Here is a 60,948-nt window from a genome sequence, read left to right as displayed (position 1 = left end):
CCACAATTTTGTTGTCAGATAATCATGTTTAATGCTAATGGCTTCAATGAGATGAAATATGATTGTCCAACAAGAAAATTGTGGCTAGTGAAAATGCTGAGTGGCGAGTAACTCTAGGAAACCGCGAGCCACGGAGGCTGGTGAGCCTCTCAAAAGAGTCAAAAGAGTTCATGCTCTGTATTCATCGTTACTTACTGGGGACTACCAATGAAAATGAGTATCAAGATAACGCCGGCATATTTCTATATATATTTGTTTTTGTCTATAGAGTTCATTAATGCGCACTAAAGAAATAAATGGGGGGGGAAGAGAAAATGAAACGTGCAGACAAAAAATTGGTTGTCAGTCAATTGTGGCTCAGACATTTATTGATTTATTTTTCATTTTCGTTTATCTGTGTCAATACACCCGTTTTGATAAACGACTCTGGGACCTCGACATTTGTCATCTATTTGAAATCCTCCACGACTTCCGGTCGGGACGGCGGCGTGAAACAATCGTTCGGCGGAAGATATTTTATCTGGTGCAATTCATCCATCGTGCGTGAATGAACAAACAAGTCCTTTTCATCAGCGAACGATCGTCCATCTTGCGTTTGCTGCGTCACAAGTCAGCGGAGGAAGACGACGCTCCATCACCCAGGCTGCGACACATCAAGGCGGCCACGCAAACACGCTAAAAGTTGAACAGAACGAGTGCAGAGAAGTGCAAAAGAAGAGTGTCATTCGGCTATTTTTGTGATGTCACAAATAGTGACGCATCGGATTTTCGGACACTATTTTCGGTTTCGGTCCAAAAGACTTTTGTTACCGAAATTGAATGTTGTTATGACCGCAATAAGTGCGGTCGTGTGCGGCGCGTCCACATCGAAGCTCCCTGCTTTCCACTGTTCATATCGGGGAATTCTTGTCGCACACTGTTTGGAGCCGCCCCAGCGACCGACGAGCGCCGGCTAACGCGTCTAAAAACGACGCCGAGCCGCGGAGGCGAACGTTCGCTTCGGTGTCAACGCAGCATGAGTCGCTAATCGCTGCTGACGAGCACCGGCGGACGAAGAATAATTAAGAAAAAGACAAAGAAGCGATGCTAATTGCTAAGCTATCGTGACACGGAGTCGTAGGACACCGAAATAAGCGATCGGGTGATGCAGTAAACTTTTGGAAACACATCGGTCTGGCTGGAATTGCACTTTAGCGACGCGTAACCGACTTTGACGGGTAAAATAGCAGGCAAATTAATAAGTGTCTAAGAGAGAAAATATAACTCTAGAATTTAATAACAATGACAGAGAAATTATTATCTTGTACAATTGAACGTGGTTATTTTTTATCCCGTTACACAATATACTGCAATAACTGTCCTATGGTAATGTTCTTGATATCATTTTAAAAATATGGAAATACAGACAAATTCTTCTTGAAGCGAATTTCTACAGGTTGGCAGCTGTGCAGTCGTAGCCGTAAATGCAATTTTACGAATTATTGACTTAGTCGTTTATTTTGGTGTTTCGGTTTCCAGTTTTCGACATCTGGTTCCTCATTTTCGGTTTCGGCCAAGAATTTTCATCTTGGTGAATCACTCGTCACAACCATCTTCCATAATAGATTACATTCTTTTTTTTTTTTTAAATGAAAAAATTCAACACATAATTGCTTATCATGACAGAGTAAAAACATTTTCCGAAATTTTGGCTCATTTACGAAAAATGGAACTCAACTCCGTTATCGCATGCCTTGCCCTCTAATGTGGAAGTCCAATCAAAAGCTGTTGGCTTGCCACATGCCCCTCGCCCAATCTGATAATGAAAACGTCTATTGGACGTCATTGCGCAGCTGTACCTAATGTACTGTCCGGCGGGCGTCCTGCTTGCGCGATGCTTCCGGAAGCTGCTGGCTTGACATGTTCACTCCCGAGAGAGAGCGAGAGAGAGAATCAAAGAGGGTATTAGGCAAGCGGGGTTATTCCCCACGCTTTGCTGCAGGCTGCCGCTAATCTGTGTGCCTTTCTGGAGAAACGAGGTTAGTTAAGCATTTTAATGGCCTTCGCCCTGTGATAATTAGGCCTGCCCTGGAGGGAGCTCCACTTGAGCCACTCGGGCCTTGAAATGGAGCCCGCCGTGCGCACGCACACGCACAATGATCCCGAACTAATTCCCCGAGTAAATATTTTCTCCCGTGCCTTCTGCGGCTTCTTTCTCCTCAAACTTGTCTTCTTTTTTTTTTTCTCTCCTTCCCCTCCTCCTCTGCTTTTATTTTCACAGGCACCACTGGCTCGGGCGAGGGGACCGTACCATTGTTGATTCGGGGGTGTGGTATGGTATGGTATGGTATGGTATGGTATGGCGGCGCTTAGTTTTTGTAACCACGCCCCCCGCCCCCGCTCAACTGTCAATCAAATACCACTTGTACGACCACGCTACTTCATCTAGCATCTGTCTTACGCCGACACGTAACTGCATGTTTGAGCCGCTTAAAGGTTCCGGTGGGTGGAATATATCCCACCGGTTCGTTGTGGGTGTTTTCCATGCCGCGACAACGAGGCGCTCTAAAGCACCAGTCCATACGCTGGCTGTCCCGTTGGACTCTCCCCCACTCTTCTTTCTGTGTCGTGCGTGCACTCACGGCCAACAACGAGGCACGGTAGCGGACTGTCCGAAGGGAAATGTTTTTATTCTGAGGAAAGGGGGGATAAAACAAAATGGAGTGACATTTTTGCGTGTTTGTTCATACTTTTCTGGTTCCGGATGTTTGTTACATAGCAGGCTAATTCCTAGATTCGCCCCTTTATCCAGATCCTCAACAAAATGGTTCTTCCCATTGCCTTCGCTGTTGACAAGCAGCACTGTGCACAAATTTCCCTTTCCTTCTTTTCTCTTTGAGATAAAGGTGACACGACACAGGCTTGAACATTTTCCCTCACAATTGCTCAACACTTTCCCCTCTGTTGTTTCTTGTCTGACTGGCGTGACCCTTGACCCCGGGATCCCGCGTAGGGACCACCCTGACTGACGCAGGCTCCGGTCCTCGAGGGGATGGGGAAGTGTCGGAAACATTGTCCCCCCCCCCCCCCCCGAGCTACGGCCGCCATTGTTCGTCGCCACAAAAGACAGACGCCGCATTGGAAGTGCGCCACATCCACTTGAACTCGCTTGATTGGTCCGTGTGGACGGCGCTGTCACAAAACAACCGCGCCTGAGCGTCATCAAATATTCATGAGCGTGTGGGTTGTACTGCTCAATGTATCCCACAGGAAGGCCTCCCATTGTTAACGAGACATGTTCAATAGCTTCTATTCTATTGCTGCACGAAATGATTGACAGGTGAGCTGACCAATGTCTGCATAAAAGGGTCAATAGGAAAGTTTCCGACTGCTAGCAATATTTGAATGTAGCCTCATGTCAATCCCCGCCCCCCCCCCGCTGCCTCGTGTCTCTCCAGGAAGTTGGATGTTGTATTTTTTAGAATGTACAATCAATTAAAAATACAACCCCAATTCCAATGAAGTTGGGACGTTGTGTTAAACATAAATCAAAACAGAATACAATGATTTGCAAATCATGTTCAACCTATATTTAAACGAATACACTACAAAGACAAGATATTTAATGTTCGAACTGATAAACTTTATTGTTTTCAGTCAATAATTTTAAAATTTTATGGGTGCAACACGTTCCAAAAAAGCTGGGGCAGGGTCATGTTTACCACTGTGTTACATCACCTTTTCTTTTAACAACATTCAATAAACGTTTGGAAACTGAGGACACTAATTATTGAAGCTTTGTAGGTGGAATTCTTTCCCATTCTTGCTCGATGTACAGCTTCAGCTGTTCAACAGTCCGGGGTCTCCGTTGTCGTATTTTACGCTTCGTAATGCGCCACACATTTTCAATGGGAGACAGGTCTAGACTGCAGGCAGGCCAGTCTAGTACCCGCACTCTTTTACTACAAAGCCACTCTGTTGTAACGTGCAGAATGTGGTTTGGCATTGTCTTGCTGAAATAAGCAGGGGCGCCCATGAAAAAGACGTCGCTTGGATGGCAGCATATGTTTCGCCAAATCCCATATGTACCTTTCAGCGTTAATGGTGCCTTCGCAGATGTGTTAGTTACCCATGCCATTGGCACTAACACAGCCCCATACCATCACAGATGCTAGCTTTTGAGCTTTGCTTGTGAATGAAGCCCCTTTTCTACCCAATCACGGCACCCACCTGTTCCCAATTCGCCTGTTCACCTGTGGGATGTTCCAAACAGGTGTTTGATGAGCATTTGTCAACTTTTTCAGTCTTTTTTGCCACCTGTCCTAGCTTTTTTGGAACGTATTGCAGCCATAAAATATGAAGTTAATGATTATTTGCTAAAAACAATAAAGTTGATCCGTATGAACATTAAATGTCTTTGTCGTGTATTCAATTAAATATAGGTTGAACATGTTTTGTAAATCATTGTATTCTATATTGACTTATGTTCAACACACGTCCCAAATTCATTGGAATTGGGGTTTTATAAGAAAGGTGATCAACTTACCTGACGACCCGGTGAGAACGGTGACGTGATGTATGCAGTGGTGTTCAAAGCTCAGCTGAGCGGCTGTATAGGACACACTCCACTGTTATACATTATTATTATCTTTACCCTTGATTTGAGGTAGAAAGCTGTCCAATTCCTCCTTTTTAACTTTTGTTGCTAACCGGAATTAAATAATACAGCCAAGAAACTAGAATAGTCTGCGAGCCTCCGTGTGCGCGGTGGACACGTGAAGACAATCAACAGACTTTTCGGTAACGCCTCCTGTCACAACAGTCTGATTGGCTGTTCGTCCCGCTGTGCACTGTTGTAAAATAATAATTCAAATTGAATTGAACACGGTGGGGGCGACTGCTTAGCACATCCGGCTCGCAGTTCTGAGGACCGGGGTTCAAATCTAAGCCCCGCCTGTGTGGAGTTTGCATGTTCTCGCCGTGCCTGGGTGGGTTTTCTCCGGGCACTCCGGTTTCCTCCCACATCCCAAAAACATGCATGCTAGGTTGATTGGGAACTCTAAATTGCCCTTAGGTGTGAATGTGTGCGCGAATGCTTGTTTGTTTCTATGTGCCCTGACTTTGTCGCAATGATGTAAAATATTACACTAGCCGCTAAGCTAACATGGATGAGTCTTTTTCCTGTGTTTAATTCCAACTCAACAGTCCTGAAAGCAAAGAGAGGTGCACCAAACCGGTCCATCAATCACACGCCGGCCTGCAAATGTTTTGCTATTAACGTCTAATTACTCCACGCTGATAAAGGAGCAAATAAATCAAGTTCTCCCAGTTGATGAACTGCAAAGTGTTGATAAGTAACATATTTAAATGCGGGTTTTATGTTAACATCCCGCCACAGACAGTCAGACCATCCATCAAAGGGGGGCGCGCACGTGTCCTCAATGTTGGGAAAACATCCGTCTTCAAGCTGGGAGGCTCGTCCTTGGGACACACACACACACACACACACACACCAGACAGCTTCAGTGTCAGAGATAAATGACGGCTGACATCGTGGCCTGGAGAGACGGCGTGTTGGAGATAGTTCCCGCAAAAGGTTCCCAGAGCCAAACAAGTGTCGGCGTGCGGGAAAGCGGGATGACTGACTCGTGTGTGTGTGTGTGTGTGTGTCCCCCTGACCCCCTCCCCAAAACAACAACAACAAAAAACGTCCGCTGAACAAAACTTACTTGACTGACAAGCGGTCACCAAACGGGATTCCATTTCTGCTCTTTCCCGACCTGTCGGTCATGTGACTCAGTCTTCATGAAGACATTGGTCAGTCAGTTCCGTGGTCGTGCTAACTGTAACACAAAAAGTACAAATAGATCAGAATTTCCACAAACATGCTACGAGTAGTAGTAGCAGTAGTGTTTTCTGCATAATCATGTACACTAACACATTATTATTGGTGGAAGTCTTTGGGGGGGGGGGGAACCTGAATCTGCAGCTTAAAGCTAATCTGGCCCAAACTGATTGAGTTGAATGGGAATGTCTTTTTTTTTTTAATGTAATCCTCCCGACACACGACGAGCTAGCGCGTACGTTAGCCTCACCTATGGCCCGCCTGCGTTCGCTCCTTTTATCCGGCGCTGTGTTGCTCTCTGCCCGTCCTCGCCACCCTGCTTTTTTGTCCCGTCTCAAGGCCACACGTCTCCCGCCCCCATCCTTCAGCTTCAACCCCAACGCCCCCCACCCCCCCCTGCGCCACGTCCCCTACCCATGCTCCGAGGCGGCCGTCTACTGACCCTTTGTGGCACCTTTATCACACGGACTTCCTCACCGTGGGCTACTTAAGCGCAGCGCTAACTGCGAGTCCTGCGGGTCCTGCGAGTGTGTGTGTGATTGTGCTCCGCATTGAGCGGCGAGATGAGGATTAACACCGACACTCGATAAAGGGGTCAGAGGTGTGCGCTGATTATTTGTGTGTGTATGTGTGAGACTGGGAGTGTGTGTGTGTCACGCAGGTGGGAAAAGTGGGCTGGGGGGGGGGACACGGCTGCAAGGTTGAGGTGAAATAGATGGATAAGGTTAGCCGAGTTATCAGACAGGAGCATCACAATCAAGCTGTCAGCTCAATGCCTTCCCTCTCTCGCTCGCTCACTCGCTCACTCTCTTTCTTTCTTTTTCTCCCCCTCTCGCTGACTGCCTTCCTTTTGATAAACACGGGAATAGGATTACAATTGGGAGTGTTCCCGGGGCAGCCCGTCGGCCGGCCCCACCAAAAGAGAGTCTACGTACCAGTGCATTACAGAAGCATAAAATATGATGGCCTCGTGTGATTTCGCTTCGCCAATCATCAAAGGGAGAGCAAAAAGAAGTCTTTGGCTTGCCATCTTATCCCAGGCTTGTGACGGTCGACTGTCAAAGCAAATCAAAATGGCTTCCATGAGATGTCCAAGCACCGTCTTTCGCTCCTGTGGAAGACCAGGAACTGATGAAAAGGTAGTGATGACATAGACCAGGAAGGAAGGAAAGACAATAAAAATATGATTTAAACCAGGAAGTGATCACCATAAAGTAAAGACATAGATCAGGAAGTGCTTACAAGTAAGCGAACATAGAGCAAGAGGCGATGACGTGGATCAGGAAGTGACGACATAGACAGGAAGTGGTGATGAATTGATGCCAGGAACAGATTACATGGACCAGGATATGATGACATAGACCAGGAAGTGATGAGGTGGACCAGGAAGAGATGACCAGGAAGTAATGTAGAGAAGGAAGCGATGACCGGGAAGTAAGAACATATACCAGGAAGTGATGACGTAGACCAAGAAGTGATGATCGAGACCAGGAAGCAATGACTTGGAATCGGACCTGATCATGTATTCCAGGGAGTGATGCTGTAGACCAAGAAGGGATGACCACAGGAAGTGTCTTTTGGCAGCCATCTACAAACCTCAATTCCAATGTTTTGTAAAATATCAATTAAAACAGAACACGATGATTTGCAAATCCAATTCAACCAACAGTATATTCAACTGAATACACTGCAAAGACACGATATTCAATGTTCAAACTGATAAATGTTTTTTTCACTGGGAAATTTGAGTAATGCTCAAAAAACACTTGTTTGGAACATTCCACAGGTGAACAGATTAATTGGAAACAGGTAAGTTGCTTACTGCAAGCTGAGTTGTTCAGTTGCTCTATGTTGCGAGCCAAAATTGGACTTATGAGTACGAATCAGATACACCTCCGCTCAAGACAAGTCACCGATGCGCTTTCACTTTCGGACGTTTTCGGAACGGTACGAGCAACCAAACACGCAACATACAAAATGAAAACACTCGCAAGGAGCACGGAGCAGATGCTAACACGGCGCTGAACGGGGCAACAAACCAATCGGAGCTGGAGTCCTGACATATCTCACTAGGCCACGCCCCTTTAAAAGCGAATAAATGATTGAATACTGTACGACTGCGTGTGTAAGTGATTTATGGCTTCATGACGCTTCATAAAGCCAGTGTATTTCCTTACATTCACCTTTGTTTTTTTTTTGCGTTTTTACCGTATATGTGTTTTACAATAACATGCTGTTTTTCTAATTTAAAGACGTAAGGAGAAAAGTAGTTTTTTTTTGGGGGGGGGGGGGGCAGCCAGAACGGATGAATAGCATTTCAATTCATTTCAAGTATTGCTGTTGTTATTATCTTCGCTCTGGTTGGCTAACTAAAATGACGAGCTTGTTCTCCCACCACAATAAACAAACAGATTGAATTAAGTTGGACTGTACACATTTCTGTACGTTGTTTTTCTAAGGCAGGCAAAGGACACACACACACACGCATGCACGCAAATTAATTAGCATAGTTGTCGTAGTGGTAGATTATCATATGTATAAACACGTTGCTTTGTGTCGGGGAGATGCAAACTTGTTTTGGCTGCGAGCGTTCATTGTCTCGTCGCAATAGGATCAGGAACAGGAAGAGAACAAGTAACAACAAGTGCAAACACCGACACACTCATCTCGCCTCCATTCTTCCCCTCGAGCTCAAATCCCTTCTTTCCCTCCGAGCTCAGCCGCCATGTTGCCGGCTGGTCCAGCCAGGAATCCCGGCGGATACAAAAGCAGGCGGCGCCACGATGGCCGGCGACGACGCCAGCGAGCGAAGCCAAGGCAAATTGCTCAGGGAGACGTCGGTCCAATTGGATGACGTCCCTCGCTGTGTAATTCCCACGCTGGCAATGGCCGTGAACGCCTCAATCAGGTGTGTAGTGGAGGGGGGAGGGGCCTGAGCGGAGGAGACCGGGCTCATTTGCATGTCCAAGTATGAGGGGAATTCCTCTAAGGGAGCAGCCAGGCTTTGATGTCTGCATTCCCACTTGGATTTATGGCACTGAAATAGATGGTAATGGATCGTTCATCATCCCACCCGCCGTCACCTTCTAAACCGCGCTAAGCTTCAAAGAGACCTTCAAGAACCTTTTCCCCACTTCTGATCGAGACCAGGAAGTGGTGGCACAGATGAAGTGAGAATAACAAGGAAATGATCATCTAGACAAAGATGGTGACCTAGATCAGGAAGTGATGGGCAGAACGTGACGACGTAGGCCAGGAAACAATGACCGGGACGAAGCAAATCTTGGATCTTGGAGCCAGATGTGATCACCAGGAAGTGATGATCTAGACCAAGATGTGATGACCAGGAAGTCATGATTTTGACCAAAATGGGATTAGAGAGAGAAAACATGGGATAGGAAGTGATGACCGAGATCACAAAGTCATGACCAAGATTTGATGACCAGGAATTAATAGCAGGACCAGGAAATTGCGGCATAGACCATAGACCAGCACGTGATGACCAGACAGTGATGAAGTACAACATAAAGTGACACTTTAGACGGGGGAAGTGATGACAAGGATGTGATGATTTAGACCAGGAAGTCATGACCAAGAATTGATAACAGACCAGGAAATTATCCCATAGACCAGGACGTAATGACCAGGAAGCGATTAAGTAGACGAGGATTTGATATTGGAGACGAGGAAGTGATGACACAACAGGAAGTTATGACATTCACCAGGAAGTGACGCCCAGGAATTGAGGCCGCAAATCAGCAAGTTGTAATGTTGACAAAGAAACAATGATTCGATGACCAGGAAGTGATGACGTAGACCTCAAAATGATGACGTAGACCAGGAAGTGATGACTTAGACCTCAAAATGATGACCTAGACCAGGACGCGATGACTAGGAAATGATAATATAGACCAGTAAGAGTGTATGTAGGCCAGGAACTGATGACGTAGACTACGAAAGCGAGTGATGATCAGGAAGCGAGGAGTTAACAAAAGACAGTTTGGCCTGGGGTCCAATTCACAGCAAAGGTTTTGTTGTTCATCGCAGGTTCAACTTTACTTCCTCGCGAGAGTGACTGACTCCTCTCGTCGGAGTCCTTTGTTGACATGAGAAGCTTCCGGAAGCTCTCCAGGTGAGCGGCGAGAGGACACTTGCCGAAGGAGAAGGAGCCACAAGGGAATGAATAAAAGATAAACAGTTTGACCTTGTGTTTCTGCCAATTTCCACCCTCCTTTTCCTCTCTTAGCTTCCTCGCTCCCTTTGCGCCCTCAGCCCTGTGTCGGACCAATCCTTTTTGCCGGGATAAATAGCGGCGGTGCGCTTTGATAGCCTCAGTCCCAAACAGCCGCTCGCCATAAATAAAAGGAACTTTCTCCATTTTTTTATTTTTTATTTTTTTTTATCTATGCCGGAAAGAGAGAGCGAGAGAGAGCGAGAGAGAGAGAGAGAAGTTCCTATTAGGGTCCCCGTAGCCGCAGGCGTCTTCCTTCCGCTTTGTAGATTGCCTGCTCGCTTTAAGGTGCTATTGAGCGTTCACCAGGACAATTACATGCCAGGACCCCCTCCCCCTCCCCCCCCCCCCCCCCCCCCCCCAAAAAAAAAAAACCCTGAAGGGAATGTCCCGTCATGTGCCAACATTGCACGAGATGTTGGACCACGATACAGGCCCGTCGTGTAATTGCGCGCGTACGACCGAGCCCCCATCCCTTCCCCCCCCTCACCACCCCTCCCGGAGCCCCTTTTTTCCAGCGTGGACCGAGGGGGTCCGAGGTGATAATGGCTCTCTGAATGGAGAGTATCATTGCTCAGTGCCTGGAGTCAGACACTGATGCTAATGCAAATGGTTTTTACCCTCCTCCAACAGACCCCCACGCCGGCTATAATGAGAGCCCTCCAAAAGTATGTACGAAGAAACAGAGCGGAGGAAGTGTATAAATAAAAATACACACACACACACACGCACACACATCTCAGTGGAAAATGACTTTTTGTTGCCTTCGGGGGGGGGGAACTCAAGTCGCCACCTTCCTTTAACACTCTCCCTCCGGGGCCTCCTCCTCTATTCCCTCTTGATATTTTTTTTCCATCATTTGATAACATAAAAAATAGAGATTTTGTTTCCCCCCCCCCCCCAATATTGCTTCTCGTCCCAAAAAAAAAAAAACAAGTTTTTCTTTTTATTTTTTTATTATCATTATTATTATTTTTTTATATATATATATAGAAAGACTTGGCCCTGCGGAGCAGACGTGTCAATCTCATTTCCCGCAGACTCGCAACATCAACACCAAGTGTGTGCGTGCGGTGCACGGGTTCAAGGCTCAACCTTTACAAGACACTGATAGTTAGCGACGGCAGAAAACACTTGTTTGTCTTCTGGCGAAAGAAGGATTTTTTTTTTTTTTTTTTCCCTCTGAGGAGAGGAGGCCATAAATCTTCGGGCGCGTAGGGAGGAGGGCGCTAAGGCTGATCCAGGATATCGGATGCACGGAGGACCCTCTGACCCTCTTTGAGGAAACGTCTTCGAGATCACTTTTCAAAGACGTTGACTTAGTTGTTCGGTTGGTTGGTTGTTTGGTTAGCTCGTCGTTTGTTCCCTTGTTTGTCTTAGTCATTAGCGAGTTCGCGAGTCTGTTCGATTGTTGCTTGTGGTTAGTTCTTTGTTTGGTTGGCCGTTTGTTCGTCATTAGCTTGCTTGTTGTTCGTTCGTAGCCATTTAGTACATACTTCGTTGATGGTAAGTTTGTTCGTGGTTAGTTTGTTCGTTCGTTCGTCCTTCGCGTGTGCTTACTTTGCTAGTTAGTTAATCAGATCATTTGTGGTTCGTTATTCAGTCAGTAGTTCAGTCAGTTATTCTGCTCAGAATTTGCTTTTAGTTTGTTCATCCAGCCTTCGTTCATGATTGGGTCATACATAGTTAGTTCATTGGTTCATCTTTTTGTCGTTTTGTCATTAGTACGTTCGTTTGTTCGTACTTGTTATTTTGTTTGACGTTTTCTCATGATTCGTTTGTCCACTCGTCCTTCATTCCATCTCCGTCTGTTTTTTTTTTTGGTTAGTTCAGAACCATTGGTATAAAACGGTTGTTTGTCTTCCGGCGTCACTGAGGAGAGGAGGCCATAAATCTTCCGGCACACAGGGAGCAGAGCGGGAACGGCTGATCGGGGATCGGGGGCGACGGTTGCGTCTACGGACGTGATGAACCTGCCGCTGGAGGCCCCGGACCCTCTTTGAGGACGCCTCGAGGTCGTCTACTTACTCTTCCGTAGACTTCAAAGGTCATTTTATTTTGTTCATGCTCGGTCAGCTCATTTATGGTTTGTCCATTCATACTTTGTCCCTAACCACCTTATTCGCTTTGTTTATTTTCTTGATGTTTATTTTGCCTGTTTATGGTTAGTTGGTTTGTCATTAGTTTGTTTAGTTGTGGCTAGTTTCTTCATTGTTACGGAATTCATTCGGTTAGTTCCTTCGTCCTTTGTTTGTCACTGGTTTGCTGTTAGTTTGTTCTTCTGCCTTTCATGGTTAGTTGTTTTTGTGGTGAGTTAGTTTGTCATTTCATTTGTTCATTGTTAGTTGATTCGCCATGAGTTCGTTCGTTTCCCATCCCCCCGTTTAATTCAGTTTGTTGTCAATTTGTTGTCCGATGTCAATAACACGCCGTTTAAAATTCCTGAGGCATTTGTGGGGCAGTTTTGACCTACTGTGTAATGTGTATTTACCGCCACCTACTGGACTGGAGTAGAACCACGCCGCGCCTCGAATGTCATGACTTTTCAGATCCATCAGACAAACCCATTTAGTTTTGTTGGCCATGGTTGGGGTCCGCGCAGGACTGAGTTGTTCCAATTGTTCATCTTATCGAGACATGTTAGACCATCGTACGATTCCGACTTTGTGGGGAAGAAAGATGAAGACGCATCTGGATGAGTTTGGTGTGGAAAAACAAGTTTGCCTCCTCCTCCTGGCATTAAATGTAGACAACAAAAGGTTGTTAGTTGGTTTGTTGTTGGTTCTTTGGTTTGGCGTTAGTTTGTCCTTCATTCGTATTTAGTGCATCTGTCTTTCGTTCGTTTGTTCGACGTTAGTTTGCTGAGTCGGCGTTTGCTGTGGAGGTTTGTTTGTTTGCCGTTAGTACGCTACTAGTTAGTTTACTCATGGTTAGTTTGTATATTTGTGGCTTGCCTGGTATTTCCTAGTTTCTAATTTCGAGTTTGCGAGGTTAGTTTGTCGTTAGTCAGTTTGTCATAGTTTGAAATTAGTTTGTTTGCCCTTCATTAGTCCTTTGTTTGTTTGTTGCTAGTATGTTGATTCATGATTACCTTCATTTGCCCTTGGCTCGTTTTTAGTTTCTTCGTTCGTGCCTTTTTTTGTGCTTCGTTTAATCGTGATAGGTTCAGTAGTTCACGGTTAGATTGTTCATCCTTTGTTTTGTTTGTTGTTAGTCGGTTCGTTGTCTGTTTGTGCGTCGTTCGTTCGCTGTTAGTTTACCATTGTTGTGTTCGCCGTCGGTTTGTTCCCTTGCATGAAAGCTGTGAAAAGCCCACTTTCTTCCCTCTTGACTTGGTGCAGGTGGGGGAAAAAAAAAAGCTCCCCGCCCGCTCCCGCCGACATTAAAGGACGACTATAAAGGGTCCGCTCTTCCCGCAATGCCTTTTGTGACGTGTGCGCCGCGCGCTAATATGTGGCCAAAGTTTCACGCCGCCGCCTTTTAGCTAAGTGCTCTTAGCCGTCAGGTTGCGGCGATAGCGGCTCTCCGGCGGCCCTCCCTTCCTCCCCAGGCGGCGAGGCAGGAGAAGGGGAATAAAAGAGGAGAAAAGGGACGGGGTTGGGGTAAAAAAAAAAAAAAAGGCGGGAGTGGGAATTGACAGCCAGCTTGGAGAGCAGCCAGCGCAAGGCCTCCGATGTACGAGTGGGGATTTATTTAACCGGCGAGAAGAGAGGACGGCTTCACAAGCGACAGATTAATTCCCGCTTTTTATTCTCAAAATAAAAGCCACTTTGAATTATGAAGAGATAGCGGGATTAGAGGGCCTCTCTCTTCTTCCCGGGCCCGATCGACGCCTCCTTTTAATTTCTGCTTTATTGGAATTCTTTTTGAAGTGTGTGGTTTTTTTTTTTTTTCTTTCTCCATGCGAACAAAAGGCAAGAAGAAGAGCGAGAGAAAAGCGGGCAAATATTAAATATCAGTTAAAGCGGCGAGAACATAAGCCGCCATTTTCCCAGTGACACCTCGCAATTATCGACGTTCGCTGGGCGATGAGGCGGCTTGGGAGCAGTCGCGCCGGCGGCGAGGGTGAGGTGGGGGCCACAGGAAGTGTGGCGCCTCGAGGGTTCAACAGCGAAAGAGTGGCAAACATTCTTTGACGAGTGCTCTCCGTTGGAGGACGATAGGAAAAAGGTTCTATTTTTCTGTGCACATCACGATGCTCGTTCTTGCAACCTACTGGACTGCAGGTCTCCTAAACGACAAGCAGTCCAAGAGAACACTGTGGAAAATTTGCCTTACGTTTTCTTCTGGCTCTTCAAATGGTTCTTATTGTCGTTCTTGTTCTAGTTCTTCTCTCGGTTCTCGTTATTCTGGCTCTTTATCTAAATCTATTGGTTCTTGTTTCAGTTCTTCTTTTGTTTCTTCTTGTAGGTCAACAGAACTTGCTCTGGTCCTTGTTCTAGTTAGTCTTTATTCAGGTCTTTAGTTTTGGTTATTTAAGTGTGTTTTTGTTCAATGTTCAAACTGATAAACTTGATTTTTTTTTTTTAGCAAATAATCATGAACTTAGAATTGTACGGCTGCAACAGGTTCCAAAAAAGCTGGGACAGGTGGCAAAGAAGACTGAGAAAGTTGAGGAATGCTCTTCAAACATCCCACAGGTGAACAGGCTCATTGGGAACAGGTGGGCGCCGTGATTGGGTAGAAAAGGGGCTTCCCCGAATTGCTCAGTCAAGCAAAGATGGGGCGAGGTTCACCTCTTTGTGAACAAGTGCGTGAGAAAATAGTCCAACAGTTTAAGGACAATGTTCCTCAACGTACAATTGCAAGGAATTTAGGGATTTCATCATCTACGGTCCATAATGTCATCAAAAGGTTCCGAGAATCTGGAGAAATCCCTGCATGTAAGCGGCAAGGCCGAAAACCGACATTGAATGCCCGTGACCTTCGATCCCTCAGGCGGCACGGCATCAAAAACCGCCATCAATGTGTAAAGGCTATCACCACATGGGCTCAGGAACACTTCAGAAAACCAATGTCAGTAAATACAGTTCGGCGCTACATCCGTAAGTGCAACTTGAAACTCTACTATGCAAAGCAAAAGCCATTTATCAACAACACCCAGAAACGCCGCCGCCGGCTTCTCTGGGCCCGAGCTCATCTAAGATGGACCGATACAAAGTGGAAAAGTGTTCTGTGGTCCGACGAGTCCACATTTCAATTTGTTTTGGCCGCCTACAGGCTTGGAGTGGAACCACACATTATCACTGCCGTCCATCCATCCATCCATCCATCCATTTTCTGAGCCGCTTCTCCTCACGCGGGTCGCGGGCGTGCTGGAGCCTATCCCAGCTGTCATCGGGCAGGAGGCGGGGCACACCCTGAACTGGTTTGCCAGCCAATCGCAGATTATCACTGCTGACTACAGTATTATGATTTAGTGTTCGGAGGGGATCAAAACCTCCGATTGGCTCTTCGAGGCGTTTTAGCGCCACCTGTTGCATTATTATGCTGACGCCAGACTGCGTGTGATATTTTCACCAGGAGACGGAAATGTTTTGCTGCGTCTCTTGACCTCAGAGGGTGTAGAAAATGGTTTTTAAATAACGTGGACACATAGCTGAACACATAACACGCTTCACGGCGTATTTGCTAGCCGACGAGCGGCGGGGCCCCGGCGGTTCGGTCCCGCGGCGCCCGCCCGAGCGCGCGCGCGCGCGGGGCCCTCTCCAAATCTCGGCAGCCGTTGGAATTTGATTGTGCCGGAGGATTCTCCCGCTGTCAGGCGAGCGCGGCGTAATCTCCGGCGAGTCTTTGTGCGGGAGGATTACCCGCCAAAGTGTTAGCACATATTTACAAGTACACGGCTAACTCTCAACAGGCTCTCTCCTCCCGCATCCGTCGGGCCCGGACGCCGCCGAGCCGCCGAGCTAAGCTAAGCCTCGCTTAACATCGCAAATCAAGCTGAGATTTAGGAAATCTCCAGCCAAATCTCAGGAAGAAGTGCGGGTGGGGTGTGTCCCACCCCCCCCCCCACCTCCCGATGTGGACACACCGCAAGGATTACCTGGGAAAACACACACACACATGCACTTGACACGGTGTTCCCCAGGGATGGATCAGTGTCCCCACAGTAAACACTGAAGTCATCGAAGCCGACATCATGTTTGTGTTTGTCTCTGCGTCTGCCGGCAGACGAAAAGCCTTCAAATTCTACGAGGCTTTTTTTTTTCTCGCAGTTTTACCGTCTCGCATGATGAGAGTCCGCCGTTTTACTCGAACTGTAATACCGTGAGCCATCCATTCAAATGATATGTTTTCATTCTAATGAATGACAGAAGGGAATTCTGCAGGACGGACTGAAGCTTTTGATTCTTGCTCCTCATCACTCTCACCCCGATTCCTATTTTTGATCCTCCCTTCTTCCTCGTTCTTGTTTTTAATCTTGCTCTTTTGGGGAAAAAAAAAATCTTTCCTATTCCTGTTTTGTTCCTCTTATCATTTCTTGGTTTTACAGTAACTCACTCTTTATGCTTCTTACTTTTTCTTACTTTTCTATTCTGGTTTTTACAGTCGTTCTTACCACGATTGTCTTTTCGGCTTATTCTTACTTCTATCCCTTCCAGCGTGTATAATTACGCTTTCTTATTATTACTCTTCTTCTTTCTTTCTCACACTTATTCTTCTCCCTCTTTGTCTTACTTCTATTCGCCTCACACTTTCTTATTCTCGCTTCGCCTCCCGTGATTGTACTGTTTCATTTTTTAATCTAACCCTTTCTTTCTTCTATTTATTCTTACTCTTCCTTGATAGTTCTTATTCTTTCTCGTCAGTTTTTCTTAATCTTACACTCATTCTTCTCCTTACCGTTAGCCTCGCGCTTTCTTCTTCTGACGCTAATCTTGAGGTTTGTGTTGCTTCTTATTTCTACTTTTACTCTCGCATTCTTACGCCACAATACATGACTATGAATGAATTCTCTGTCTTTATTAAGCTTATTTTTTCTTATTTTTACTCGTTCTTTTGAATACTGAATACGACATTAAAACCCAGAACTCGTAATACTGAGGGTGAAGCGACCTGAAACCTGTTCTCACCGTGTATTGAGCTCGCGCGTGGAGATGATGATGCTCCAATCCGATGTGACGTGTCGAGTCGCTGTTGACATCATCTGTGCGAGGGACCACATCGCAAGGGAATGGACAATTGTTTGTGACAAAAGGAAGGTTTGAGTGATTGTGCACGAGTGGCCGTTCGGCAGCATTCGCGGTTGCGCGCCCTCATCGCCCCCCCTCCCCCCCCCCCCCTCCTCCCCCACCGCCCCCCCGGCATCTGCGACGTCTTATCGCTCCATCGGAGGCCAAGTGTTTCATTCAACGACGCGGCAGATAGGCCGCGTGTCGGCCTCTTGTTATTGAAATCAAGCAAAAGCCTGGCCTGCGCCCCCCCCCCCCCCCCCCCCCCCCCACGACTCTTACCCCCTTGTCTGCCCTCAACAAATGTATCTGCAAAAACACGCCAGCTTGTTATGCTAATGAACTGTGTAGCCCCCCCCCCCCCCCCACACACACACACACAGCCCTCCCACACATGAGGGTTTAGCCCCCCCCTTTTTTTTTATATGGGATTGTTAAAATGTTCATAATGACATTTTTGCTCTTTATAAACACATTTTGCTCAACCTTCTGCCTGTGTACTGGGAAGACGTTAAAAAAAAAAAACACACACACATACACACATGTACACGAAGCAAACTATTATGTCAGCCAGACGGGTGGCATATTTAAGATCTTATTTCCATCATAACACACACACACACAAATACAAAAATAAATAAATAAAAATGGCGGCCCCGCGAACTGACAAGCATAACCGCCGCGGCGCCAAAATGGAAATCAGCCGCTATCTGATGCCAACAACAGTCGGGCGGCGAGGGAAAAGTGACGGGAGAAATCCCCGGGAAATAATCTGTACTGGATGGACACACACACACACACACACACACACACACACGCGCGCGCGCGCGCAGAAATTAAAATGACGTATACGGGCGACATCATGGCAGAAACCGCACCATTTTTAATCTATTGTCATTCTTCTTAATTCGTCTGTTTTACTCGTCGCATTCTTTCTTATTCTCTCTTTTACTTGTATTTCTTATTCCCGTTGTTTGTCTCGCTGTTCATCTCCCTCGTATTCTTGATTGTCGTTAATCTTACTCTTTCCCCTTTCACTTATGATTGTTGCTTACGCTTATTGTTGTTCTTTCTGACTCTGATTCTTATTTTGTATTCTTACTGTTTTTCTTACTCCTTACGTGTAGTTTATTCTTTGTTATTCTTACTGCTAATCTTAGTTATTCTTTCCCCCCCCTCATATCCTCGGACTTATTCCTTTTACCATTGTTAATCGTATCCTCATTTCTATTGTTTCTTACCCTTCCATAAAGTCAATCATATTGTCATTATCTTCTGATTCTTCCTGTTATTCTTCATCATTGTTTCTCGTGCACTTTCTTTGTCTTAGCGTCGAATCTTCTTTTTCATCCCCTTGTATGGCAAGAGAAGGGAAAATGATGGGAAATATCTCGGCCGAATAATGTGTGCCGGATGGACGCGCGCGCCATAATTAAAAAGATTTGATGGGACAGGAGCTTCTTGAAAAGCAAATAAACATGAGCGCGATGTAAATGGAGACAAATGGCCGAAGGTGCGCGATAGGCATCGTCCATTTCGTCACACCCGCCGCTCCGCCGCGCGGCAACCTTCCGTACATAAAATATGCGCTGTCACTGATATTGCGCCTTATCAGCGGCGAGGCCAAATTTGCGGGGGGGCCCCGCGCCGGGCGATAGCGGCCCCGAGCTGGAGACGCTCGCCGCCGATAGCGTCCGTCCGTCTGTCAGCCGAGGGCGAGAAAGTGGGTGGGTGTTAGCGGGGGGGGCGGGGTTAGCGTCGAAGCACGCCAGTAGGAGGTGTCCCTGGCGGAGCGCGAAGTCAACAGCCAAGCGGCGACGAATCCGGGTCGGATGGAGTCGGACCGCCTTTATCCACCCTGACGCAGCCATCGACCGCTTCACCTCGTCGGTGGCGCTGATGAATGAACACGCCGGAAGGGAAATCAAGGCCGCGGCGGGGGTCTTCCATGTGTACAGTAATCCCCCCGTGTATTGGCGCCTCACTAGTCGCATACCCCGCCTCCCGCCCGAAGGTAGCTGGGATGGATGGATGGATGGATGGATGTCAATATCAAGCCAGCAGACTTTTGTTCAATGAAATTAAAATGGTTTGGTTAAACATTTCGTGTGTCCGTGTTTAAATATACAATGTGTTTTGTGTCAGTTTTACAGTCAACTTCAACTGGGATTGAGAAATGAACAACTTGCAGCAAGCACGCGTTGCCTCTTTTTTGGACAACTGTGCGAGCGTGGGAACAGGTGCTAAGCGCTACTTTGAACATTTTGTTTTTCACATATTTGTGTTTTAACACATTGAAATGTCTTTCAAGCGTGTGGGGGGGGGGAGGGCAAACTACACGCACAAAAATGGTTGTTAATATATTTTCTCAATGTTGTGTATTTTCAGGTGGGTGTGGAACATATCCGCCGCGATAAACGCAGTAATCCCCTGCCTAGTTGGGATTCACTTTTTTTTTTTTTTTTTTTTTTTTAACAAATTCACGTCTTTCTTCTGTGGATCCGCAGTTATTGTGCTCTTTTTGAAACTCGCTATAAGATGACCCCAAAGCCCTGTCGAAATACATTTAAAAAAAAATAAAAAATGTAAATATAGCACAATATTGACTTTCAGCCAATCGTCGTACACGACAAAAACATCAAGAAATGTAAATAAAAGAGATGATGATGATTATTTCATGTATTCATGTGTGCAGATGGCTACGGATGCGTTTCGCTAGTCGCACTCGGCTTGCTCTGGCCCACCAATCGGAGGACGAAAAAAATGCTGACGTTATTGTGGGACAGCTCGATTGCCCTGTGAGGCGAATTTGAAAAAAAACATTTTAAATAAAAAAAAAAAGTCCCGGCGATGATACAGTTTAGCTGGCACGTGCACAGACATTTTTGGGGACAGGTGCTCAAGCCCCCCCCCAAAAAAGGTTACCTATCGCCAAAATTATTGATACAATTAAGAAAAAAGAAACAGCAGTGCGTATTTGACTTATTTATTTCTGTTAACAGAATCAACACAGTCAATAATAAAACTATTAACAAAGGATGTGACGATTGACAAAAATCAGGTTTTTATGATATACAAAAACGAGACCAAAATAAATCATTTTAAAACTGTTTTCCACTATTAGTTACCATACAACCTGTACAACTCAATTGAGGAAAACAAAAACAGAGGGGAAGTCAAGATAAACAACTCAGATAATGTGGTTGCAAAACTGCACACACCCTCTTATAAATAGGGATGCGGCTGTGTTCAGAATGAAGCAATCACATTCAAACTCATGTAAAATGAGGCTCAGCACACGCCTGCCGCCATTTAAAGTGCCTCTGATTAGCCCCAAATAAATTGCGGTGGGCGCATATGTACACTTCTCCCAAGGACTCAGATAATTGCTCCTCAAATATCAAAACACTTTGGGTGGAATTGATGACAGAGAGGGGAATTTTTATTTTATTTTTTTATATAAATGAAGTGTGTGTGGGGTGGGGGGCTGCAGCAAAGAGGGCACTGTTTATCATCCAGGACAAAAGGGCAGGTGCTTGAGCACCGCTTGGGGTCTATGTGTGCACGTGCCGGCACTGCTAATTCCGAAGGCCCTGGGCAGATTAGATTGACATGGCAACACATAGAGGATGAAATCTGATTGGACCAAAAAAAACAAAAATACAAACATCCACATATTCGTACTGGAGCACTGCAGCCATGACAAATGCTCCCAAATAAAGACAATAGACCGTTGGGGTCATAAATTAACACAATTTCATGGAAGAAATGTTAGAATGTAGGTTGCTCAGTGCTTCTGATCATGTGGGGAAGGCCAACTGTCTCCAATTCAATTCATTCAACGTGTCAGATTGGTGTAAAAACAAACGTCAAATTGTTTACAGCCTCGTGCATTCGGCGTGCCGTGACACGAGCCGGGCATTAACACGCACGTACAAGCGCTCGGTCCCGATACCTGGGCCCACCGCGTTCAAGCGGGCAAAATATTTAGCCGGGATTATCTGCGGAAATAAGTTCGGCGAGATGCGAGGTGCCGCCGCGCCGGGAAAATTCCATTTGTCAGCTCACTGGCTTTCATGAATACTTAAGAACCAATCGAGTGCTGAGTGTTTGTGGGACTAATTACACTGCCAGCACATAAATAAATGCATGCGACACAGGACAAACTTGCAATGTCCTGTCCAGCCGCCATTATTGTGCCTTTTGTTTTTTTTCTCATACATAAAGCCATCAATATTCACTCGCTTTCTCGAATAGAAATCATCTTTTTAACTTTTTAGGTTGAAGTGGAAGAGTGTGAGAAACGCAATGATGAGACCTTGTGATGACATTCACACATTTTACACTTGGAGAGAGTTAAAAAAAAAAAACATTAAAGATTAATAAGATGAGATATGAGAGTAATGCAAACAAGTGCCTTAAAAATCAATGGCTACCTAAGCCCTAGTGAATAATTATGTATGTGATTAGTATTGATCACCGGCTCTGCTGTGGCAACTGTCCATTTTTATTACTGTGTGTGTCTGCGCGCGCGTACGTGTGTGTGAATTCATCCATCACGTATCCCATTTAAAAGGACATTCCGTAGTGTGTGTACACATCCCATTAAAGTTGTCTTCTTGATCGAAACTGTCCGGCTGGTTTTGTTTTGATTTTTCAAAATGAGCGTGAGCATGAAAGGGAGGACGCAAGATGAACGCAGAGAAGGAAGACGGGCACGCAGGGAAGGATGCGGAAAGGATTCGGAGGGGCAAATGTAGGGGGAACGTAGGTTATATGCAATAAGGAATGTAGGAATGATAGAGAAAGGACATACGCAAAATGTAGAGGATGTGTATGAAGGGTGTAGGAACGGTGTTGGGAGGATATAGAAAGTATTTAGTAGATACAAAAAAAAGTCTACACACCCTTGTTCAAAAGCCAAGAAAAAAAAAAAGACGGCGCAAACAAAAAGGGTTGTGTTTGCGCCAAACGTACCTTTCGGAATTATGGCCGTGCGTTTCAACCTTGGTTTCATCGAACCAGAACAAAATTGACCAAACACGTGAGAAAATGCGTTATGGCTGGAACTTGCGCCTTAGTTGAGGTGGACGAAATGATGTACAGTTGTGATGAGTGTCAGTGTTGGCGCAAAACCTTCGGGCCTCTGCGCGAAAGTAAAACCTGACAGGAAAAGCCGACTAAAACATCAGAACTTTATTTGTGGTTCGTCAGCGGCACTTTAAATGTTGGCAATGGGATCGCTTAAATCTGAACACCGCCACATTCCACTTATGAGGGTGTGCACACTTCTGCAACCACATTATCGCAGTTTATTTTATCTTGAAAAGATTGTATTTATTTTTTTCAATTGAGCTGTATAGTTTAGAAGTCCCATTAATGGTGGAAATGGTTTTTGAAAATTCTGTATTTCTTTTACCCCCACATCATAAAACACTGACATTTGAACAGGGGTGTGTAGACTTTTTATATCCACTGTAAGAAGGAGATAGAAAGGCTGCAGGAAGAATGTAAAAAGGACATAGGAAGGATGCAGGAAGATGTAGCCTTAAGGGTCACAAACACAAAACACATGAATTACGATGAATTATTATTAGCGCTAGCACGCCTCTTGATGTTTTTGCTAATACTAAGGGTGCCTGTAAGAAACCGTAAAGGCAATTACAAGAGCTCCTTAAAGCTCACAGCTGCTTTTGTTTTCCCGAGGATTCTGCCATTAAAGCCCACTTGTGCTTCTTTTCATTGACTGTGAAGTGTTTTTTTTGTTTTTGTTTTTAGCGCGGATTAAACGGGGATAGCGCACGCACGCGCGCGCGCGATGCTTCTAATAAAGCAGCCGAGTGTGCGCGAGGAGGCAAATGTGTGCGCGATTGTCGGGAGATGCGGCGGGAGGTGATTTATGGGTAGCGGGCGTGCTGATAAGGCGCCTCCCTTCATTTAACGCCTTATCGGCGGTGTTAAAGAGAGGCCGCAATTTGCAGCCTCCTTCAGAGGCCACATGTGACTAATCTGTGCCAGGCGCGACGACAATCTGTCCCGGGAAGCGCGATACATCATTCGGTTGTGCCGCCCTTCTGCACCGCGACCACACAGGAGGGGGGGGAAAAAAACAAACAAACACTAAATGCTATTTGTTTGAAAAAAAAGAAAAAATACAAACAACCACAACATGTGTGACTAGACGTCAATAGCTCCGCGTCCTTCCTAGACCGTGTATCCTTTCTACAAATGGCTTAGCTTAGCTTAGCTTAGCTTGGAACGTCTGAAGGGAAATGCTTTTTGTTGTTGGTCCATTTCCAAAATCAACCCCAGGTAAATGCTGGATAAAGTTGAAAGGTCAAAGTACTACCTTTATGCTACTAATGTGAGGCACTCGAGCCATGCAGTCGTCTCTATAGTCCGTTGAATCCATCAAGTATCTACTTTGGTCTGGAAAATAACCAAAATGTTAACACTGCGCTGCTAAAATTAGGCCTAGTTAGTCCTTACGCTAAGCTAATCAGGCAAGTCCCATGCTTCTTTATCCTTCCTACAAGGTTGTAGAGATAAGTAGTTGTTGCTGTCATACTATTAGCCGTCATTTCCGCACAAACATTTCCAAATGAGCTTAGGTGTTAGCATCTATCGATTAGCACTTTTCTTACCGAACCACGTTGCTAACTACGCAGTTGCTTTTTCCTCTAAACCAACAGTTCTCCTCCGTGTTAACTTTTTTGTTTCCATTGTAACTAATCGCCACTCGTTGGACAATTTATATCTTAGCCGGCTAATGTAGCGCGTTATGCTGAGGTCACGTCGAAGCGCTCACTTGCTCAAGGAGTGATTGAGGAGAAAGGTTTTTTTTTTTTTTTTGGATTGTATTGTTTCCAAAATCAACCCAGATGAATGCTGGCTAAGGATAAAGCTAAAGCTAAAAGCTAAAGTAGTATTGTTATGCTGCTAACGAGAATCCTAAAACCCAAGCAGTCGACAGTATAGTTCATTGAATCCGTCACAACTCTGCCCCAAATTAGGTTATGTTCTTGCAATATCTTTAAAATAATCAAAATGCTCACATTATTCCACTAACATGAGTCCTTGTGCTCAGCTAATGAGGCTATACCGCCTCGAGAATAATTTAGCCATCTTAGTTTAGCGTGGCGAGGCTGAGGGGAAATGTTTTTGTTGTTGTTCTGTTTCCACAAGCAACCAGATGAATACAGGCCGAGAATGAAGCGAAAAATAAGCTACGACCAAAACGCTAACGCCATGCTACTAACTTGAGACCTGAAAGCTATGCAGTCCGTTGAATCCGTCAAAAATCAACTTTGGTGTGCTCCAAGGTAAGATATGTTCTTTTATTATCTGTAGAAGATCAACACTAAAACTTAAATACCAACGTAATGCTTGGTTGCTATACTAAGCTAACGAGCTTAGCGTCGTTCTCGTCTTGCTTTGGAATGACGGTAGCAAGTAAACAGAGAGCAATGTTCCCACCGGGCCTGCTAAGTGGATGCTCATCATTCTGCATGTGAGTGACAGGTGACGGAAGCCGACACACTCGATGGTGCGTTCAAATCCCCGGTGGGGTACGTTCAACCGAAGGCCGGGGGGCGCGTTCAAAGGCCGCGGCCCGCGCTGTTGTTGTGTAGCGTTGCAGCAAGCAGATTAAAAAGGACGGTGGCGTGTTTATCTCCCCGCCGCTTGTAAATGAGCGAGCGGCCAGTGTAGTGGCTAGCGGGCTAGGCTAGCCCGGCTAGGCTGCTGGAACAAGAGGCTTAAGATGCTATCGGCGCCCTGCAGGCGCTGGCCAGATTAGAAAAGACGCTGTTGACAAACAAGCCAGGGGGAGCTTATTAAACAATAATTAGATGCTAAGCTAACGCGCTATCGCCAACGCAAAAGCTCGAAGAGACGTGGGCGTCCCTTTATCAAGGTCAGAAGTCATCGCTCGCTTTGCTTGGCTGGCAACGGAGGATTCCTTTTGCAGCTTTGAATTGATCTTTGTCTTTTTTTCTGTGTGTGTGTGTGTGTGTGCAGATGTGTGTGTGTGTGTGTGTGTGTGTGTGTCAGTTCAGCAAGCAAAAAACTAGCAACAAAATACATCGCGATATCGATGCTATATCAATACTGGATTGTTAAAGAAAACATGCTACATTGCGATAGCAATATTTTACGATTATTTATTGATAAAAAATATGATACATGTCAATATGTTTTTTGAGTGTAGGGATGCTGTATTGTTTTATAAAAAAAAAACATTACAACAACAATACAATACAATACAGCAATACGTTGCGAGATCGATATTGTACAACTGCTCAGAGCGTCAAAGGATAAACTTTAAACGTTTTTCTTTGCGACACTTTTTGTCTAAACGGGTCAAATTAACGATTTTTTTGTCACGCAGGAGCGTTTGCGCCTCCACCGCTCCCCTCGTCTTGCCTCGCAGGCTCGATCCAGGTCACGTTACAATGATTATGAATTTTAATGCTCATAATTGTGCGGCGCCTGGCTCGCCGAGGGCCGGTTAGTTACCGCATACGTTCCAGGCGCGACGCTCAGGCGAGTTGGAACAGGAACAAAGTGACGGGGAGTTGGCACTTTTTGTGTTTAATAAGTCTTTGACCTTATGGAGCAATCCCGACGCTGAGCCAAAAAGTTCCAGAAACAAAATGTAATTGTAACACTTCAGCCATCGGTTGGCGTCGTGGTTCGTTTCTCGACGCTTCATTGCACACGAAACCACCTGCTGGCCATGTGCATCATCACAGAGGTTTCATTGTACCTTACTTTCTTGGAAGACCAGAAATACCTTCCCTTTGAATAAATGAAGAAATGGTGGGAATTGGCCCTTTTGAATAAACAAATGCAATTGATCTGCCTCAATAGCAGCTACTTGCACGGCACGGTGCTGTTTGTGGTTGGAGCTGAGGCGGGCACCCTAGCCACCAGGGTGCCGGCTTAGCGGGCAGCAGCCTCTTTCCAAGGATTCCGAGGAGTGACGTCATCGCAATCGATCGCTATCTGCTGGTTGCTTCAGACGTCATCACTTCCGGCTCCTCCCCTAAATGAAGCGAGCCCTGAAGACTCGGGGCAACCCGTTACATCGCTACAACCACATAAGAATTTGATGATTACTTTTTTGAAGACTCGTCCTGGTCTTGACGGAGTCAAAGTCCACATGAAAACGCCGGAGGTTTACCGGTAGGAGGTCGTCACCTTTTGCCAGCGAGACGACTTCACATTGCTCTTGTTGCTTGGTTACTCTCATGTATAAAATCAAATTAGGATAACAAGTGGTTAGCACAACGTTTAGCTTACTACTAACTAGCCACTAGCTAGCTAATATCACGTGAATATTCGAGTCTCTGGCATTTTTTTGCATTTTGGCTGCATCCAAATCCTTGCCTCATTTGCACACGTTCACAATTGCAAATAGGTATTTTTAGAGTTTTTATTATGTTTCATTTTCTTACTGGATTCATCTTTTCACAGGTTTTGAGGTTTACCGGGCTCATCTGGGACCATGGGTATAAATCTTCAATTAAACCCCTTGAATTGAATCCTAACATTCAGTTAGATAATTCAAAATTTCCTGTTAGTTTTGAATACCAAGTGTATTTTTTAATTGTAATGGCTGCCATAAACTATTGACATCGTAATGTAACACGACGCAGGACATCGAAAAGATATCGTAACCTTTATCGATGCGTAATCGGTAGACCCTCAGGGAATATCGATTCTTGTCTCCCACGATATCGAATTCTCGAATGATACCGTATCGATACGTACGCCAGAGTCACGACATGACGATGGTTTTGCATTCATTTCCAATTGTCTTTCCGCATTTTTACGAGCAGCTACTTTGTGCTCTTTTTGGCTGCAATTCTATCGTTTGCACTCATTTTGTTGTGCGCGTGTGCGGAAAACTTGGATACTTTGTCAGCCGCGCGTCACCTTTGGCCGCCTCAAAGCCGCACGAAACAAACCAGAGAGCAAGCAATTTTATTGTTCACTGCTATCTTTAATTGCGATGAAAGGGGATTATGTAGATTTGCGCTAAGCCTCCCTGACAGGACACATTTGGACGTGAGAAAGGGCCGCGCTGGAGGAGTACGTGTCGCTGGCGGGGGCTTAGCGCGGGGGTACGTCTTCCCAAAAAACAAGAAAAAAGGGGAAAAAAAAAGGGTAATCCCGGAGTCGAGGGATCCCTCATTTAGCCTCTCAGCCGCAGATGATGGCTCCAATTATAGCCTTTTGCTCTCCTGCAAGACAAAGAGCAACGCTGTGTGACTAAATGTCATAAAGATACTGGAGTGCCGTTATCACTTCCGCACTCCTTGCCTGCCGCGCCGCCGCCACTGAGGAAGACAGACACTCCGACACAGACAGCGACTCCATTGCGTTCGAAGAACAATGCGAATCTGACAAATCAGGTCAACCTTTGGATTTGTACGCCCCCCCCCGTGGGGCTAGTTTGTTTTTGAAGGATCCCTGGAAATGGCCAAAATGATTCCAAAAGCCTCTTTTGTTTTTTGGAGAACATTTGTGTTATTACGAGAAAAAAAAGTTTCAATTATTATTATTATTTTTATTTTTTTTGCGGGGGGGGGGGGGGGGGGGGGGTGTTGTCTATTTAAGTAATGAAAAGAGGAAAACTTGTCTTTTTTGGGGGGAAAAGATATATATTTTTTAGAACATTTTTGAAAAATGCTGAAGGAAAAAAATCTTTTTAAAAAAATGAGTATTCTTTTTAGGAAAAATGTGACTGACAAAAATGCCTTTTAATTTAGATAAATCATCGATATTGTTTAGGTATTTAAAAAATTGTTTTTCAGGAAAGAAAAATTGAAATAATGATTGGGAGTAAAAACTAAATTTGATATTTTATGTGAAAAAAATTGTTTATATTTGAGAAAAGAAAATGATATTCAGTGTACTATTTTCTAGAAAAAAAAGTCGTATAGTTTTGGAGAAAAAGTGACTTATTTTTGATCATTTAAAAAAAATATTTGGGAGGGAAACATTTCTGTTTTTGGGAAAACAAACCTATATTTTCAAGAAAATAAATATATATTCTTGGGACTTGAGTTTTATATTTTCAAAAATAAAGACATATTTTTTGAGGAAAAAAGTCTTTTTTATTGAGAAAAAAAATAAAGAAATAAAATATTTAGAAAGAAAAATCTATTTTTTGATGAAAATAAGTTTATGAACATTTCTATTTTTGAGAATACATTTATATATTTCCAGAATAAATGTTTATATGTAAAAAAAAAACTTCTTCTGCAAGAACAAAAGTGTTATTTTCAACTAATAATTTTTATGTTTTCAAGAATAAAGGTAAACATCTTTTAGGACAAAGTCATGTATTTATAAGAAGAAATGTCATTAAAAAATGTTTGAAAATAAGGTCATACATTTGCAAAATGCATATTTTCAAGGATAAAAGTAATCTATTTTGAAGAAGGAAAATCTGCTCTTTTCAAGCCTTTTTTTAAAAAAAAAGTTATATTTTTGAAATAAGTATATATTTTTTATGAAAAAAAATATTTGATTAAAAAAGAATAAAGCCATATTCGAAAGTAAAAAGTAAGCTGTTGTGAAATATGGCAGACTTCCTGTGTCTCTACTGGCATGGCTTCTTGAGACTTTGATAAACGTCGCTATGACTGAGACCAACAACTGTACACCTACCGCCTCGACCTGGCATCTGTAAAGCTGCAGTGTACAGTTCAAAGAGAGAGCGCCAACAAATTTCAAGTTGAAAGAACAACATGTATTTATTCATTTTGAATTGCTGTCAAATAAACGTCTGAACGGTGGCAGAGCAGTATGTCGGGATTAAAAGTGACGCGAGACAAACGTGTCTTTGTCAGCGCCGCCTCGCACCTTCGTCCTCCTTGCGCTCCCCGCAAATTCAATCCCAGGCGCCGCATTTCACGGCCAATTTCACCGCCGTCCTCCTGAAAGAGGCCGTCATCAATTCTTCACGAGCGGCACCGTCTGCTTTTCTTGCCGGCGTGAAATCGCCTCTTGACGTTTTTGAAACTGCCGACGGCCAAGCGTGAGGAAGGCGCCGCTTTGTTTAACTTTTTTTTTGAGGAGTTTTGTCTATATTCGAGAAAAAGTTTCGCAATTTTCTGAAACATGTTTGAGCAAAAAGGTCATCTTTTGTTCTTTTTTTTTTGGTATATTTTTAAGAAAAAGGTCGTGTTCTAGAAAAAAAATATTACATTTTCAACCAAAACGTTTTTCAAGAAAAAAAGTAATTTATTTTTTAAGGAATAAAGTTGTTTGGCAGGGAGAAAGTTATTTTTGAGTAAAGTTGGATCTATCGTCAAGAAAAAAAATGTCAAAAAAAAAACCAAGATGCCATATTTTTTAATAAAATGTTATCTTTACAAGAAAAAAAATTGTTGCCACTCTTTTCCCCAGAAACATAAAACCTTTTTTTCAAAAATATATTATTTCATTATTGCAAATATACAACTTTTTTCCCCTAAAATATAAGGATTTTTTTTCTTAAAAACATTTTTTTTTTCTTGAAAAATACAACTTTTATCCAGAAAACATGGGACTTTTTTCTTCTAAAGGAAGATGTCTAAAAATGTCTTTTTTTCCCCCTAAAAAGAAATGACTAAAAAAAATATACTCAACCTCAACTTGTTTTATTTTTCTTGAAAAATAATTTTTTTTATAAGATTACGATGCAGTATGTAATATTTTTTTCCCATATCCTTTCTCCCTTTTCCGTCTTGTTAATAGAGAATCCATAAGAAGACCTCTGATTTCAAATAGATTCGCTGCGTCCAATGACGGCACATTAGCCTGAAAAGTGTAACAGAGGAGGAAGAGGAGGGGCTGTTACTGTTACTGCTGCTGCTGCTGCTGATGATGATGATGAAGGCACAAGCCCACCATGAAATGAGTCCAAAGAAAACAATCCCTGCCGGCTGAGCTATCGTGCCGCCTCTTTAATGGCCTCGGGTCACCCGCCACGCGGCTTAGCGGCAGCCCGGGAGCCTTGGCGGAGGCCCTGCGAGGTGTTTGTGTCGTCGTGCGCCACTGAAATCTATCACTTCAAAAAAAAACAAAAAAAAAAAACAGAAAAGGCCAAACGCAAGGGCGATGGGGAGAAAGAAAGACTCTGAGCCAGCCCCCTTTCTGAATGGACTCGTTCTTCTCCTCTTTTCTTTCTACCCACTATCTGGCGCTCTCCCTGTGTGTTTGTGAGAAAATTCTCATGAATGATTTATATGTGTCTTGTTATCAGCCGCCATTTCTATAGATCCCCCACACCCCCACACCCCCAACGCATTCAGCGAGACATTTGTGGCGTAATTGTTAATTTTAGCGGCCATAATGGCTTCAGATGGCGGTGCCGATTAGACATTTATTACACAATTAAATGAAACATACTCGAGAATCACAAAAGGGCCCCCCGCCGTAATTATTTCAGGCCATTAATAAAAGGGGGCATTAAATTATATTGGACACAAAAGGCAAGCCAAATAGATTTTCCATTAGAGCAATAGAAGCAGAGAGAGGGGTAATAGATCCTGCCTCAATTCACTCGCAAATTAATTGTTGCCCGGCCTATTTCCACTCACACACACACACACACGCACATACATGCATGCACACGCACACATTGGAATGAGAGGACTAGTTGGTGGCCCCCGGTGTGTGTGTGTGCGTGCGTGCGTGTGTGCGTGCGTGCGTGTGTTATTATATATAAAGCAAAAAAAAAAATCCCATTGTTTGACGTTCGACAATAGAGACTTTCCATCTCCGTCCAGCCTTCCACTTTTCTGACTCTGACTTCATTTCCTCCTTTCAACTGAGTGAATAAGCAGCAATGAAGGATGCGCATGCGTCATAATGTGCCGCTGGCGGCCCACTCAAGTCAAGAACAATGACATTTTTCTGCACCGGTGGAAAGTTGCATTTGGTGTCAGCTTGCTAATTAAAGGTGGTTCAAATCTACAAGTCACTTAAAATGGGCCAAAAGGAGCCTAAGATGGCCGATTCAAAGCAAGATGCCAGACTGCCTGTGTCTTGACCAGCATAACTTCTTGAGACTTTTTTTGTAGGTCTAGTCATGATAGACATGTCTACCAAGTTTCATGTTGCTCAGTGAAACTGGCTTTGGATGGCAAGTTTACTAAAAAGGCTGCAACTTCAAAAGGACCCAGAAATGGCAAAAATGACCCTAAAATGGCCACTTCAAACCAATATAGCAGACGACCTGTGTCTTTTGGAGCATGTCTTCTTGAGACCTTTTTGTGGAGCTACTCTTGATAGACACGTCTGCCAACTTTCATATTGTTAAGTGACACTGGCTCCGGGGGCTAATTTTTCAAAGAATCCTGGACAGAAGGTGCTCTGAAACGCAAGCCGCAGTGCAGTGAAATAATGCATGCAGACTGAAGTTATGACAAATGAAATGAAATTTCACGAAACTTCCGTGTGACGAGGACGTCCTGCCTGACGAACGCTACAATGAACATTAGCGGCCCGTTCGCGTTATTAGCATGGCAGCGTAGTGTTGACTTTATTAAAGGAGAAGAGACATTTGTTGCTTTTTGTGCGCCGAAACCCGCGACGATTAGCATGTGACATTACGCCTGCATTCATTAACCTCAAAATCAACATTTCTGTGATTTATGAAGCCACCTTCCTTTTCCACACAAGAAGTCACCTTGCGTTGACATCGCTAGCCGAGGTCAAACGTGACAGACTAATAAATCACCACCATTCAATGCAACAAAAGGCCGCAATTGTGCTATTGTGCTTCATTACAAGATGATCGTTAAATGAAATAAAAAAACGCTACTCTATTCCTCACAATACTTTTAAAAGTGTGTTGTAATATATTTAAGTGTGTTTAAAGCATGTGGGAGGGATAAAACAATTTTTTTTTTAAATTTTGATACGGTCTCTCCATGAATTCAAAGAAGGGGGGGGGTTCACCGTTTAATGATTGACACATGAGACTGTCCAATGATGGAGCTGCAGATCGGGTACAAATGCGGAACAGGCACACGCACGCACACATGCACACACACACACACACGCGCACACACACACACACTCACACACACAGTGAGATGCCTCCCAGGTACTTCATTTCCATATGGAGTGATTTATTTAAATCTATTCAGTCTCCATTTAGAGCCGTGTTGTTTGATAGGGATACGGTTGCCGTGGCAACAGACCAGCGCACCCTAAAAAGTGCCGAGTCACACTAGCTTGATATGTGTTTCCAGTGAACCCGTTTATTTCGGGGGATACGTTGCAGACCCCCTGCGATAGGTGAAAATTTTCAAAGTCAAGAGAATTATATATATTTTTTTAAATTGTTTGACCCCTCCCGCGGACTTTAAATATTTCAAATTATGAAAACACACTCGTTATACACATTGTAAACAAAACATGAACACAAAAAAAGAGGCACAGCGTGCTTGCTTCGAGCTGTTTGTTTCTCTCTCCCAGTTTAAGTTGACCGCAAAACTGACACACAAAGCCAAAGAAAATGAAACGTTGTATATTTTAAACACGGAAGTGTTCAACCGCATCATATCTTAACAAAAGTCTCCTAGCCCCATGCTAACATACAATGTGAAACGCCATACGTGGGCTAATGGAAATGTTCCAGTTACTGCGAACGTTCAAGCAACTGCTACTTTCGCACACACAAACGGAGCACACAATACGACAACACTCACAGGCGTAATATTCAACGACAATTGCGCGCGTTTCCGACGTAGCGGGGGGTTGAGCGTAATTGAAAAAGTATGAGCGTTACCGTGCCGGCGCGACCCGGCCGTTCCCGCTCCCGCTCCTGCTGCCGCTGCTGCTGCTTCTTGTTCTTCTCCAATGAATTTCTTTCTGTTAATGAAGGTCAGCGGTGAGTCACATCGTCTTGGCTTTTACGATCATTTATCTGGCCTGATCTCCGCCGGGCCTCTTTAATCCTAATTGTATAGTTGAATGTGGGCCGTGCGGACCCGCACGCTCTCTGATGTTCTTCTCTTATCACCTTTGGCTCCCCTCATCCCTCGCTCCCCCCACAATCCCTGACGTTTTTAAATATATATATATATATATATATATATATATATATTGTGCGTTTATTGGGTCGAGCGTAATAATCAATCGGAATATTGTGGATTTATGCGGAATTGATTGGTGATGAATTGTACTTTCTGGTGGATTGCAGTAACCGGGTGCCACCTGCAGGGACTCCGTTGAGTCACTCTACACTCGTTTTTTTTTTTACGCTGAAGAGGAGCATGACTTTTTACAGCTATAGCGCAACTGAAAAAGTAACAAATCCTGAAGGATGAACTCTATTCATCACAACCTTCCATAATATTATTTATATTGCAGTGTTTCAAATGAATGAAAAAAAATACAATTATATAATTGACATTTTTTTTTTGCCACAGTTGAAGAAAATGTAGTAGTACCCATCTTTACTTTAACTTTAATAATAATTATAACAATAATAATAATCAAAATCAATATGCAATTAAATATTAACATAATACCATTAAAATAATTACAAATAAAATCATTATAAATGTATCATATTGTTCCATAATATGTATTTATATTTTTCATTATTAAAATGAACGGAAAATAAACAAATACAATTGCATTTTCGGTCTGCAACCTGCAGGGGCGCTGTTGTGTGCCTTTACACCAGGGCCTGGCTCACTGCGCCCGGAGACCGAGACCCGGGAGAGCAAAGTATTGCTTGCACTCTCACCAGGAAGATGCCTCGGAGAAGTCTCCAGGCAACGTGACAACCATGTCACCCAAACGTTGCCGATATCGGCCGAGATATATTCTTGAAATAAATATAAAATGTATATTATGTGTGTTCGTTTGTGTGCGCGTGCTCTGCTCTGCGCTCAGCCGGCATATTGTGGCAATCATTCTGATAGTTTTAGAGGTTGAAGCGGGTATAGGTAGAGATGCCCATCTAAATTTTTAGAATGATTGAGTGCAGCCCTATGGGGGGGCACAAGCCAGTGCAAACTGGGGGCCGGTCCCAAGCCCGGATAAATGCAGACGGTTGCGTCAGGAAGGGCGTCCGGCTTAAAACCTTGCCAAACAAATATGAGCGTTCATCCAAAGAATTCCATACCGGATCGGTCGTGGCCCTGGTTATCAACGTCCGCCACCGTGCCGTCAACCTGCAGGGCGCCGTTGGAAATTCAGCTGCTGTGGGTCGAAGTCGAAGAAGAAGAAGAAGAAGAGGTGGAAAGTGGGTTCAACAGTATGGTTTCATGCCTAGAAAGAGTACCACAGATGCATTATTTGCCTTGAGGATCTTGTTGGAAAAGTATCGAGAAGGTCAGAAGGAGCTACATTTTGTCTTTGTAGATCTAGAGAGAGCCTATGATAGAGTACCCAGAGAGGAACTGTGGTACTGCATGCGCAAGTCTGGAGTGGCAGAGAAGTATGTTAGAAAAATACAGGACATGTACGAGGGCAGCAGAACAGCGGTGAGGTGCGCTGTAGGTGTGACAGACGATTTTAAGGCGGAGGTGGGACTGCATCAGGGATCAGCCCTGAGCCCCTTCCTGTTTGCAGTGGTGATGGATAGGCTGACAGATGAGCTTAGACTGGAATCCCCGTGGACCGTGATGTTTGCAGATGACATTGTGATCTGCGGTGAAAGCAGGGAGCGGCTGGAGGAACAGTTAGAAAGATGGAGGCATGCGCTAGAAAGCAGAGGAATGAAGATTAGCCGAAGTAAAACAGAATATATGTGCATGAATGAGAGGGGTGGTGGGGGAAGAGTGAGGCTACAGGGAGAAGAGCTAGCAAGGGTGGAGGACTTGAAATACTTGGGGTCAACCGTCCAGCTCAATGGTGAGTGTGATGTGGAAGTGAAGAAAGGGGTCCAAGCAGGTTGGAACGAGTGGGGGAAGGTTTCAGGTGTGTTACGTGACAGAAGAGTCTCTGCTAGGATGAAGGGCAAAGTTTATAAAACAGTGGCGAGGCCAGCCATGATGGACGGTTGGAAACGTGGGTAGGACTAAATGGAACAGTCCTTAAATGGTTCAGGTCCTACCTGGAGGAAAGGAGTTATTTTGTAACCATTGGAAGTGCTCAATCTCATCGAATGGCGATGACCTATGGGGTCCCTCAAAGGTCAGTTCTTGGACCCCTCCTGTTCAGCCTGTATATGCTACCCTTGGGTCAAATTCTTCAGAACTTTAATTTTGACTATCATAGCTATGCAGACAACACACAGTTCTATCTAGCAGTGTCTCCAGATGACGACAGTTCAATTGAGGTGTTGTGTCACTCTCTAAAACAGATAAATATCTGGATGAGCCAAAATTGTCTTCAATTAAACCACAACAAAACTGAGATAATTGTTTTTGGCAATAAAGAAAAGAGAATTGCTGTTAGTAAATACCTGGAGTCACTCTCCTTAAAAATCAAAGACCAAGTCCGAAACCTCGGTGTTCTGATAGATTCCGACCTGACTTTCAACAGTCATAACAAATCAATTACTAAAACTGCCTCCTACCATCTGCAGAACATATCCAGAGTGAAGGCTTGCATGCGTCAAGCAGACCAGGAGAAGCTCATCCATGCTTTTATCTCAAGTAGACTTGACTATTGTAATGGTCTTCTGACTGGACTCCCTAAAAAGAGCATTAAACAGCTGCAGCTCATTCAGAATGCTGCAGCTCGGGTTCTGACCAGAGCAAAGAGGTCGGCATATTACTCCAATTCTAAAGTCTTTAGAATATATTTTAATGTTCTGTTACTGGTCTATAAATCACTAAACGGTTTAAGTCCTGAATACATGAATGAAATGCTAATGGGATACAAACCCAGTAGGGCCCTGAGATCGACAGACTCGGGTCAAATAGTGGAGCACAGAGTCCAAAGCAAACATGGTGAAGCAGCATTTAGCTATTATGCTGCACACAAATGGAATAAGTTGCCAACAGAAGTGACGTCAGCCCCAAGTGTGCATGTTTTGAAGTACAGGTTTAAAACTCGTCTTTTTTCCCATGCTTTCTCGAGCATTTCCACTTTTAAATGATATTTCTTGCACCGTGACTCCCTGGCGATGTGGCTAGTCTCTCCAGGAGACGTCACGGGTTTGACAGCGATTGGTTCGTTCTGAACACAACGATGTCCCAGTTATGAGGGTGTGCACACTTATGCAACCACATGATCTCTATATTTACTTCACCTCTCAAAAAGTTTTTTTTTAATCTATTGTTACAGATTATGGGTCTAAATAAGCACTCAGTGTTTGCACAAAACCTTCAGGCTTCTGCTAGCAAAAATATGAAAGGCAGGAAAAGCCTACTAGAACATCTGAACTTTATTTGAAGTTAATTAGAGGCACTTTAAATGGTGGCAGGTGTGTGCTGACTCCTATTTTACATGAGTCTGAATGGGATTCGTTAGCCACATCCCCAGTTATGAGGGTGTCCACACTTATGCAACCCCATTATCTCTGTTATTTTTACTTCCCTCTTGAAAAGATGAAAGACAGAGATGATTTCTTCTCCTTTTATATCAGAAAAGTCTGGAATTTGAAATGTTGTGTGTAGACTTTTTAATTCCCATCAGGAATCAGGCTAATTGCTGGCGTTAATATATATATATATATATATATATATCTGAAGAGTGGAAGTCATATGCTCATATTTCATCTCTCTTCTGCAGCTGCGTCAAATATTCATCAGCGACTCAATGTAGCTGTGCGTGTGTGTGTGTGTGTGTTTAGCATATTACACACCCACACAAAAGAGGCTTTTTCCCCGAACAAGTGATATTATTGGAGGGAGGCAGACATTTTCCAGCCGCAGATAGTTTTGTTGTTATTGTAGCTGGTGGGAGGGGGCGGGGCGTGGTGAAGGAGGGGGGCGGGGCTTCAAGTTGAACCTCAGACTGAATATGAAGAGCTTCAGCACCACGGACAGTTACGTGAGCGCGCGCACGCACACGCAAGTCCGCGCGTGCGCGCTCAAGCAGCGGGCGGACGCGCAAGGTTTCTTTCAACTTTTTTCATAACTGTCGTTATATGATAGCTATATAGATAGACAGAGAGACAGATAACTCATTTTTTTTACATGCATCCATTTTTTTTAAATACGTGCATATTTGTTAAAAATGAAAATGTGTTTTTTTTAATACATTCATATTTGTAGCTAGATCACGTGGTCAATGAGAGCATGCTTAATTCAAAGGAAAAAATGCATCCAATTACAAAAAATGTGCACACGTATATTTGGGATTAGAAAAATGTATTTTAGACTTTATTATCAGGGAATATAAAGTTGTCGCTTTCAAATATTTGTGATTAGAAAAATGCATTTTACACATTTTATCAATCTTTCGAATATTCTGGATGAACATGTCGAAATGTGCAAGAAAATACATGCTTTTATTTTATTTTATTTTATTAATTTGACTTCATAAAGTGTATATTTGTGTGACTTTATCTAATTATTATAGATCACCGTCAGATCAGGAACACGCTTCAACCAATCACCAACAACTTTTCCCAAAAGACTGAATAAATAATAATAATGCCTAAAATAATCATTTCAGCACGTGTCTCATCTCACTGACTGTCACCTGTTATACTTGACGTTACGCAAGACATCTTTTTTTATTTTTATTTTTATTATTGATGCAGATATTTTTACCTTGTGCGCCGCTGAATCCTGCAGGAGCCTCGCGCGCGCAACTCGTCCAGGAAGAAGTCGCGTCCCGCTCGCAGCCCGATTGTCCCTTTTCCCTCCTCCTCCTCTTCTTCTTCTTCTCCTTCTTCTCCTTCCTCTTCCTCTTCTCCATCTCCATCATCATCGTCTTCCTCCTCCTCCCTAGAATTTCTTTTCAAGGATTTCTTGGGGCTTCTTGGACGCGCATGCGCGAGGACAGAGAGAGAGCGCACACTCTCAGCACGAGGGGGGGGGGGGGGGGGGGGGGGAAATCCACCTTGAAAAAAAAATAATCGCACGTGGTTATTATGATGAAGATTATGATGAAGTTTCTTTTCCACCTTGTGCAATCAAAGTGCCTTCGCTCCAGTGACGTCATACGCTGAGCGGGCGGTATCACGTGTGACGCAGTGGGCTTCAACTTCTTCTAAACATTGTTTTTCCCCTTTTTTTTGGGGGGGGGGGGGGGGCGTGTCCTCGTGCGACTTGAATTGTTTGCAATTAGTTTGAATGAAAATTGATTTAATGGCTCGACATGTAATTGCATTCACACATTGTTTAGGCGGCACCTATTTAAACAAAAAAGAAGAAGAAGAAGTCAAGAACAAGTGTTAGTTTTGATGTTAGCCAACTAAAAAAAAAAAAATGATTGTGATTACTACACTCAGTGGATTTTACATTTATTGGTTGTCATCTGTTTTGTTTGAGGTGGACTAGAATTATTTCAGTTTTTTGGGAGCATTATTATGATTTTTTTGGTCCGCATTTTTTTTACCCCCCCAAAAAAAACAACAACATTAATTGTCTTTGTATAAAAACTTATTTGCTTTGTTATCTTTTTTTCCGTAATATTATTCCAACTCTTTTGTATTTGAATTTCCCTGTGATTATTGCTGTTTCTGGTAGATTTCTACTTATTAATTTTAATTTTGATTGATTGATTTTTTTTCTCTCTCTCGATTTTTCCAGTTAAAGAGAACAGAGGAATTTTATTGTAAAATTATCATTTTGGGGTAAGAGTATTCGTTTTTGCATAATGATTATATTTTTGAGTAATTACTTGTTGCTAAAGGAGATGATTATGATTTACACGTGTTGCCATGATTGTTTTTTTGGGGTAGAATTATTTACATTTGAAGTGGAATTATACATTTTTGGTCGCATGACTTGCCGTTTTTGGTAGTATTCTTCCAACTTTGTTTGAATTCTCACTTTGAATATAGCTTTGTTCCGTTTAGTTTGTTCTTAGACTAGAAAAAAAAAATGTGCATATTTAACTTTGTGGTTAAGTTTGGGTCGAATTATAAAGAGAACCACATTTGATGGATTTGCTCCTGATTTTTGAAGAAGGTTTACATTTTTTTGGGGTGGAATTGCTTCCTCTTTTTCTTTATTGCTGGATTACATTTCCGGTAGTTTTTATTTCGTACTGCGACATGCGCAATGCGCGAAGGTGCGCCCGCCGCACGCTGGTTGGTCGCCCGCGGGCAGGTGGGATCGTTCCCGCCCCCGCCGCAGCGCAGCTCTTTGGCGCCGCGCGTGACGTCACGTGGCGTGCAAGAAGGCCACGCAAGCCCTGCCTTTGAAGTGGGCCGCTCCTGGCTCGCGCCTCGCCGCTCCCCGCGCTCATTTGCGAGGCGCGCCAGGTGGTGCAAAGAAGCAAAGAAGCAAAAGCGCACCGACGACGCGGCAACAAAAAAGACGACGACGACGAGTGAGAGAGAGAGAGAGCAGCAAGGACGCGACGAGGGAAGGAGACACTTTATCGCTGTCACCTTCTTGGTTGTTGTTTTTTTTTGTGTGGATTCTTCTTCTTGTTGTTTTCTTTGCGATGCTGGCGCGCTCGTCGGTGGACTTTTTGGGCGCTCCCGTCTTTGGATTTTGAGCTCTTTCCCCTCGCTTTGCGCACTTTGTTCCCCTTTTTGTTTTTGCCCCCGTCCCCCACCCCCCACCCTTACCCCACCGCCCCCCCCCCGACCCCCCACCCCCGGCGTCTCGCACGTGTGGCATGCCCGCAGCGATCTCGCATCTCCGCAACCGCAGGTGAACTCCAGATCACAACTTTTTTTTGTTGTCGTTTTGGTTTATTTTCGTTTCGTTTGTTTTGTTTTGTTTTTTTCCCCCCACCCTCCCCGGTCTTTCCCGTCGCCAGCATGTCCAAGCCGGCCGACCACATCAAGAGACCCATGAACGCCTTCATGGTCTGGTCCCGGGGCCAGCGGCGGAAGATGGCGCAGGAGAACCCCAAGATGCACAACTCGGAGATCAGCAAGCGGCTGGGCGCCGAGTGGAAGCTGCTGTCGGAGGCCGAGAAGCGGCCGTACATCGACGAGGCCAAGCGGCTGCGGGCGCAGCACATGAAGGAGCACCCGGACTACAAGTACCGGCCCCGGCGCAAGCCCAAGAACCTGCTGAAGAAGGACCGCTACGTCTTCCCGCTGCCCTACCTGCACGGCGACTCGGAGCAGCTCAAGGGCTTGCCGCTGCCGCCCGACGCGCTGCTGGGCCCCGTCGACAAGGCGGCGGGGCGCGCCTTCCTGCCGCCCGCCTCCGCCTCGCCCTACTCGTCCTTCCTGGACGCGGCGGCGGCCGGCTTCGGACAGAAGATGGCCGACGTGCCGCACGCCCTGGGGGCGGCCGCGGCCGCCGCCGCCGCCGCGGCCGCCGCCGCCGGCGTGCCCTACTCGTCGCTGGGCTACCAGGGCGGCGCCTTCGGGGCGCTGGGCTGCCCCGCGCAGCCGCACCCTCACCCGCACCCGCACACGCACACGCACACCCACCCGTCGCCCACGAACCCGGGCTACGTGGTGCCGTGCAACTGCAGCGCCTGGTCGGCGTCCAGCTTGCAGCCGCCCGTGGCCTACATCCTCTTTCCGGGGATGAGCAAGACTGGGATTGACCCCTACTCGTCCGCGCACGCCGCTGCCATGTAACCGCGCGCGAAACGACAAACAAACGAACAAACAAACAAACAAACACGCCGACATCGAAAGAAAACAACAACTCGGACTCTTTTCAACACGCGTGTGCAGAAAAGCACGCGGAGGAAAGCCCGAAGGACTTTTCACGTTTCCTCGTGCCAGGATTGTAAGAAATGTAAATGTTTATACGGCAGCCTGCGAGAAGACAACAACAACAACAACAACAACAACAAAAAAGAATAAGGAGGCCTTTAACTTTATTTATTGTGTACATTCCAATGATGATTTGTCTTGATTATTATTGAGAAACTATTATTACTCCCCACCCCTCAATTGGCACTCATTAGATACGGGTTATACTGTTTACACTCCCCCGAGAAATGGCACTTAAATAAATTACGTCACAAAAAAAAAAAAAAAGCTCCATTGTTGAATTTAGCTCTTTCTTCCCCCTGTGTGTTTTTTTTTTTTTTTTTCATTGAATTTAAATTCTGAGGTGTGTATTTTCTATCTTAAGGGGAAAAAAAAGAAGACGAATAAAAAGATCAAATGTCATGTATCGAAAGAAGGTTGACAACTCAAAGAGAAGAAGAAAAAAATAAAAAGACAATCTTGTCTCATTTGATGCTCTTTTTTTTTTTTTTTGCAAAGCAATTATTCGACCTGGCAGTTCATTTTTTAAAAATCGAAATTCCCATTTCAATCAAGAACTGCTTGTCATCTTTTTTTTTTTTTTTTTTTGGGGGTTATTATTTGCAACTTTTCCCGGACAACCGGGATGGCGGCAGGGAGGAGGGATTGAAGCCGCCGGTCGGACACGTTCGGCGGCTTCGTGGCCTCGCGGGGAGCCGCCGAGCCCTGGAGCGTCTTGGAAGTGGATTTTGGAAAAAAAAAAAAAAAAAAAACTTCAAACCAAAACATGCAAACATCCAAAACATGCAAACATCTCCTTGCACTTACTTGTCTGCAAGTTTTACAACTCGGGGAAAAAAAAACAAAAAACAAACAAAAAAAAAGCGGCACCTTAAAACCAAGTGATCACGTGTTTCAACATGCGTGCTGACTCATTAAGACAAAAGAACACACACACGCACGCACACAGCAATTCACTTCGCCAACTGGGAGGGAGCGCGTGCGAGCGCGAGCGCGCGCAGGCAGGCAGGCAGGCAGGCACGAGCGAGCGCGCGCGCGCGCGCGCCTTTTCTAATTAAGAATGAGATTTTCCACGTGCAAATTGTCGACTTTATCTGGCGGGAACATATGCTGCGCACAAGTGGAGGTGCAATCCATCCCTGGAGGGGAGGAAGAGGAGGGTGACGAGGAAGGCGAAGGCTTGCAAATGAGGATGCTCCAAAAATTCGGGCGTTCGTGTTACCTGATTATGATTTTTATTGTTTCCTGCATTCACATTTTTATATGCTCGATGATTAGGCTTTTTTTTTTTTTTTTTTTTTTTGCACAATCGTTTACCATTTTTATTCACTCCTTATATTATTATTATTATTATGATTGTCAGCATAAATGATTTTGTGGCATTTGCGTGGTTTCTATGAAGTACAGTTATTTTGGGATTATTTTTCAATCCTTTTTTTCATAATTTTGTGGCATTATTTGTAGTGATTTGACATTGTCATTTATTATTACGGGCTCTTATCGGCAAGCTTGATTTTGCTTCGTTAATTTTTTTGATGACTCCTGTCATCATTCTGGAATTTTTTATTTTGTTTTGGTTAAATTCATCTAGTTTCTTTTTTTTAAAGATATGTTTTATTTTAATAGGAATTTAATGTCACACAATGTTTGGACACGATCGACATCAGCAAGCGGATTCTTTTGTAAATACATTTTGTTTCTTCTTTATTTTTTTTCCCACCTGAATTACTTTTTTTAATTATGAAGTTTCCATAATTTCATAATTATTTTCATCACATTGTTTTTTTTGTTTGTTTTTGTTTTTTTATGACACCCAATTATCAAGCATGCTAATTGATCAGCTATTTATTACATGACTGTTTTTGTTGGAGGACGTTTTTTCTTTTCGAAAATAAATATCAGCCGTCTGGATTTGTTTCAATTTGAAATAATGATTTGTATTTTTAATGACGTTTTCTGGCACTTCAAATGAATAAATAGCCTTAGGCGTGACATGTTTATTTATTTTGTTTCTTCTTCATCTTTCTATGAAGTCTTCATGTCACACTTTATTGATATTTTTTTTTTTTTAGGGACAGTATAATTTTTAAAAACACGATGACTTGGGATTTATTATTTTTGGGGATCACCCACCCAATTATTAATCATTCCAATGATGCCAGTTTGTTTTCTCTTGATTACATTTTGTGTTAATGGGCGTGTGACTTTTGAGGACACTGACATTGCGTTCATTATTATAAATATTTACTGTTAGTACTGTGGATTATTATTTGTATTGAAATTTTTTTGAAATAGCAATTTAGCAATTTTTTGGGGGGAAAGACATTCACACCGCTGCAAATAAATAGCCTCAGACGCGACATGTTGGTGAAAGAAAAGCGCGCAAATGATTAGAAATAATCAATGTTTTGATTTTTTTGGGGGGATTTTTTTTTTTTTTTTTATTTTAATGATGATTATTTTTTGGGGGGAATCCTTGCATCCTCCTTCCCTTGACTCCTTCGAATCCAGTCGAGCTCGTGTTCTTATCTGCTTGCAGCGCCACATCCTCATCATCATCCTCATCCTCCTCCTCCTCCTCCTCCTCATCATCCTCATCACATTCGCGGAGGGAATCATTGTTCTTGATTTGATTTCATTCGCGCGCTTTCAGGTCATTTATACGCTTCATTTGCTGATAAAAGTCCACGGGGGGGGAGGGAAGGGAAAAAAGTGTGGGCGAGGGGTGACTACTTTTCCCTGCGAGACCCTTTAAAACCAAATCAAAACACAATGGCTGTTTTATTTTTTATTTTTTAAATTATTATTATTATTTTTAATGTATTTTTTTTTTGTTCTTGGGAGGAGGGGTGCGGGGGGGGGGGGTTATTAAATTGCCTCCTTAGCAACGTTTATTTCCGATTTTTGTGTTTCAAAAAAAGCAGGAGTCCCGATAAAGGATGGAGAAAGACTTTTTGTGGAGAAACGGTTGCGTGTGGGCGCGCGCGGGCGAGGATAAAGCTGATCTCATTTCAGCATATTAAATATTGTCTCCCCCCCAAAAAAAAAAAAAAAAAAAAAAAAAAAGGATGAAAAGCACCCTCGCCTGTATCTGAAATTGAATCTGGGATAGCATTTGGACCAGGAAGGGAAGAAAAAAAAATAATACGAACTGTGTGTTGTGTTGTTTGAAGCAGGATGCTCTCTTTTTTTAAAAAAAATAAATAAAATAAAAATGATCAAATGTTTATATATAATATATATATATATATATATATATTATATATATATGTATGATGGGAAGAAAGCTTAGAGGAAAAGAATCACATTGCAACGCTTGTTTAAAGGTTTAAAGAATGTGATTTGCATCCGTACTTTATTTTCAAAGACACAGGAGGTCTATTTTTTTCAATATTTTTTTTTTCAATATTGGGATTATATATGGTCAATCAGATCAAAGACATCTTTTTCTACAATGCAAATTTGAATCCATAAAGGTGATTATTTTTTAAAAATTATTATTATTATTATTATTTTTTTTTTTCCCGTCATCAGGAAGATCATTTTTAAATAGGATTTCTTGGATGTGTAATATTTTTGTTCTACGGTCAAGCTGCTGAAAACGTTTATACGATGATGTCGTTAATAAGATGAAAGATCGTCTTTGACCCAAGTGCGAGGTTGCGCCCGTAATCTCGATTTTTGTCATCAATCAATTTCTTTGATGATTCTTTTAATATCGCCAATCAGACCCAAACATTTACATGCCGTTGTCTCGTGTTATATTTTGTTAATAAGATCAAAGTAATGTTTCCCTCAAATTCAAATTTGCGTCCGCGAAGTTGATCTTTGTCATCAGAACGATATTTTGAAACATGTTTTCTTTGATGTTTCTTTGAATATCGCCCAAATATGAATCAGACCCAAAACATTTTGTCCTTAGCTCAAACGCAAACGTTCAGATTTTGTCATCTCGAAGACGTTTTGAAACGCAATTTCTTCAGCGTTATTGATTTATCGCTCACATCTTTGATCTTTTCATTACATCCGCAATAAGATTTTAAAAAAATAAATAAAATGTGTACATAGTTGCTAGGATCAAAGTTTACTCAAATGCAAACTAGCCTCGATAAAGTCGATATTTTTTTTTTTTGCCACAGGGAGGACTTTTACAAACATGTTGACGATGATGTATTATTATATTTCTATGATAAATATGGTCAATCAGATCGGGGGGGAAAAAAAATTAATGTAGGTCCGGCATGTTGATATTTTGCCATCAGGAGAAGATTTTAAAATGTTTATATTATATGATCAAATTTTGTTAAGAGGACTTTTGGGGAAAAAAAATAAAATAAATGACAACAATCCAGTTGATTTTCATCTTCAGAAGGACATTTTCAACACTTTGATATTGTATGGTCAATCAGATATGATATCAATAAGATCAAATACATTTTTTTTCCACACAAGCACAAATACGTTTTCTTTGACGTATAATATTAAGGCTGTCGTGGCTTGCATGATTTCAAATATTTACACGTGTGCAAAAATGTGTATAAAAACCCCCCCAAAATCCATTCAATGATCCCAGATGAAGGATCATCATTTCTAATGATCTCATTTCTGAGGTTATGACACAATTTATTCATTTGGAGAAATTGTTTTAAATAGGCCAAATTGAGAAGGAACAAAAAAAAAAAAAAACATATTTCAATTAATATCACAAATAAAGCACATTTTGAATCTCAGTGAAAAATAAAACGCTCAGAAACACATCCCTTGGCAAAGCTTTTCAAAATACATATTTCATTGCAATCAACTGATTCAATACACTGGAGATGTATGTTTTTTCCCCCCCCAAAAAAATCCAGTGGTTTTGACCAAGGGTTTTATTATTACTTGAACATGCAGCAAAGATTCTTTTCTCATTTCATATTTTCCGAAATTGACAACGACGTAATCCAAATGTGTGCAGTTCATGACGCAAATTCAGTAATGAATTCATATCCAAAATCATATCCACAGACTTTTAAATGCGCTTTATGAATGGCTGGTATTCAGAACTCAGAAAAAAAAGGTACAAGACATTTATTTTCATTTATTTATTTTAAACTGGGAAGTATAGTGAGGTAGAAGTCAGTTATTTGCTCTTTTACAATACTTGGATATTCAAATTGAAATGGTCTGAAAAAGGAATTTTCTTCTCCGTCTGTACCTGGATACTGCCCGCCTGCAGTACCGAAGGACACCACCAGAGGAAGTCTGCCTTCTGGCCGCCTCGTCATAGAAGCCCCGTGTCGTGTGTTGTGGTTTAACCGCACCGCCGTCGTCGGCGTTTTCCCACCGAGATCGATCCCAAACCTCGTCTTGGCTGGCTCTTTGTGCTGCCGAAACATCTCCGCGCGCGTGCCTCCGCCATTGCGTCTACAGACGGAATCGTATCGTTTTGGCTAGCTCTCGAGAGTCTGTGTCTTCCTGTTTCTAATGTGCAGCGGTGCCTTACGGCACGCGGGAGTTTTTTTTGCTCTGACTGCGGCCACATCTCCGCGTGTTACGCTGCCCCCACGTGGCAAAGGCGCTCACACCAGAAGGAGCAGCACAATGCCCGTTGAACTGAAGTGTGACAAAAACTCTTTCATTCTTTACATTCCATGTCTCTATCATTACTGTATGTTTTTCTAAAATATTATCGATACTAGATAATATTATGGCTATTTTGCGTTTAGAATTTTATTGAATGCTATTATTATTATTATATTATTATTAGCGGTGCATGTGCCCACACACACTCAAGTGCACTTCATTCCTTCCCATAGTACGACTTTATTAGCGCTCTCATTTCAAAATGTGCAATCATATCAAAGCATATTTCCCCTCGTCCGCATATTGATGCGTGCGCGCGCGCGCGCGCGCGTGTGAGTCATTTTAGCGGAACTCCCTCCCGTAAACTTTTAACCCGAGAGGCTTTTGATCGTAATCACGCGGAGAAAACATGTTGGCGTTTGTACACCCTCACGTCATTGTCGTTCAAAAATGAGGCAAACAAAGACGAGAGGCACGGTAATAATAATGAGTATAACAATAATGATAGTAATAATTAGAATCATTAAGACCTTAAAGTTGGATATTGATGTATTGTTAAAGAAGTGTAAGCAAATCAACTGAGATAAACTCGGTTGCCAGGCAGGCATCCGCAAAAGGAGATTTCAACACAGCTTGTTTTGCTTTTTATTTGGGTTTATTTTCATTTTTGTTGTTGTTGTTTTTTTTTGACTTTGGCAAAAAGGCAAAATATGATTTTTTTTTTTTGTCTCCGTCCAGGCTGACGAGCCCGTTGAGACAAAAATGGAGTCACGCCCACGAGCGGACTGCCTGTCGCGCCATCGTTCGGTGTTGCATTTCCTAACCCTGCGAAACCAAACAACTACTTTGTATAACTTGTGGAAAATGTACGTTTCATTTTATGATTTTAGTATTTCAGTGCCGAGCGCATTTTACTGCAGCTACAGGTAGCTAGCATCATCTCCACTGAAGCCAATCGCAAGGCCGTCATAGCGTAGTCGTCAATCCTCACATACTGTACGTCCTTAAACGTGTTTGCGTGACATTTTTGGATAGTAGAAAAAAATTAAAAAATTGTTAGAAATTTGATCTTTAAAAAAATTTGAGAAATTCAAACTTGGACAGCACAGATACTGTATACCTTGTGGTATTTTTGCATCATCTGACTTAATGACTTCAATTCGAATTTAAGACAAACTTTTGACACTGAATGTTTGTGTTAGAATTTCAGTTTTGTGGTATTTTATGCCCTCTGATTGAAGACATTGAATTTTGGACACTGATTTCTTTGTTAGAAATTCAATTTTGTGGTATTTTTATGACTTTTTTGAGCGATCTCCTCCCAGACCCGGATCAGCTCCCGGACCGGTCTGCGCCGCCACGTGGCGGCTGTGGGTGGAAGGAGACGGGATTACGTTCCAGAGGTTCTCGATTGAGTTCAGGTCTGGGAAACGGGCAGGGCAGTCCTTGGTCATTCAGGAACTGCTGACATCAACCCTGAAATTTGATGACTTTTCCGACAGTGACCCAAAACACACAAAAATGAAAATATTTATAAATGCCATTCTTACAAAAAATGGATTTTACATTTACTCGTGTGTGTGTGTGTGTGTGTGTGTGTTAAATCAAGAAAAATGGTGATACTGGCGGGAACCTTGAAACTGTATACGACATAACAGGCTTCAAGAGGGAGCTCGAAACTGTCCCACGAACTGTCTGTGTCGCCACCACATTCCCGCAGAATGTTCATAGGGGAATCTCCAAACGGCGAAGGAGTAAAACAGCAGAAGAAGGATCATACGACCCTGCGTCGGGTTTCGATGCTCCACATATAATGTGTTCCATTAATTGAACCACAAAAAACAGGTTGCGATTGTCAAGGGACTATGAGGATATTCCCACAACAATCTAGTCTGTCCGCACGGAAAATGAACAGGATCTCAAGGTTTTGCTGCCAGTTTTGGGACTTGCGACTCGCTCTGCTAAAACTTCCAAAAGACTCCACTTGACTTTGTCTTGATGTTCCATCTTGGTTAGCTTTTCCGTTTGAAGTTACCAGTTAATAGTCATAACCAGTTTTAGAATGACAGTGTATTAAAAGTGATGCCCACGACGCCCTTCGCATTTGCCTATATTGCCCAACGGGTGAGCTGACTCCGCCCACTCTGCGTCCTTAAACACTACATGTCAAACGGTGAGTTATTTTATTTTAGTTAGTTTTAGTTAAGACTTAAATGAATGATTTCCATTACGATTGCAGCGTCAGAGGTTTCACGGTATCCTAGTTTGATTTAGTCTTATACTGTGACGAAGGTTTAAATGTTATGACAACATCAAAGGCTGAGTTTGATTGTAAAATGTTAAAAAGTGACTTCAAGCACGGCTAAAGGCAATTTGTCAAAAATCGACTTAAATCTGTACAGTAGTAAAGGTAAGTTAAACAGTTAAAAATGAGGTATTTATCAGAGTCTACTTTTTTTTTTTTACTTTAAATTATTAAATGAGTTGAATCAGTACTTCTACTTTTACCAGAGTAGTCCGTCCCCCCCCCCCCCAAAGTACAGAATGTGGGTACTTCATCCACCGCTGCCTATGTGGAGAAAAAAAACGGGGTTCAAAATCCAAATCAATCCGCGTTGGACCTTCTTTTTAAGTTGAAAAGGTTAAAAGGACCCTTTTAAAAGTTGATCAAGTGTTCAAATTAAGACCTGTTGTTATGACGACGGTCACTGTTGTGATGACGTCATTAAGGTGTGAATGTTTTGGCAGCACGCTATGGATGGAAGCCTGCGATATCAATGGGTTAGTCTCGCACACACACACACACACACACACACACACACACACACTTATACACACCTACACGCGCTTGCCTGATTGGTCGGTTGGTTGGAAGGTCATCCGAGATCATGGTGGTAGCTTCCCGGTCTAAATGAGATTAGCTGGAGCAGGATATGTCGCAGAGACGTGCGCCGGGTTGTGGAGGTGAAAGGTAAAGTCACTTATCAGGAGGGGGAGGAGGGGGGGGGTCACCCCCCCCCCCCCCATACGCACACCTCGGGGTCCTCAATCAGAAGCTCTCGGTGGATTAGACTAATCAGCAAGGAGCAGCTGGGGGCGACGCGCCGACCACGTTATCTGGCAACCCAACACGGGGCTCCTGAACGCAGCCTACAGAAATGTTTGCAAATGTGATCTTCCGAGCTTTGATCTTTCTTCATCGGCTTTTTTTTTTTATTATTATTTTTTAATTATTATTATTGGCGCGCTTGCTTCTACTTTTGTTTTTCCATGCAGAACATCAGCGGGAGCAATGTGCTCACACTTTGTACTTACAGAGCGCCGGTACAGTTACTTCTAGTCATACAAACGTACCTTCCAAATTGCACAATGAGACGTCAAACCTGAAATAAATAATGCGCATGTCCAACTTTTAATAAGAGCCAACGATCGTTAACTACGTTTTATCCTGCTCATCTGAAAATAGACATACATTTATTTCGAAAACTCCCAGGAAGGCCGGAGCCTGGATTCAGACCCCCAAACAAACAAACAATACCTGATTTGATAACTTGGCACAGTAAAAAAAAAAAAAAATAATCAATAAAAGTCAATGGACAAATAAAAAATAAAATAAAAAAAGGTTAAATTAGCTAATCCATCATTTATGGAGGTGTTTTTTTTTTTTTTTTTTTAAGATTATACACATTTTCTTAAACATCAGAAGATCACTGCCACCATCTAGCACTCATATCTGAAATTTCTGCTTGCAAGTCAAAGGCGGGGAAAAAAAAAATAAAAAATCAGTCAAGAGTCAGCTCGTATCGCGAAAAAACGGTCACTGTGAGCGGAGGTGCCAGTGTCATGAAATCAAGTACAGTTAGCTGGAAAATCGACTTAAGTGCACCTACTTTGTTATTTCCCACCACTGTAGAAACACTGAGATGCCCCCCCCTGGAAAAAAAAAAAGGTAGATTTCTGAATATTTATCAGCGGCGCAGACAGGCCCTCAGTGAGATAACAGACACTTTCACACTCGCGATTACCTCGCCGCTAATCTGTTTCTTCAAGGGACGTCGCCGCCACCGCCGCGGACCCTCTGCTAGCTTTCAAATAAAACTTCTTTCAGACCGCTTGTTTCACCACATAATCCCCCCCCCAAACTGTTGTGCCTTTTGAAAATGAGGCAAAAAAAAAAAATAAAGAATGTGTTTAAAAGTCAAAAAGTTCGAGAGGGAAAAAAAAGCCAAACTATTAATAAATAATACTAATAGTGAAATGTCAAATTTCCGTGTTTTTGTTTTAAGCTAACTACTTCCTGGTTTATGGAGGATGGTACCATGCTGGTTCTGTGTAGTGGACACTTCTATTGATAACTTTTGTCCAACTGTCTGTACAAAATGAGGAAAAATAACGTGTTAACAAGTCCAAAGTTTCGGAAAAACTAAAATTCACGCGGTAGTTTACGGAAGCTAATGTCAGCGAGAAAGAGAGTTTGCAAACTTCCTAGAATTTAAAGGCAAGAATGTCCAGAAATCTAATTAAACGCGTTTTGGATTTTTAATATTTTTTTTTTTAATCATTGTTATCGTGACTGTATTTATCATGTCAATTAGTAGCACATCATGCGCTGCTGAGACCACAAAATAAAAAATGTGTTATAATAATGAAGTTTCTTATTTGTTCGTCCATCTGTTAGCTTGGGTGTAGACTACTTCCTGGTTCACGGAGCATGACAAACAGACGGGCGGTACCATTATGACTCGGGGATGGCTTATTCCACAGACACAATAGCGACTCAAATGGTAAAAATACGTAGTCCGTACCTTTAGCTAGAGCCTCGCAAAAAATAAAACAGATTACTAAAGAAGAATTTAGAAAGATTTTGGTATAAAATGTTTTGTGCTGTAATTATTGGCGAGCAATCAAGCATATTTTGGGTTAAATGAAGACGTGAACCAGCGCACTGGCACACTAAACACACAATTGTTGACTTGTAACACGGCTTCACGCGAACATGCCGAAACGTACGATTGTTCGCGCTCGTTAGCGATAATTGGCGAGGGAAGGAACAATACGGAGATCCTTGGCTTGGTTTGTCTTGACTCACCTTCAGCCCCCCCCCCCCTCACGCTCCATTTGGCGCTGGAGTGTGCGGAACATTGTTATCGCCACAAAGCAGTACAGCGTTGATTGTGAAGCTAATTACATCGTCGCATCGTCGATGAAGCGCAGCGGCAGACGATGATGAAGACTGAGATACCGCGTTCGCCGTACCGTCGACATTCGCCGAGCGCAGGTGCTTTCTTTGAAAATTCAGCGTGAAATTTGGTGGGCACGTCGATCGCGAATCGACCCCGACCCGCAAAAAAAAAAAAAGTTTCAAAAAGCCACGTGTGAAAAGAAGAAGATTAAGATTTACCCTTCCCCTTAGCAACGTGAATGTCTTTGATGAAACGCCTTTGTTTAACCAGCTAAGGCAATGGAGAACAATTTCTCATTTGCAACCACGAGCAGAGTTACAAAATATGTTTCAAGAAGCAAAGTCGGGAACGGCTCGGGAATTCTGCCATCTTAGTTCAAAGAAACCATTTTCAAGTAATTTATCCTTCCAAGATGGACTCTTCCTACGGATTTTGTCCGTTTGTGTCTGGATTCAAAGTCTGCATGCTAGACAGAGTGATGATGCTAAATTGTGAAGAATTTGAGTTTGTGTACTTGCATATGGTTGGAGAACGGTAGTGAAATTTGCTGACACACTTTAAAACACGAACCTAATAAATGCACTTTTTTTTTTTTTAAACTCAGCTGCCAGATCAGGTTTCACTTTGCGACATGAAATTTGGTAGGGTTGCCAATCACTGGTAGACCCACCAAAAAGGTCGTAAACACACAGGAAGTCTGCCATTTTTGGTAAGAAGTGCCCATTTTCTTTTTCCAGGGATCCTTAGAAGACAAAGTTATCCTGTAGATTTTGTCCAATGGCAACCAGATTTAACCATCTCAAGAAGTTAGGAGGCTTTGACAGTTTGATTAAAAGCAGCCATTTTTAGAGACAACTTGTCTTGATATTTTTTCCTAATTGCATCCAGATTTGAATTATGTAAAAAGATGGTCAATACTAAATCGAGAATATTTTTTCGTTAAAGCGCCACAGTAAAGGAAGCTAATTACCCTGCAATTTTCAAAATTCAGCCCCCAAAGCCAGTTTCCCTCAGCGGCATGAAATTTGGTAGGCGTGTCTATGATGAGTAGACCTACCAAAAAGTTTCAAGAAGCCATATGTTAAAAGTTTTGGTGCAAAGCAGCCATTTTAGGGGGATTTTGGAAATGTCCGGGGTCCCTTAAAGGTGAACTCCGAGAGATTTTGTCCGATTGCAACCGAGTTTGAACGATCTACCGTATACTAGACAGACGGATGACGCTGAATTGTTAAATATCCAAGTTTGATTTATTGCCTGTAGTTGGAGCGTGGTGGGATTTTTTTGTTTTTATGGCTTTCACGAAACACCAAAAAAGTCTTTTGACAATTCAGCCCTCGAAGTTACTTTCACACAGCAACATGAAATTTGGTTGGTATGTCTATCATGAGTAGACCCACCCAAAAATCTGAAGAAGCGCACGTTGTCTTTTTCCACTGGTCCTTCAAAAGCAAAGCAGTCCTACAGATTTGATCCAATTTCGCCCAAATCTGAAGGAATTTGCTCAAGTACAACCCCTAGAAATGTGTTGAATACCCCCAAAACGGCACTTTTAAACCAAAATGGCTGACTAGCTCTGCGTTTCACAGCGCAGGTTCATTTTGATTTTCGTGCGTCCAGTAATGATGAACACGGATGCCGGATTTGGCATCAATCGGACGCGAGGGTGGCGGTTAATAATATTTCCCGGTACTCAGTGGGTGCCAAATGCTACCCGGCACATACGTATGAACGATGTAGCAAGATAACAAAAATGCGAATCGTGAGAACAATACATTTACGCAATTGAGATCTGAATCAGAAAACATCAAAGTCTTCAAAATGAATGCAAAAAAAAAAAACCCAAATAACAGTAAGTGTGGCTAGGTAGCGCTCTGTTACGCTTTGATGTTCTAATTTTAGCCGCTGAGTTCTCGTCTGTCGTCAATTATAATAATTAAGAGCGGTTATGAATGTCACCTACAACAAAGACGATCATAAATCAAGGTGATAACAACAAGCCCAAATACCTGCTGTTGTGAAGTTTTTCTTGGCTGCCGCACAAAGCAAAAAAAGGACAGGGAGAGTCAGTGGGAACAGGAAGTCGGACTCGGCGAACTCCAAAAACACCGTTTCGCAACGGAATCGTTTCTTTGAATTAAACATAAAACACTGTGCGGTGAAACAAGCCCCGACGAGAACAGCAAACATTTGCGATGGCCACTGCCCCAAAACTGTTTTTTTTAACATATTTTTTTTTTTAAATTGGTATTATGTTGGAGGCACGGTGGGCGACCGGTTATCACGTCTGCCTCACAATTCTGAGAACCGGGGTTCAGATCCCGGCCCCGCCTGTGTGGAGTTTGCGTGTTCTCCCCGTGCCTGGGTGGGTTTTCTCCGGGCACTCCGGTTTCCTCCCGCATCCCAAAAACCATGCGTGCGAGGTTGATTGGAGACCCTAAATTGCAAACGGTTGTTTGTTTCTATGTGCCCTGCGATTGGCCGGCGACCAGTTCAGGGTGTACCTCGCCGCTCGCCCGAAGTTAGCTGGGAAAGCCTCCAGCACGCCCGCGACCCTTGTGAGGATAAAGCGGCACAGAAAATGGATGGATGGAGGATATTATGTGATTTTATTTGTATTTTATTTTTCATTTTAATTCAAAAAATTGAAACCCTAAATATACACCAAATTACGATCCCAAGTCATACACAATTCACGACAGCATCCTTTAAAGTAAATAGTTTAGACGTGATTTTGAAAATTCCAGCAGAGGTGCGAGAATCGTAGCATGTCGCCGCTTCGCAACGTGTAAAAATACCAATTTCTGCTTCCCTGTTGGCCATTTTAAGATTTGTTTTTCTTTTTACTCCTTGATATAAAAGTACGCACATTGTGTACCACCAAATGTATCTTGATACTTTTTTTTTTTTTTTTTGGGGGGGGGGGATCTCAACTGTTTATCATTAGTGAGATCTATTTTGTTTTAAAACTACAAAAAATCCAGTGTTACCTTGACTTCTGATTGCGCAACTTGTGAGTTATTCCAATTATGTACCGATGCTTTGTTGATTTCCTTGCGTTTGACCGAGGCACAGCGATTGCGAAAAGAGGCCAAATAGCGTAAATGAAAATGTAATTTGAACGTTTGAGGTGTCAGTCCAAAAGAATCCGTCGTTTACATTTAATGAATTCAAAACTAGATGAATGAATGCTGGGAACGCAAACCTAGCTACCCTGATCGGGGTAGCCATTGTTTCGTTTGATACAGTATATCGTAGGTGTTGATTTTTATTTTTTTTTTGCGCCGCCATGAGCTGGATCAGATGGGACACAGCACTCATACAAACGTGAGTAAATGACTGTAGAATTTTTTTTTCCCCTCAGTATTTTTTGTGACACGGCATGCTAGATATCCGCGATACCCGCTAGCGCCTTGTCCCCCGGCCCCCCGACGGTGCGTCCCGCCGGTCCTTATCTCCCGTAGGACGCCCCGACGGCAGCGTTTCCTCAGCTCGGGTCGCCGTAAAGTCCTTATTCAGCCGCCTTAGCCGCCGGGTCCTGCTGGCTTTGTGCCGGAACTGGGGGCGCTAAGTCGCTAATGTCGCCAATAAGCATCTTTTTAGCGGCGCTAAGAGATGCGCTAATGCGTGAAAACATGCTGAACGACAGAACGCTCGCATGTTTATTCAACGAGTGGAATCAACCCGGTGACTTTGATAAACTCAGGGATTATTAAACTTTTTGGGTCCAGGGTAGAATTTTTTTCCAAGGACGCCCTCATAATCCGAATCTATATTAAACATAGCTGCCACGATTGCGTAAATGCTAGAGAAATTCAAATGAAAACGTTTTCTGAAAAAAAGTTGAAATGTTACAGTAACAAATTAGCTTTTCTTTTTTTTTTTTGATTAAAAAGGTCTTAATGTTACAAAATAGTAAAAGAAAGAAAAAAGAACTGTAAAGTCGTCAAAAACAAAGTCGCATTTGTCTGGATACAAATTTTGAATCTGACGAGGATTAAAAAAATGAAAATGTAAAAAGAAAAAGTTAGTGAAGGACACTAAAAGGATCGCTGCACCTGTTTTTAGCCTGTTACCTGTAACCTTTTATTAACAATCTGCTATGTAATGTAATGTATTATGTATATGTAACTGTATGACATTGTACACTTTGTTGCACATGTATTTATTTGCATCCACACGCAGCATCAGCGCTGGGGCACCCCAAGGTTGTGTCCTCTCTCCGCTGCTCTTCTCGCTCTACACGAACGACTGCACCTCAACGCACCCGGCTGTCAAACTCCTGAAGTTTGCAGATGACACCACTGTCATCGGCCTCATCAAGGACGGTGACGAGTCTGCATATCGACAGGAAGCGGAGCGGCTGGAGCTGCGGTGCGGCCGACGCAACCTGGAGCTGAACACGCTCAAGACTCTAGAGATCATCGTGGACTTCAGGAGGCATCCCTCGGTACAGCTGCCCTCACGCTGTCCAGCTGCCTTGTGTCAACCGTCGAGACCTTCAAGTTCCTGGGTATTAAAGTCTCTCAGGACCTGAAGTGAGCGATCAACATCAACTCCATCCTCAAAAAGGCCCATCAGAGGATGTACTTCCTGCGGCTTCTGAGGAAGCACGGCCTGCCACAGGAGCTGCTGAGGCAGTTCTACACAGCGGTCATCCAATCAGTCCTGTGTTCTTCCATCACAGTCTGGTTTGGTGCTGCTACAAAAAAGGACAAACTCCGACTGCAACGGACAATCAAAACTGCTGAAAAGATTGTCGGTACCCCCCTACACACCCTTGAGGACTCGGACGCTGCCAGAACTAAGACAAGCGCGTGCAAAATCCTCTCGGACCCTCCGCATCCTGGTCACCGAGAGCCAATTTGGGCTCATTATTTGACAAACTCCCTAATGGGAACCGGGACGAAAGTAAATTGCCAAAGATTCTCGCCTACGTGATGTCATGAGGGAGGAAGCTTCATTTAGAAGCTTTTAAAATGAGCTGTCTCCAGACTTCTACCGTACTATGTTCCCAAAACCATCGCGGCACGGGCTTCCTCCGAACGTCAGTGAAAATCACACGGGGCTCGATGGCCTCACCGCGGCGTGTCATTAACATTCATTACAGTCCCATAAGCCCGAGTAATTACAGGCCCGAGTGCAAGGGAGGAACGGCAGTTTACAGCGCTTGGTAATTTGATTTGCATCTACGCTATTAACTTCTTTTGTGTGTGTTTATGTGCCGTGGCGGAACACAAGTGCCATTTGGCTCCAGGGCTGTAAGAAGGAGGCGAGCGAAAGAAAAAAAAGCCTTTTAAAATGTCAGAGATTGAGTTGCCTTCGCTTTCAAGCGCTCAATCTGACGCTAAGGCGCTCAGATTAGCGCTGGTGGCGTCCTTTTAGCTGCAAATATGGGTCAGCGTCGTTGCTTGTCTTCAGCCACAACGTTAGCTTCAACTTCACAAGTTGAATTCCTTCCATGACCAATCAAATCCCCCCCCCCCCCCCAAACATTTTTTTTTGCACTGTACAGTATTGTAATGTATAAAAACACACAGTGGGCCTAATAACATAATTAAAAGGAATGTAAAGAAATAAACTGCTTTTCATTCTTTTGTTGTTGTTGTTGTTTTGTTTTCCTAAACTTCATCTTCACTGAGTTTGCCTTTTTCGCCACACTTTCAGCATTTTCTCCATTTTTTCATGGACAGGTTGACTGCTTTGTAATTATTTCAACGCCCCTTGGCTGGCATTATAGCCTTCATCGACTCCCTCTGCTTCAGTATGCAGTAGTACATATTGTAAATGTAGCACATCCGTAGTAAATAAAAAATCTAAACGGCTTGTAACTCCGTTACATTAACATTCGGAAGTGAAGGTAACACTGGAATAACATTTTCCTTGACGAAGTCATAGTCATTAGGGATGTCCCGATCCAACTTTTTCATTTCCGATCTGATACCGATATTGCAGCCTTGAATTTGGGACGATACCGATATCACAGGAGTGGTAACAGTGTTCAGGAGGGAGCCTGAAACAGTCCCAAGAACTGTGTGTGTTTTCCGCCACCTTACCACTGAAACATGCGCCTGTTGGTCTTTGAAAGGTCACGAGGGAGTCTCGAAACAGTGAGAGGGACTTTTGATGTTTGCCTGAACGAATCTGCTGAACGCCAACGCCCATGTTGTCGTTGTGGTGGTGGTGCTTGTGGCCGCCGTCTGCACCATCCAGTTCTGCAAGTGCGTGGGAGGCCCCGGGTCGCTTGAGGTGACGAGTAAAGCGCCTAATTTATTCGGTTACATTTTGCTTTTTGGACAAATTGTACTTGTCAGCGTAGTTTTAATGCGTCATACTTTTTACTTTTACCCGAGTATCTTTGTTAAGAAGAAAGGCTATTTTCATTTTGCGCAATCTATTTGTTTTGGTTTGTCATATATCTGAGTCACTATCACCATAAGGTGCCCTGAAGATTTTCTAATTTCACCAAAGCAAGTTGAGATTCGTCACTGAACTTCATATTCATTGCATTATGTACGGTTACGCTGTTCGAAATGTATGCTAGTCAAGCTCACAGACTTTTCAGCAGACAATGTCCACGTAAACAGCAAAAACATATGAGCCTGTTGACAGGGTTAGGTTACCGGTATTTCATTTTCGGCTATTGTTAGCATTTATGACAACTTAGTGGACCTTTACTTACGTAGCAACGTGATTCAATTAGCAAGCTGACTGTAGCGTTTCACAAAAATATTTCAGATTTCTTTGTTTTTGTTGTTGTTGTGTTTTTACTATGACAGGGTGGGCTCATTTTATCAAAGAACTTGTGAACAATAAAACCGTGTAAACAGAAAAGGGATTTAGTGTCATTGAACCACTTCTTAGACACACCGCAGTTCGCAGAGTCGTGTGCGGCACATGCCAAAAATCACGTACATCCCGTGAAATAAAATCGTACAAAAATGAAGCAAACACATTTTATAAGACTTAACATTGTACTGGTATGTGTGCAAATGTTTGCCCACTTAGACAATCTCAGAGTCTTAGCATTTCATTATTCTGCTGCATTTAGATGATGACCAAGTGATTCAAATCAAACATAACTACTGCTGATGTTTGACTCCATTTCACTAATCAAAGGGGGCCAGGCACTCAGGAAGCCTCACAGCCGCCCACAGAGGCAAAGGTTTTCAAAAACGACTCGTTTCGGTGAAGCAGGGCAGAAACAGCGGCGTGCGACTCGCGTTCAGGAGAGGCAGAATATCCCCTGCCTCACCTGCAATCCAAGTTTACGTGACAGAATAAGAAGAAAGATCAGCTGTGTCATGCACTGTTGTCTCTGTCTGCCTGAAAATGTCAAAAAAAAAATTATATATATATATATATAGAGAGAGAAATTATTATTATTTTTATTTTGTGTTCATTTCAAAAATGAAAAGAACAAACAGGCAAACAATATACAAACAAAACAATCACAAACAAGCAAACAACAAAGATAAATTACACCCTGAACTGGTTGCCAGCCAATCGTAGGGCACATACAAACAAACAACCAGTCGCACTCAGAGTCACACGTACGGGCAATTTAGAGTCACCAATTAACGCGCATGTTTTTGGGATGTGGGAGGAAACCGGAGTGCCCGGAGAAAACCCACGCAGGGGATTGAACACCGTATGTATATATATATAGATATATATATATATACACACACAATACACTCCATGGACTCGACTTTCTCATTTATTAAGCAGATTTATATATATATAATTATACATAGAAGAATAGAATATTAGACTGCATGGTATACAAGCACTTATGCCAATAACTTATGTATACTTTTACCAGTAATTAATAAATAATAGTAATGTAATATTAAATGTGTTGTTTTACTTAAAGTGATATTGCTGGACGACAACTGATCTATAGAATATCTGATTTTGCCTTTCATGTTCTGATTTAAAAACTAAATCTTTATAAATCAATACGTATTTTAAAAATAATGGTATATAAAATATTTTAAAAAATGAAGTTGTAAAAATAACCTAAAAATAAAGAAATAATAATGAATAAGAAATCAATAAATGAAGTTACTCACCAGCTACTCAGTACTTGAGTAGCTTTTTTCACTGAATACTATTTGATTAAACCACACTTTGTTTGCAGTTAGTCTCTTGTCCTGCTTACCTCCCGGTATCTGGATTTTGGCCTGTTTTGCCGCTGCTCCCCCCAACCGCCCCACCTCCTTCCGAGGAGTGAACCCCTCTCAACCATTTTGTGATTATGGGCTATATACTGCAAATAAACTGGACTTTTACGCTTGTAATTATTTGGAGGACTACATCTTACTTTTGTCATATTCTAAAGTAATGGTACTATTACTCGAGTACAATTTTTAGCTGCTACGCCCGCCCGTGCTTGCCGCAGGTTAGGGCTTTTTGGAACTCTCGCCGAAGCTCGTCCGGTGATCGGCGCAGAATGAAGACGAGCCTGCGCAAAGCCGATGAGGTTTAAGACGACACCTTTGTGGCCAGATAATGACTTCCCTATTTACCTGCCGCTTTCTTCCACCTCACTCAAAGCGAATAGTGCCCCTTTTGTCTCCTTCAGATTCGCTTGGTTGCGCCTCTCGACGAGGCAGCGAAAAGGCGCCCAAGGTGTTTCTATATGACGGCTTTTCTTTCAGGGGCTTTTTTAGGTCAGCGTTTGCGCATTTTAACACAGGGATAAACTCAGCTTAGTTGAAGAACTACAGCTTCAAACGCCAATGAAAGGGACAGGCAAAGTTTGCATGGCACAGTTATGTTACCGCTCCCAAAAAATGCTAACTATGCTATTGCATTCTAAGCTCCTGTAATATGTTCAAAAATGTTTATAAAGTGACTATACTAGGTTTTTATAGGACCGTGATATGTTAACATTATAGAACCGTGATAATATGGTAACACTTTATTATATGATGTAATAGCTATCATAACTTTACACTCTAAAATTGGTCAAAAAGTGGACATATGAGGTTATTATTTGACCGTGATATCGTGTTGACACGCTGAGCAAGGTAAAAAAAATGGACCTATAGCATTCAACATGTTCTCTTTATATATGTTTTAGGTTTCTTATATTCAGAAAAAAAATAATAAAAGTTAATTATACTATGCTATTAGTCATTAGATACTGATGTCCTATTAGTCATTAGATCGTAGCTATGCTATTAGTCATTAGA

At 43.1% G+C, this 60,948-nt stretch overlaps 1 protein-coding gene and 1 long non-coding RNA gene across 6 annotated transcripts; one reads left to right on the top strand and one right to left on the bottom strand.

Annotated features, from left to right (window-relative positions):
- Positions 1–335: 335 nt before the first annotated feature.
- On the bottom strand, positions 336–8,761 carry LOC133481218 (uncharacterized). 5 transcript variants are annotated; one of them, XR_009789476.1, is made up of 6 exons: positions 7,273–8,761; positions 6,760–6,952; positions 5,709–5,822; positions 4,526–5,460; positions 1,839–1,906; positions 336–675 (listed from the first exon to the last, which is right to left on the bottom strand). It is a non-coding gene; the product is annotated as an uncharacterized LOC133481218 (long non-coding RNA). The 5 variants fall into 5 exon arrangements; XR_009789475.1 differs by having other exon boundaries at positions 6,760–6,935; XR_009789479.1 differs by having other exon boundaries at positions 6,760–6,879.
- A 30,572-nt stretch (positions 8,762–39,333) lies between these two features.
- On the top strand, positions 39,334–43,272 carry sox14 (SRY-box transcription factor 14). Its single transcript, XM_061780472.1, has one exon. It carries the CDS (start codon positions 40,083–40,085, stop codon positions 40,860–40,862), a length of 780 nt encoding a protein of 259 aa, XP_061636456.1. The 5' UTR covers positions 39,334–40,082; the 3' UTR covers positions 40,863–43,272.
- The last annotated feature ends 17,676 nt before the right edge of the window (positions 43,273–60,948 follow it).

This window comes from Phyllopteryx taeniolatus, chromosome 7 (genome assembly GCF_024500385.1).
Source record: "Phyllopteryx taeniolatus isolate TA_2022b chromosome 7, UOR_Ptae_1.2, whole genome shotgun sequence".
Lineage (NCBI taxonomy): Eukaryota > Metazoa > Chordata > Actinopteri > Syngnathiformes > Syngnathidae > Phyllopteryx > Phyllopteryx taeniolatus.
The sequence above is the reverse complement of the archived record's forward strand: the minus strand, read 5'-3'. Positions and strand labels throughout refer to the sequence as shown.

Excerpts from the sequence above, each read along its gene's own strand:
- sox14 (XM_061780472.1), top strand. The coding sequence starts at position 40,083 with ATGTCCAAGCCGGCCGACCACATCAAGAGACCCATGAACGCCTTCATG.